Source organism: Aricia agestis, chromosome 10, assembly GCF_905147365.1.
Source record: "Aricia agestis chromosome 10, ilAriAges1.1, whole genome shotgun sequence".
Taxonomy (NCBI): domain Eukaryota; kingdom Metazoa; phylum Arthropoda; class Insecta; order Lepidoptera; family Lycaenidae; genus Aricia; species Aricia agestis.
Genome location: NC_056415.1, coordinates 512,289 through 584,377, shown reverse-complemented (window position 1 = coordinate 584,377; position 72,089 = coordinate 512,289). Strand labels below are relative to the sequence as shown.

Here is a 72,089-nt window from a genome sequence, read left to right as displayed (position 1 = left end):
ATACTCGTCTAAAAACACCGTAGTAATTTACGTCGTATTGTCGCCGAAATTAAACACGTTGATTAAAAAATTACAGGTTCACGCGGCCAAATGCGGACGAGCTACGGCTACGCCTGATGGGAATATATAATACAGCTGTCATTGATATTATTATGTTAATATTGTGTTTATTTTGGTTAACGTATTTGCGTGGTTTATTTGAACTTTCGGCTTCCAAAAAGAACGATTGTTTTCGAGTAAATTTGTAAAAAAATGCTTCTGTAGCCGATTATAATGCTTTAAATATAATTTTATACTTTGATAAAAAACGGACTGAATTCAAAGTCCATCCATCCATAACCAATAGTAATCCATCCATACTAATATTATAATTGTGAAGACGTGTCTGTCTGTGTTATCTCCTCAGGTCCAAAGTGCTCAACCACTTTTGCTGAAATTCGACAGATTATATAGACTTTAAGTTCCAGGAAAGGACATAATATTACTATCCCAGAAAAATGTACAGTTCCTGCGATGTAAATGCATTTTGGCGCAACAGAGTTTCGGGTGACATCCAGTAATAATAATAATAATAATATTCTTTATTTGCATAAATATGGTACAATAAGGTGTTACTATTCTAACAGTGCTTCACATATTTTGTCAATTTTCTCGACGTGCAAATGTTAATTTAGGATACATTCTTAAATATAATTTGTCATAATAATTATTAATAAATGCATGCCTAATAATTTCCATCTTACTTAATAATATGTCAAAATTATAAAAATAAAGAACAAACGAGATGACAAAGGAAAATAAGAAGAAAAAAGAAAAATAATGTCAGCGGATGTGGATGCGTAAATAGTGTTCATAAAATCATAATAAACAACATTTGAACATATTTTTGGACATGGAAACGATAATTAATATAAAATCATTGAGCTATTCCATCCCATACAATGATTCGTTTATAGCTTGACTTAGAGGTGCGCGTGATAGGTACTACATATTTTTAATAAATTTATTTTTATGGTCCTTGGTGTTTCTCATCATTTACTATAGTCTATAATATTTTTAGCACCTACACCATAGGAGAGCCATGTAATAATACATGATTTAAATAAATAAATAAAATATTATGTATAACTCTAATAATCTTGAAGGTGATGATTCAAGTGTAACAAACAATAATAATTGGGTAAATTTCAACAAATGACCTTTTTTTTATCATATCGATGAACTTTTTTATTTATACATATTTTATATATTTTTCAGGTTTCATGTATTCTTTAGGATACAAAATGTTCCCAAATTTAATATCATTAACGTATCATTTAAGACTAAGGAGAAAATTCAGTTTGAATTCTGGTTTCCATCGATATGATAAACCGGCACCGATTTTTATTACTGTGCACCGATATGATAAGCTTAACCACCGAAATGACATACTAATCCAGCGATGTGATAAAATTATTTTTATAATATTATATTTATGTATTTATTTTGATCAAGAACAGGGTGCTTAAAATAAAATTAAAATATTTTTAAAATGTTTTACAATATTTGAATGGATTTCGCAACTTGCATTTTGATATAATTTTGGTGTAAATTTTTGTTTCCACCAAAATTGGAGATTAGGTGTGGGAAACTGGTACGACAACCACCACTTAGACGAGTTAGCTTATGACAGAATGAGGTGAATGGCGTATTTTTTATGCTTCAAGAATCAATGGTATTTTGTAAAAATAATGTTTTACTCACCCTCTTACCCACCAAAATTGGAATTTGTGAGAAAAATAATCATTAAAAAAAATATTCGTGCACTAAAGTTATAACACATTAACTTAACTATAAACAAACCAAAACTCTACCGATATTAAAAAAAACAACATGATATTATTGCCACAAGTAGGATAATTTAAGTACATCAAAATTGCATAAAATCGGGGGTTTTGTGATAAAACGGTTTTCTTTCATTTCTGGTTGGAAACTGGTACGACCCAGCCCACAGCCACCTCCTAAACGGGTTAGCGTGTGGCTGAATGAAGTAAATGGCGTATTTTTTATGCTTAAGGGATCAATGGTATTTTTTAGAAACAACGTTTCGTAAATCCCACCAAAATTTAAAAATTCTCCGCGACAGACAGAGAAACTGTGTCATAAAAACTCAACTACAGAAGTTAGAACAATAAAATTGATATATTATGAAGAGTCAACTATATAAAACGACTACATAAAAATAAAAATCTAATCCAGTATCAAGTTTTCTGTTAAATCGGTCTAAATATTGAGTAAAATAGTTCGGCGACAAGCCACCAAAATTGGAAATCGCCTATAAATTATGTTTATTTTTTTTGGAAAATATTAATTATTTAAAAAAAATAATAAAGATAGGCCTAAATTATAAGCGTTATGTTTTACTTTTAAAATCAAAAATGAAAACGATATCTTGAAAAAATCAGATAGCTTTCAGCCTTCCGCGCAAAAAAGTGGTTTGGGAAATCCAGTCATTTGATGTAGGGATAAAGAATAAATAAAATAATAAAATTTATCATCGTTGCCCTTATTAAAATGAACTAGATGTGAAAAGAAAAATAAAGTAAAAACTTTAAATGGCCCATACATCCTTACATCCATTCATTTTTACTATCATACGCATTTGTAATTTTTTTGTATACTTAACGAATTGCCACTAGATCAACCGATATGATAAAACAATTCACCGATATGGTAAAATTATCAACCGATATGATAAAGCAATCCACCGATGTGACAAAACTGTGCGTTGGTCATGATTCCAAACACCGATATTAGATTTAAGACACCGATTCGTTTTTTCTTATAATTTCGGTGTAAATTATCATATCGGTGGTTAAAATGACTACCGATAACACCGATATGAGAGCAGCGACGTGAGAAAAAACGCACTTTTTAGGAAATTATAAAAAATGCATTATATCTAAGATAAATTTGGTTACAGATAATGAAGCTTAATCACTTAATGCATTCATTAGAACCAAACAACAATTTTAAAACTATTAATTACATTAAAAAAATTCAATCACCGATATTATAAAATAATTGCCCTAGAACATTTTGTTGGCATACTTATATTGTTGGCACGAATATGCAGCGGTTTGACGAAAATCTGTCTTGACTGCGTGGAAGCACACACTAAGGAGTAAATTAAAATTGGGGTGGGGAGACTGTCCGACTCGTTGATGAAAAGTAATGCTGAAATTTCTTTTATCCAGCGATATGAGGAAAATTCTCAGGACAAGTACATTTGTGCCTCTAAGTAACTATAATCGTTAATTATGTAATAAAATATGGTATATAATAACAGATTAACTAATATTCTACGAAATAATATGAGTTATACCCTTAAATTATTCATATTTTCTAGTATGTAAGCGTTTTTGTTTGTAAAAAAGTAGAGGGACAGCACCGATTTGATAAAAATAGATCTTCAAGTTATTTATTTCTACCTTTGTAATAGTCCTAGGCATAATATTATATTTTTGCCACAATCCTATAGCTACCCATTGAATAGTAAAACAAATAATTTACAACAATATTCCCTTTTTTAATAGTAATTTCAACGAAGACAAAAAAAGCCGTTTGGGAAATTCACCCAATTATAAAACGTCTTGAAGTCAAAAATATCTAGAAGATAACTTTTTTGCTATGTTAAAACATATTATTATTTTAACAAGTTGTTGCCCGCCACTCCGTTGCGCCTATAGCGATAAAAAGTATCCTATGTCCTTTCCCTCGTCTTAAAGTATCTCCATAGCAAAATCTGATCCGTGGCTTAAGTATGAATAAGTAACACAGACAGAAGACAGACAGGCACATGACACACTTTCATATTTATAATATAAGTATGGATTGGTATGTATGTATTGGACGGACAGTAAAACTGGTCCCAGTGAATTAGTAAGTGTTGTCGGACGCGGCACGGTGGCTGTAATATTCACGAGTTCTCGAGTACATCTGCAGATGCCCCAGTTGTAAGCTTTTCCGTAGTTCTGCCATACTAAGAGGAAGATAATATATTAAAATAATTTAAAAATGAGTGCTTAATATTATGTCCATTTCACCAATGCAATGGTTATTACTGCTCACCGTTTAATTTTGTGAGAATAATTATTATTATTGCATATTGCATTTGGCCTAAAAATGTTCGTTCATTTTGCTGTATAAATTTTAGATCAAAAGTGTATGGCTTAGTTTTAAACATAAAAGCTGAAATATTTTGTAGTAAAAAAATACAAGCTAAAAAGTAAAAATTTTATCAGCTACTAATGATAATACGGAACCATCTGTCCATGTCTGTTATTTCATTAAATTCACACACAGAATTTATTTGAAATAACAGATAACATGTTAAAATAATAAAAAAGGCTCTACCTTCGTTTTCATTAGCCCTACAATTTTACAGAGGAAACGTAACTAAAAATAACTATACCTACTGTTGATCGACGAGAGAGATGAAGAAAGTTTCACCGCGACTATTTACGAAGGTAAAAGTAATTAAAAATTGATACGTCACTCGGTATTACGAAGTTGTCTTTGACATTGGAAAGTGGTACGTGTACCATAATCAAAGCAAGAGAACCAAACAAGGACGCTTCATGTATCGTATTTTAAAATGTTCAACTTGTGATTTCTTTATTAAGAGTTAATTTCCTTCAAAAGCCCCAAGGCCGATCGGACTCGTGCATGTACAGTAAAACAAGTCACACGTCGGCCTACATGTGACTTGTTTTGCTGTACATGCACACACACGGGAATGTACAGTAAAACAAGTCACATGTCGGCCTACAATCATTCTATCGAATTCGATCGGCCTTTGTAAATTAATATAGAGATGTGCTAGACTTTTTCATCAAACTAAGGTTAAACAAGCAAACGGGAATCTGATGGAAAACAACTACTGTCGCCCAATGGACATATACAACATCAGAAGAGTTGCAGGATCGTTGCCGGCCTTTTAAGAGGAATACGCTCTCTTCTTGTGCTCTCCACCATAAAAGTGAAATACTGTAATTTATGTGAGTTAAAATATAAAATAAATAATAACTTGTCCTATAACTAATTATTCCCAACGTAGACAAATTACCATACAAAAACGTTGGCGTATTTAATTAAGTCAGCCGCTTATAAATCGCGAGCTCACACCGACTCACGGCACCGCGCATCCGTCTCGCAAATGCACCGGTTAATTTTACCTAACGATGGATCACCATTTCTCTAGATAATACCCAGAACGATAGGTGGCATTTTTAGGTGATATTTTCAAAGATTTATATAATAATATCAAATTACATTCGCAACTCCGTTGCGCCATAATACGCGGGCTTATCACGCGGGAATAATGAATACTTATATAATATTTTTCCGGAATAAAAAGTATCCTTTGTCCTTTCCCGGTATTCAAAGCATCTGCATACTAAAAGCAAGATCGGTTCACCGGTTTGGGCGTAAAATGTAACATTAAGTACGAGTACGGATGATGCAGATATAATAGTAGAACAGGTGCACGAACTCTGCTGCGCTGAAATCGGTTAAAAGTGCGTGAACCGTAATTATTTGCGGTATAAAAAATTCCAAAAAAATCTTTACACAAAATGAATTATAATCGGTTCATCATCTTGCGCAACAACAATAGAGTCCCGAGAAAGGAAATAGGAACTACTCTATAACCACAAAATATGGAGCTGTCGCAATATAGCAACATGTAGTAAATAAGTATAAAATTTACCGTTCGATAATATGTATTTTAAAGTTGCTGAAAATTTCCAACAACATTGCAGCAGCGAAACTAAAAGGCTAAGCTTATTCAAAATGAACGATAAAAAATAACGTTCTACAAGTGAATAAAACTCCAATCGAAAACGGCTACGTCATATTCCGGTGCATAAGGAAATTTTAGTGTTTAATCCACGGAGGCATCCGTACTAATATTGTGTATGCATGTTTGTCTGTCTGTTACGTCTTTACGCCCAAACCGCTGAAGCGATTTGGCTGAAATTTTGTATTATACTTTATTAAGGCCCAGTAGTCCCTAAAAATAGCAGGCCGGTGTCTATCAGTACGAATATCGACGTAAAAGACATTAAAATAACATTTATATCAGCGCGCCTTGTACAGTGGCTGTTACGCGCTCGCCGCCTGCCTTGATAATAGGAAATAGGAGAAAAAAACCTTTTGTTTTTAGTATTACACAAATAAAATATAATATCAAATCGTTTAGGTTAGGTTATGAGAAATGTACTCCTTTTTTTGTTTTTTCTAGAAAGTGTGCAATTTAGCCATAATATAATAATTTAATTATGAAAAACAACGGTACAATAGTCATCTTTGAGATTTTTTCTATCGAGCAGAATTGTTCACATTGGGTACCTACTGATACCTTTGCGTATAGGAAATTTTCTCAATTTTAAAACGGTACTTTTTTATACTTAAATAATGACATTTCCTTTACAAAAAACGCTATTTAAAAAACCCATTTTACGTAGTTGCAACAACCACTGCACCTTAAGGACGTCGGATACTTTTTATCCCGGAAAAATGTACGGTTCATTCTCACTATTTATGGCGCAACGGATATGCGGGCATCATCTAGTAATTAATAACGTTTTTAGCTTGCACCAAAGGGTTAAGATGGTGAGAACATCCATCACCATAATGGTGGCTGCGGCTTAACCCCCGGTGCCGGGAAATGAACTCGTGATATACGCATATAAATTACGTCATACTGATATGTCTGCGGGCTGAGGATAGTTCGTAATGTAGTAATAACAATGAGAGAATAATGGGAGGGTAAAGACAGCAAAAAATATTGAAGTTACAAAATTATTACGTCTTGCTGACTCGTTTTGGGCTAATTTCGATCATGAAAAATATATTTATATTTTTTTTTATGAAATAAGGGGGCAAACGAGCAAACGGGTCACCTGATGGAAAGCAACTTCCGTCGCCCATGGACACTCGCAGCATCAGAAAAGCTGCAAGTGCGTTGCCGGCCTTTTAAGAGGGAATAGGGTAATAGGGGAGGGTAGGGAAGGGAATAGTTGAGGGTAGGGAAGGGAATAGGGTGGGGGTTAGGGGATTGGGCCTCCGGTAAACTCACTCACTTGGCGAAACACAGCGCAAGCGCTGTTTCACGTCGGTTTTCTGTGAGAACGTGGTATTTATCCGGTCGAACCGGCCTATTCGTGCCGAAGCATGGCTCTCCCACGTATGTAAAAAAAATATATATAGCCGAACGTAAAAGCTGACTTCTGAGAAGAATGAGAAGAACTGAGAAGAATTTTAGTAAAATGAACTCGGTCACATCACTCATTTGGTGGGTATTTTGTTATATTATCCTTTCACGCAATGACCGTAACATAGGAAATGGGGAGGAAGCTAAAATAAATAATTATTATCTCTACCCAAAAAAATTGCCGAACATCGATAGTCCATACTAATAATATTAGCATTTATAATATAAGTAATATTATTATATTATAAATGCGAAAGAGTGTCTGTCTGTGATACTTCGAGTTCCGGAATAATGTTCGATTCCCCCGCGATATACGGATTTTGCCGTAACGGGGAAGTCATCTTGTAGTATATCCCAACATTATGACCAAAAAATTTACAAATCTCGAGACATACATAATAATATGATGTTTCCGTGACAGGAGGTGGCTGTGCTGTGCTCACAATAGGTTTTACGGAAAAATTAATTTCCCCCCTGTCTCCCTTCCCTTCCGCTGTCCCCGGCGGGCGCCGACAAATAGATTGTTCACGGAATCGAAAACAAACAGACGGCGCAGACGATATTACTTTATAATATACTTTAAACATTTGTCTACACTACTCTGTTGGATTGCAGTTAAAGTTGGAACTCAATTTTAATAAGGTTTTATGAAGGCGAATAGATACTTGGTTGACATTCAAATATCTTTGTAAAGAAAGGTGACAGTGTTTTCATAGACCTACAGGGCTATTTGCCGAAATAGCCTTTAAGAAAATATTTTTTGCCTAGCATTTTTTGCATCCCCGAGGATAGGAACTCCTCGCGTCTTCTTGGTTGATAGTGATGCAGCTTCTACCTACAAAAAACGTGGTGGTTCTCTGAAACCACTGGCATTGAGGAAGCCCCGAAGATCACCGTCTTAATTTTAAAGAGGTATATTCAGAGAGGCAGAAGACATAAATACTTTTGCATTTATAAGTACGATTCAATGAGGCACGAACAAAGTAACAGCACAATGTACAAACAAAAAGATCATTTTCCTTATGAGATAAAGCCACTTTCCCCTCGAGAGAGAGACAGAATAACCCTTTAATCTCACAATTCATAAAACATCAAAGTCTCCGAACAACGTAATGACTAATGACACATCAGCGGGCCGGCAGCGCGCCATCAATTACAGAACTACTGTAATTTACCAGAGCGCGAATAAAAAAGACACAAAGAATAATAAAATAAAACGAAAAAGTGTTGGAATGTCATTTTTTGTGACGTCCCCGAGCGGGAACAATCGTCCCCGTCGTGAATACTTAATGCGCTAAGCGAACGATATTTTGTTTTTTTTTTTTTTTGTGAATTATTTTTCGCGTTATCTTGCGCGCGACAGGAGACGACGTTAATAATTAACGAAACACAAACCACTGCCTTTGACGGTTTTTGCCGGTTAAAGTGATTATAATGACGTCACTACTGGGACATTTTCTTGGATACTTTTTTAATAATTTTTTACCCGATTTCGCTGTTATATGCAAAGTTGATGCTTGGTTCCTCGTTAGATCTATACAGATAAACAACTAAATAATAATATCGACGGGTGCAAAGTAAAAAGAGTCATCTACAAAACAGCAACTTTTCAGGAGAGCGCATAATAGGAAAAAATGCTCCCATTTTGTCAATTTCCGATCAAATTTATTGAAATTTTCATCATTGTTTCATTATTTATTAATGAATCCACATGTATATTTAATTTCTTCTAATTATGTTTAATTTACGAGATATTGTAGTTGTCTGCATCTACATTGCGCTTGAAAATATGACAACTGAGTTAACTACCACTTGGTCGTTTCTACGTGGGAATTAAAAATTATATTTATTAAAGTATTTTTACCGATTACTAGTACGATTATCAGTAACTACGTAAAGTGTAACACTTTATATTATTAAAATTATTATTAAAAGTAAGTTATATTATTAAAATATGTAGTTAAACGTATTACATCTTAAACACACCAAGTTCAGAACATAATTGCGTAGATATCTTTTTCTACGTTGTCGATTCGGTGCAAGGTACACGATTTAGAAGGAAGTTAAAATATGAAATACTAGCTTTTGCTCGCGGCTTCGCTCGCGTGGAATTTGAAAATCGCGTAAATTGCAAATATTCCCGTAAGCTCCCTTAGAAACATGATGTTTTTCCAAGACCAAAAGTAGCCTATGTTACTTTTCATCCTTTCAATTAAGTTTATGCCAAAAAACAATACGATTTGTTTCTTCGTTAGAGCGTGAAGGAAGGACAAACAAACAAATAAATAAATAAACATACTTTCCCATTTATAATATTAGTATGGATATACTTAGGAATCATTCATTTACTTTCGTAAAAATCGTATTTTCTCACAACAAAAATGAAATTCTGTGTCAATACTTTAATTATTTTAAACTAATTTAAAAATTATTCAGTATCATTATCAGTACAGGAACTATGTTGTAAATTATTATAATTTAGGCAGAGGCTTATTAAGTCTTTGTACTTGGCACTTGTAAGCATGATGGGTTCATTATAACATCATAAGCATCGCCGGACGTTTTACACCATCGGGGTGCATACGATTCTTCAGAACACAAAATGAAATTTTATTTCAACGATTTCTCAATTGCTTCTCGTGATCACAGAGATCCCAAAACCGGTCAAAGATAAGTTAATAGAAAAATTTCGCGAGAACTTGCAAATGCCGGGATATGATGTTACGCAGGTTGCAATTTACCATTTCTGGACTGATGTAATTGTTTACCTAAATTTTGTCGTAATTTACGTCTCGTATCAATACACGTGTCTTTATTTCTCAATCGCCTTTTCTTTAGATCAATATTTAACTGACGTCTTTTTCTACCGTTTAACGAGGAAGGCGTAGAACATTCACTTGATGCCTCCACTGCCGAAGAAGCATCAATGATGTTGTCTATAGAAGATTTAAAGTTTGAGAGGGACAATATACTCGATGGCCTGTTTGATTTAATAAACTCAAGCAGGTCATAGATTATATGAGATCAAAGTATCTGTTTAATAAAAAAGAATATATAATATTTTGATCTAATACTGATAATGGACGCGGCGGACTTGAAGTGATGAACTGTATTCTGAGGGTGTTGGCGTATTTGTTAATTTGCTGAGATCGACAAATTTTCAAAATCATTTTATATTTCAGACTTAGAGTGAACTGGTGTGACTGGCCTAGAGTATTCAGATCATGGGGACTTATCTTACAAAGTTAACTTATATTCATTTGTCTTCATCGGTGACACATCAAGGTTTTCTATAAGATGTTCAATAATTTCATCCGGCAACACAGTATTTTGCTCGATAAATCTATCACTTATGTTCTGGAAACTTTCAACTTCTTTAAAAAGTCGTTTTGGACTTTCTGAACATGAAAAAACAGTAAAAAATAACAGTAACAAATTAGAAGTCAATTAATATAGCTAACAATAAGAATTAACATAAATAGGTACTCATAAACATAATAAACAATACTAATTTGCAAAAGTATATTGAGACATCTCAATCACAATCGCAACGTAGAAAAAGCTATATGGCAGATAGCCGCTTATGCCGCATAACATTAACCCCGCGCGTCCCGCGTATAGACGACCAGCGGTAGTTATCCGCATCTACATCGTGCAATTTCACAAAACAAGAGTAGATGTCTTCTTTTACGTGACAAAAGTACCAAAAATAAGGTGATATTTGAATTTTTGTTTTTGGTATGTTGTAGAACATGATATTTTAAGCTAGTTTCTACAAAAAAACGAAAAACTCAAAATTGCAGATGACTTTTTTTACTTTGCACCCGTCGATATGGTCATATACGCCAAAGAAATGCAATCATGTTTGAAGCTGGTTAAACATAAGGATCTATGTATTTTAATGAGAGATTAAAATATAATAATCACACAAGATGATGCGTTAATGACTTTAAATACAAACTTTTTAAGATTTACAATTAAAATAAGCACTTAAATTTTAAATGTATCCAACACATTTTAAGTACAATCAGTACTTACGATAATCAATTATGAACAAAGACAGAAGGAGTAGGCAGCGTGATTGACAGCGTCGGTATCAATTATTCCGATCCTGGAAGCTGTGAACACCGCCGCGGATATCATTAAGGGGCTTGAAAAAGCAGAATTTGAATATGTTACCGAACCACGAGGCCACGAAATTTTGCGATTGCGACGCAGTGCGGCCATATTTTGACAGCATCTTTCCGAAATAAAAATATCTAAATTAATAGGTAACACACAACGAGCAGTCTAGTGAGGCGATACTGCTATGGAAATCAAAATAGTAATTGTTGGCAATTACTAGATGAAAAATGTATGTAATATTTATTATTATTATATTTCAACAGACAATTACCAAGCACGACATAATATTATTATCTTCCTAATCACCTTTGATGTTCTTGTTAAAAATTAATTAGCTAGATGTAACGCTGGGTAATGATACATTTACATTTCCATTTTGTTTTACCGTTTGATTCAAATGTTAAAAAAGTTATTTACATCATTTTTAATCATCTGTCACATACTAGCAAGTTTGAAAAGAGATAGCAGTAGTATTGTTATTTCTAAAACGGTGTCGAAACCGCGACCTATATAAAATCAATCAAAACTGCCTAATAAGGCTCTTTCTCCTACACACATTTAATTATATAAAACGCGCGTCCACACCGCAACCACAGTGTCTCGTGGCCCGACGGTAAGGCGGCAATTACGAGGGGGAACTTGGCGCCAACAAACAAGTTATTTTTCGGTAACACAAAGCGTTCATGAATTTATAATGCGGCCGGAAATTAACTTTTTCCTCTCATTTGACGAGCTTGTTGCTATCGATTGTCGTTCCTTCTTTGTTGTTGTAGTTTCATTGTGTCTTGATTTATCTTTATATTTTTTAACTACGTTTTACTATTTTAGGCCCATTTTCGCCATCTTTTTCGTCTTGGTTAGATTGGAGCGAATATAATTGTTTTACTCTTGCCTTGTTTTTATGAAGGAGGAGGCATATTTTGATCACTGGTCTCAATTTAATCGAATTAGCACAAGTGGGCCTTAGAGAGGTACTTGCAAGTTGGCGAAAAAAAAAGTCCGAGTTAGCTTACTTGTGCCAAATCACGGCTTTTTCAATAGTGGACAAACTGAACTAGAGAAGCGGACTGACCACCTTTAATTTATTTTGCCACCGTCTCAAATTTATTGTGTCGACTGTCAAAAGGTTCTCTGCTTTAACCAATATTCATATTAATTTATACAAAAATAGATTTCGCTTTATTAATATCAAATGTGTTTTCACGGGGCGCGTGCGGTGTTTAATTTTAGCTTTCATTAATTATACTTCAAGCTACATTTTACCTGATATTCAGTCTAGATAATATTAAAACCTAGCCCGCTCAAGGGACTCGAGACCCTCTGAATACAGCCTTGTGAATAACGACAATATTAAATGCCTAAGGGTCAGTTAACATTGAGGAGTAACGTGACCGTTGACGTGACGCGACGCAACAAAAGAACTAAAATTTTATTTACTGAAAAAAAATCGCTTATATTCTCATTCTAAGAGCGGATGCCGTGCTGTGCATCGCGTAGCAACTAAAATTGAGACTGAAACTCGTTCTTATTATGAAGCAAAGAAGGCTACATTTTAAATTTATTTACTGAACAATAATTGACGCTACGTTTCGCCGCGTCTATGTGTTTACTGACCATTTGTTTTAATTAATTAATAACCATCGCTTCATGAAATTTTATACGTAATTAAAATCTTCTTTCAATTCAATTGTCTTATAATATAAAACCTGTTTTAAATAGTATTTAATGCATTTAAAATCATAACATTTAAAATTCATATTTGCAAAGGTAATATTATTATACTGTATTTTTTTATTTCTCATAAAATTATATTTCTGTATACATCAATAAGTAATTTCAAATCATAATATTTACCATTTATATTTATAAGGGTTATAACTTATAATATTATTTTAATATTTTTTGGTTCTAATAAAATCCTGTACTTATTACACTGTTTTAAGAAGTAGTTTCAATAAACATAACAATATTATGCTAACCCACATATATACAACACAGCATAACATATTATGCGTAACCTGCCCGTATACAGTGTTATCTCGTAATCGGTCACTCAGGCACGCAAGTTGCAACAGTCCTCTGTAGCTTAAGACTCTCATAAAGAGGCCGATCAATCTGATGGGACTGACCACAGGTTAACCTGACCGGACTTAAACACACACACGGGAATAAAAATGATTATGTGTTTCTAAATTTGGCGACTTTGTTTGCCGAATTGTTTCACTTATTGACCTATCACCATGATGCCTACTATCGATTCGGGAACTAATATGGCAAAAAGAACTGATACAAGGAACTTACATGGAGGAAACCTTGTCCTTATCAAACAAATAATAAAACGGTTCCTTTAAAAATATAATATAATATTACAATGTAGAGACTTCATCTCCTAGATGTTACAAAACGAGTCCGCTTAGGTCGGCCTGCCAATCCGACTGGAACAATCTGCCTTTCTGTATACGAGTACCTTAACAGTCCATTGTACTTTATAGTACAGCACAAATCAAACGGCACAATGACCGTATCGTGAGTTGCCGACAGTTGTCGACGTCATCGGACGATACATGCGGTGGACAATACTCGACCGACCGTCACAAGTTGGACAGCTCACTGTATCCTGGACCAGGATAACTGGATCACTTGAATGGGTATTTAAGGAATTATGGATTACCACTTTATTGAGACATGGAAGGAAAGAAATTCAGGAATTTAATTTTTGTTCAGGCATAACTTATATTTCGTATAACTTTAAAATTAAATTAATAGTTAAATTTTACAAAATTGGTAAAAATATTTTGTTAATATAATATTTTGTTAATATAATATTTTGTTAATATAATATTTTGTTAATATAATATTTTGTTAATATAATATTTTGACGCCCGCAACTCCGTTGCGAAAAAATTTGTTTATCGCGCGGGAACCGTAAATTTTTTCGGGATAAAAAAAATACTATTTGTCCTTTCCCTGGACTCTAAGTGTCTCCAAACCAAAAGTTTGCAAAATCGGTTCAGTGGTTTAGGCGTGAAGAGGTAACAGACATACAGACAAACTTTCACATTTATAATATTGATTTAAATTATTATGGATTTGGCATACCTAATATAAATAATTTTGTCGACAAGAAATATTTTTATAAAGAAAATTCAAACAAATGTAACAATATCAATTCAATAATTGGTTACTGAACAATTATTTGAGGTCGCGTCTGTGATTGTAAACAAACAGTCAAGTGTGATCCGTCTGCGGCAGTTAAAACATCGTCTTGTTTGTGTTGGCTAAAGTGTTTGTCCATTTGGGCGGGCGGTAAGGCGGGGTGAGGGCAGTCTCGAGACAGAATAAAGATGGCGTGATAATAAACGGTACGGTCTAAGTGAATGTCTGTCGTTTTACTACGAGTTCATTTCAAATAAAAAATAAATTAAATTTTATTTTTACTATTAGAAAATAAATAAAAATAAAATACGCGCAGCACTCGGGACTGCCGCGGTAAAATGCATAATATTATTATCATTTTTATCAACTTACTAGCTGGTACCCGCGACTTCGTCCGCGTCAGCATAGTAGATCACGTCGCAAGTATTATTTTTCAAAAATATTCAATGTACAGAATTGACTTTCCCACGATTTTATTATATGTATAGATGACTTAGTTTGTTCCTAAAAAGGAGAAATAAGACGCAATACAAACGCCACGACACCATTTCGTCGTAAGTAAAAGATTCTTGGTAGGGGGGGAGAGGTTTGGGAGGGTGCAGCCCCCCCAAATGAAATGACACTCGAAAACCGCATGTTTGGTGTAGTTTTGAACTTTGTTCTTAAAAAAGGAGAAATATAACTCCGTGACATCGTTTTGCTTAGAGGAAAATTGAGGGGGGGAGGGTTGAGGGGCGCAGCCCCCCCCCCCCAAGAAACGACCGGTGCTGAAGCTCGCTACATATAAATCAAACGACACTCGAAATCTGTATAGATAAGAGAGATAAAAGCTCATAGCAAGGCAAGGAGTGGAGATAGATACAAAGTGTAAATGAGAAATTTGTGGGAAATTTTATGAGCTTTCATTGTGTATGGCACTTTTTTCTCTACAACGCACTGTTTATTTTATTAAGAGGGTCCGTGAAAACTGTGCTTTACTTCCTGGGGGTCCGTGGCTGAAAAGGGTTGGGAAACACTGTGGAGTATAGTGTCCTTATAAGCTATTGAATAGCTTATAAGGACATACCCCTCAATAATGAAAATATTCATACAGCAAAGAATAATAATTATTGTACATTACTGCGTGTCTTTGTAAGGCCCATTAGAAATATCACTTGATAGACACGGACAGCCTGCTTTTAATTGGCATAATATGTTAATTAGAAATACTCCCTTATTAATAAACCTAATTCTAAAAGCTTATAATGATGTAGTAATAATATTTCAACCAAAAAAAATTATAAACTATAATATTAGAATGTAAAAACATTCTCAAATGTGTCTAGCATTCGTGTAAAAAATTTATTTTTTTAAACCCAAGTGAATATAATTTGCAACATTCAAAAGGTGAGGCTATAATCAACTGCTTTAATAAATAACACTTGCAATTCAAACGCGACATGTTGCGGTAAAAGTAGAATTTCTGGCGAAATTATTCTCGACTTTTTTATAAGGTCATTTAAAAATGCAACGCGTTGCGATGCATTATTTTATGACCCATTCATAACGAAACTATATTTACTATGCAATAAACACGTGGAAATTTCAATCGGCAGATTTGCCGCTTGCAATATCGGGCTGCCCAATTGCTGTCCCAATTTTATATCGCCTCGTCTCATTGGAATTTTTACTAACCCATGGGGTCAATAGTTGCCTAGAACAAGTGCTTGTCCATCACAATCAAAGCTCCTTTCAATATTATTTTTATGCATGACGAGCTTTTGCCCGCGGCTTCGCTCGCATTAAGAAGTATTATTATATACAAATTTTCATCCCCTATTTGAACCCCTTGGGGTTGAAATATATCAAAATCCTTTCTTAGCGGATGCCTATGTCATAACATCTAAATTTCAGATCCGTTCAGTGGTTTGGGCTGTGCGTTGTGCGTATATATAAATATAAAGTTTTACATACTTTAATGTCAGTGCTGTCTACTACACACACATTAAGGTATCTTAAGTTCTTAATAAATCATTCTCAAAACTTTCGTTTTTATAACATTAGTAGGACATTAACTACTAGTTACTACTTTCTTTTCAGCATAATAAATAGCTTTAGTTACTGTAAAATTCATTCCGTAGCACTATTTCAGGCAACGTTTTGTTTTGCTAAATTTGGAACAGACTTCCGTGTTTCCTGCTTGCGCTATTTGTTACTTTTATTTTAGCGCTGCGCAAAATTTTTAAAACACAAGGCAGAATTTGAATTAAGTACTTATGATAATTTCAATATCACCTGTATTAAGTATACCTTCCGCTTTAAAAGTGTATTAATATTTCAAAAGTCATGAAAATCTTGTAGAAAAAAATAGCCAAAAGCTTAATTACCCGAATTAAAATATTCCAAACATACCCGTAAAATTAGGTACAAAATTAGGTTGGGCGCGTTTCGGACACTTACCGTAACATATGTGATGGCAACGTGAAATTATGTTACGGATAAAACTAACAAGAGCAGGGTTGCTAATGAAATCGCGTGCAGGCTCGAGTCAACAGGGGACGAGGAGGGGACGACAGGGGACTGAGGCCAGGGGACGACAGGGGACTGTCGGCTCGGGCCTCCGAGAGCAAGTGCACAAACAAACAACCCCAGTAATTATGTTTTTAACATGTGCAAACAAATTTTTAACAAGCGCCGCGTGCTCTTTATAATGAAAATTATAATATCACACGTGAGACGCGGCGGGTCTTTTTGTAAATAAAAATATACTTCACAATTATGCGGACATTATTCACGCAGGGAAATAAAGCCGGTGCACTAGAGAACTGAAGTCAATTTTGTAATTTAGATATCGCAATAATTATTCCACTTCCGTGAAATGAGAATATTTTTTGTTCCTTTACTTACAATATTATTATTATATAGCAATTATAAACATTCGCAGAAAGGACACAATATAATTATTATTTCTTTATAAGTACACACAATTTGCCTTCAGGGAAATATTGTGTATTTGCTATATAGGTGGGAGAGTCATGCTTCAGCACGAATGGGCCGGCTCGACCGGATAAATATCACGTTCTCACAGAAAACCGGCGTGAAACAGCGCTTGCGCTGTGTTTCGCCGAGTGAGTAAGTTTACCGGAGGCCCAATCCCCTAACCCCTACCCTATTCCCTTCCCTACCCTCAACTATTCCCTTCCCTTCCCTTCCCTATCCTTCCCTATTATCCTATTCCCTCTTAAAAGGCCGGCAACGCACTTGCAGCTCTTCTGATGCTGCGAGTGTCCATGGGCGACGGAAGTTGCTTTCCATCAGGTGACCCGTTTGCTCGTTTGCCCCCTTATTTCATTAAAAAAATATATATATTAGTCCTGCGCGGAAACTTGCGATATTTTTGTATAACATAATCTTGAAAGCTTGCATTTAGCCTCTGAAGTAAACTCCTAAACAGTATTCTATAAAAATAATTAAGTAGATTATGAAGTACGTAGACTTCTTTAACTTTTAACACTTAAATTATTTATTCAACTGTAAAATAATTCATTCCAAGAATGAATGAAACCTAACGCTTTTTCGTTTGTGAATCTGATTGCTCTCTGGGGTTCCATGAGCTGTGGCTTCAGTAAGGAGTTTTCAATGGATTCTTGTTTTAATTTTACTGTCTGCTGTTTTATATTACCGCCAGGGGACTGAGTACGAAGGACCTTATGTAAGATGCTGTCGTCGACTAAGCTACTTCCAAGCTCATTTTTGGTTCAGAAATCAGTAATTTTTAAGTAAGATTTAAGACATCAAACGTGTACCACGAGAATTAAAGTTTAAAGGGTAGTCTCTAAAAATATTTTTTTCATTTCTTTATTTTAACTCTGTCAAGACTCAAGGCACGCGTCGCATGTATTTTTTTTTAATTCTTGCACTTACTAAATTGAACGGTACGCTAAAGACGGGTAGACTGACGAAATTATAGGCGTCCGAGAGCAACGGAACCCAAAAATTTGTTGTAACACTTCGCGCGATATGAAACTAGTTTATGATAAGCTGTAATCCGAGCGTTGCAATAAATTACAAAGGTTAGGATCTGCAGTACCCGGAGGTTCGCGGGAGTAAATCAACGGGACGACGGGGCTTAGGGGCTTTGCCCTTCCTTAGCCCTAACCCTTCAACTATATCACCTTCGTGCTAAGTGCGTTTTATATATTTTGTCGCTTGAGAGTATGTTACATAAAATAACAAAAAAAAAACTTTCGAATTACATTTTTAAAATATTTTTTTCGCAGTTTCTTTTTTTTACTTATTACGTTAATTGTCCTTAGTAAAAGCAAGTGATAATGTTCTAGATATAGTGATTTGTGAGAACAATTTTTATACAAAACCACTGATAAGTTATAGCATTATTAACTAAGTAAATTTTTTTCTGTAAAAATGCGGGAGAATCGCGGCATGGATGCTAGTAAATAAAAGCACAGGAGAGCTGATCCAATAAAATATTTTGTTATCTGACGTAATAGAATGCATAAATAATATTATGCTTAATTGTAAGCAAAGTCTTCTGAAAAACTGGTGAAATTATTACATTATAAAACTTTCCCAAAATATCTAAACTCAGTCTCAAAAACAAGACTAAACTCAATTTAAATCAGATAGCGGTTGCAGCAATCGCAGTAAAACCGACTAATGTTAGTGCGATAATCGCGGGGCACACATTAGGCCAGTGAAAAAGCTCGTTACGGCCCACTGGTGCCCCCGCCGCCCCCGCCTGCATACGCCCCTGCACCGGAATTAGCATTTATATTGTCCTGTACAGGACGACCTTTGCCGACCTAAGACCTTGTCTCACACCGAAGTGGTTATCAATAGCATGCTAAATCAATTTATTTCAATTATACATGAATGCTACTAAAATGATAGCTTTGATATAGCTTTTTTATAAAATCTAGTCAAAAAATTATTATGTAGCTCAAACAACATAGATTAAATCATAAAGATAATTTTTATTATAAAAAAAAATTCGTCTTTTTATTAATTTTTTTGTTGTGAGATTTTTAGGAACTAAATAATACTGTACTGTCAGAAAAAAATATTCATAGGCAGATGGCGGACCTACATAGTTTGGTCGGGCTATGTCAAACCCAGCCAACAGATAGCGTTGAATTGACTTGATCCGACCAAATGAAGTAGATCCGTCAACCGTCTATGAATCAATTTCTTCGATGGTACTTCTTAATTAAAGTTTTACACGAAATCTTCAAGAGTAATAAATATATAACAATAATGGCGTTAACAAATACAGAAAGTCCCCTGACATTTATTGCTGTTGTTCCGAACTTAGCCTGAATAATGAATGTTAAACGGTGTGAGAGAGCTTATTTAGGCTCGCACGAGAATATGTTTTGCGACCGTTTATTTGTACGTATAAATTATCATACAATTTAACTTATGAGTACTGGATAGGTCGATTATTAACATATTAAAGGCCCAACTGGGGATATTAAACGACGGGTGTCGGTACGTTTCATGTTCAAGGAATTGCGGGCAATAAAGTAAAGGACGGATGAAATTATGACACCCATGGTGTAGCCATATAATATTTCAAAGGGAAACCTTACCCTACCCAAAGTAAAAAGGACCATCAAGTTCTTAAAATACGTTTTTAATATCACTTTAATATCTGACTGAAATAATCTATGAAGCACAAACGGACACAAACGGCTCAATGTAATAGGTCGTAGAGAACTCTTTTCACGTCGATTTTTTACATATTACAGTACGGTGTGAGATGCGGCTCATGCAGCCTCCTGCAATAAAGTAGAACTGTTGACGTGTTGGTTGTTTTCGCCGTTATTTTCTTTCACAAGCCCCGTCAAGGAGCACAAAGCGCTGAATTGCTAATGCGACCCAGTCAAAGTTAATGTTGCTCTTTGACACTTTGATGTGTCGGGGCTCGGAGCTATCCTTGGTTCTGTCGTGTCAAACAGAAGTATAGAAAACTAATCAACAACTTTAGAAAGGTAAGGGCTTGTTTCACCACTTCTTGATAAAGTGCCGGGGTAGTAGGCTATCCACAACTTATTTGACAGATTCTCCATACAGTATCTGTCAAGTTAAGTGGTGGACAGCATATCCGGCACATATCAGGAAGTGGTGAAAGAGCCCCTAAAATTTTATACACTTAATGTAGTACATAATATAAAAAACTCAAACTCAATTTTTTTATTCAAAATAGATTTTTGCAAATGTTCTCTGAAAATCTACATGATGCCTACCACCGGTTCGGGAACTAACCCGGCGAGAAGAACCGGCGTAAGAAACTCGTCGTAAGAAAAATAAAGATGATTTGTTATTATGTTTTAAAAGGAGAAAGTATTTTATTTTGTTATTGAAACAGTTGTTTTAGTCTTCATCTGCGCTTTTCATCATACAGATGACTTCTGAACAGAAGAAAGTACGGTTCTTGCGATTTCCTTAAATAACGATTTAGTTGTAACTTGTAAGCAACATTCAGCAAAATAGTTCCGCTGCAAAAATCATAATTATGCTTATTACCATTCAGTCTTTTACGAATAATATCTTTCGATCGCGGATTCCTGGAAATCTATTGCTATTCTATTGTTGTCGATATTTTCTAGTTTCCCCAGTATAGGTATTAGCTAGTTGGCCGGAGTCAAGCAAGTAATATTCACAGTACGCGGAGTCTCAAAAGTGCGATCCCGTAAAAGGCTGGCTATTAATCCCCCCGAGATCAGACGAGCTTTTTGGCAGCTGATGGAAAGTCAATTAAAACGCAGCTGATACGATTATGATCCCCTTTGACTGTGGGTGTGTAGATAGATCATTCTACTTCGTATTAGTATTGACAAGTTCATTTGAAAAGTAGTTTTGGAATCGATAACTTGATTTGAAATTAAAATCTTTACGCCGAGACTTCTTAATGGAGGTGACATCGTAAGTATCGCAGACACAATAGATTTCCAATTGTTATGCGGCAGCCGGTTGCCGCTTGGGTATTGATGGGTTAAATGAACTTTTAGTATCAATATAGTAGATTCAACGTTATGTATAGTGAAGTGAAACTTAAAGCGTGACAAGTTGATAATGTTTTATTTTTGGAGTTATCTGCAACAAAATACTAGAAATCGCCTCGCTTTTGTAATCGCTTTAAAATATCAGATCTTGAGGAAAAAAATATTTTATTGTACTTTAGTCGAAACGAAATATATATCAAGTATATCCCAAAAATATTTAAGCACAACCTGCGAGGCTTAACCCTCCGGGCACCACGTGAATAAAAGTTACACCGTGCACCACGTGGAGGTTGTCAAACCCCAAGACTTATCCGGGCAAGAAATGCGTAATTTGTATTTATTTGTTTATTTTATTTCAAATAACTGTTTTTTTATATATTAAGTTGTAATATAAAACGATACTTCTGAGATAACTCCCATTTTTAATCCTTTACACCCAAAAATGAAAATTTAGTAATCTTTTACCAAGTAAAACAAAGACTCTTTTTTGGTGAGCTCCCACAGTTGAAAAGTTATCTTTTATTTCCCGTACTGCTTTAAAATTATAAAACTAACAACTAACTATACAAGGAATACAAATTGAATAATATTAACTTAATATAATCAGTCTACACGATATTCAGGCAAGTTAAAAAGAGTACATTTCTTACAATGAAAGTGGGCACGGTATGTGTAAGCAAATAGGTCTGTTATTGTGCTCACAACCGTATTTGAGTTTGTAATTTATGTTTTTTGATACACTCTAAACACTTCTTTATTGATTTCGATAATTTTTCTGGTGGTCCAGGGACTGCTTTGCCAAGAAATTCGTGAAACCGCTTACAAGAACCTTTCAGTATCCATGGTTTATATCTTTGCGATTTTTCAAATCTTCTTCTATGAAAGTCATACGTAATTTGTGCAAAAACCTGTTCACGAATGCTTATTTAATCGAAATGAATTCAAATATGCGCGAAAAATAGATTTTTTCACATTTCACAATATTCTGTCTATACAACTTTTTAACGACGTCCTGAACTACGTGGGGTTTGTGGGACCCCAGCACACTTTGTGCACGTCTGTTCGTTGCATCGGTGAAGAAAATCCTAAACTACAGCCGCCAAATGGTAAGGCAACGTCTTAACTCCAGCTACGTAAAGCGTCAAAGAAATCACACGAATTTTTAAAAAGTTATGAAATTTCTTGTACGTCTGGGGTTTGTCAGACCCCACGTGGTGCACGGAGGGTTAAGAGGATACACCAGGGGTGAGAAAAATTGAAAATAGGTATTTGAAAATATATTGCTCTCTCACCAATCTCAAGTCTCCCACCACAGAGCGCGATAGAGACAACACGACAAAAGTTCTAATAAAAGAACAGAAAATCTTCGATTCGTTGTCCGCTGATTCCTTCTCCAAAACTTAAACGATTTAAGTACTTTTTATTTTTTTCATTAAGAATTAAAGCAAGGCTTGAGCTGTGTTCCTATGTTTTATTTTTTTTGTATACTTTAGCCAGTTTTGTTTTCAGGGTGTTTGAACACAGAGGAAACTCTTGCCATTTTTTTTTGTGTTTTTGGACGTTCTTATCTTTTTTAATAACAAAATTATGAAAAAAAAGAAAACATAGGGACATGCTAATAGTGGCCATAGATATTCAGGAAAAAATCATAACTCTACCGGCATTATCCAGGGAGGAAACAGGGGACAGCGTTTGTATGGAAAAACGACGGTGTGGACTCCTCTTAATTTCAGAAATTCCATTCGTATTCTACACCTACGTTATAATATTACTGTTCAGAATTTAGATTTTCTTAGTAAAATTTAGGATTTGCGTAGGCATATCAGTCCTACTTTAACAAACTGAGATAAGCAGAACGTACCCTTAATTTGACTTTTGTTATAAAATCTACAACCTTTCTAATTAAATTATGAAAATTAAAATCAGACATCTCGAGAAAGAAGTTTTACAAGACGTATGGTATTTACTATCCATAATAATATTATAAATACGAAAGTGTGTCTGTCTGTTACCTCTTCACGCCCCAACCAACAACGTGGCGTGGCACTCGCACACGTCAGCGTGACTTCATAACTTGCAAAAAAACACAGTATCACATCACACCAGCGATGTTAAAGGTCACAGCAAACATATCAACTCGGAAAGGGATCGTCACCGTATCGCCTTTCGCCTCGCCGTCAACCAGGCGTCAACCTAACGTATGCACGTAACCAAAGCGTATCAGTAGCGCCTGCACGTCAACTCGGCTACGGCTAGGCGATGCCTCGCTTACGGCTCGGGGAAGGGGAAAGGGGCAAGGGTGGACGAAGAAACGTAAGCTTGAGTACGGAGAGCCGTAGGCGGGTGGACGACGAGCCGTAAGCGGGGGGACTGCTAGTTGACCACGCGTCGCATCCTCGGAACAGCCGAGGCGAGGCGATTACGTTACGGTTCCGCTTAGTGTGCGTTGCAGTAGGGAGTTTCATACAAACAATATTGAACGGCTCGAGGCGATACAGTGCCGATCCCTTTCCGAGTTGATATGTGTGCTGTGACCTTTATTCTCAAGAGCACAGCTGAATTACTGTAGGTATTATTTATTACTTATGATTCCATGTTACCGAACGTAACAAAATAAAGAGAGACCCAAAGAGATACGAGGCAATGTTCAGCCAGACAAGAGAGAAACGAGAGACAGAACTTGTAACGGAGCACGCACAAGCCACTTAATATGTATGACGGGGAGGAAAAATTTTGTGACTTTGATAAGATTACAAAAAATTTCAACAACTTTTTCACTGAGTTATTCGCACCTTGTGCACAGCTTACAGCGTGTTATAAAGATGTTCAACGTACAAAAGTATACCTCTAATGGATTGTACATTAAAGCAAAATAAACTTAGTCGAGGCGGATTCCTTAAACTCGGTAAATCGCCTAAGAAAGAGGCATTCGAGAGTCCTAGATAGGTCTGGAGCGCCGCCAATCTCAGGCTCACTAAGCTTTTAATGTTCTATTACTGAACAAAACATAGCACTAACTCTTCTTCATTTGTGGGCAGCGTTAGCAAATACATTATGGAACGCTTTAAGAAGACAGGACGTAAATACTTTGTTTAGCTGCGCCTGACATATTGTTTCGAAGAAAAGACAGACTAGATATTTAAAAGCGAAGCCACATTTCTTCGTAAACAAAATCATGCATTTATGCCACATAGATGTATTGCAAGTTGCAACGACGCGTACGTCATCATAGTACAAGACAGCGACAAAGCAACGTGTCATTAACCCTTCGTAATGTCATAATATCTTGTTCGTAGTTTTGCTGAAACACCAGCGTCCAACTGTGTAAAATATCATAAAAATACTTATATATGTGTGTAAAATGTCGGAGCATTGATGCTACGACGCTGTAATTGCTGTGACGCAACGCTTTACTGTAACAGTTTTTGTCGCACAAACAATGGTCGCCGTCAGTCTCGAGTTGTAATAATTTACTATTATTTATTCAACAAATGGACTTATCAATATAATAAGTACCCAGTAGCAGATTCTCCGACCCACTGAATATACATATAAAATTTGGTTAAAATCAGTAAAGCCAAACGGCTTTACAGATTGAAACCGGAGGAGTACGCGGCCTAACATTGTGACACGAGAATTTTATATATAGGATATGCCTAAAATATTACCAACAATATTAATGTATTATCAGAAGTAACCACGTAAAAAGTCAACACAAAAAGGGGCGTAAGTGTAACAACACTAAACGGTATAAATGGTATCTGATGAGGAGGCTTGGCTCTCGAGTGCCGCTCTCAATAGAGCCGCCGAGAGCCACCGAGAGCCGCCGACAGCCGCCGCTCAGACGTTAACCCCTTCAGTTAAAAGAGATCGATGTACGCTGCGGGTCGAGGTATAAGCTATAGCGGGTGGTTTCAGTTATTGGATGGAGCTCGGAAGAAAAAGAGTTTTTACTTATGGCGTATTTGAAACTTTCTTACTGTCGCATATTTTTATATGGATGGAAGTAAAAGAGATGGCACGAATACTTGATCGTGCTAATGTACAAAACACACAGTGTTAAAGCACTAAGATTTATGTAAAAATCGTTAAAAATATTATGTACGTTAAAACTTTGTAACATTCTGATTTTTGTTCATCCAAATATACGAAAAAACGACAAGCTTCTCTGAGTACTGAAAGCAATGAAAACAACATGCTATTTCTCGTCTCTGCTTGTGAATTGGACCGACATTCGTCAGTTCGATACGGTTGTGAATCGCAAATAAAATCCTAACAAAGTGAAAAGCCGCGCGGTGTCGGCGCACCGCACGCGTGAGCCGCGCGATTTACTGCGGCAGCCTTCTGTTTGTGTAACTCAAAAGGCCCACAGATTTATGAATACACGAGATGTGACTCGCTCCAGCTGTGTGGAATTACGCACACATGGAATGTAGTCGTTGGACATGTATGATACGTCATGTGTGTATTTTGATCGTAGATTTCATTATTCGTATCCTGCTGACCTTCAACGAATACAAAATTGTGATACACTTGAGGTACTTACAGACTCATATTATTATGTATTAATATGTAATCTTCTCTGTACGCTGCCGAATAGTTTTAAATGAAATTAAATATGGGGACACTTTGGGTTTCGCAGAAGTCCGTAGGAAAAGAAATCAGACTTTCAGTTCAAGCAAACTATAAATTATTGTCCCAAGCACACACACCAAGTTCATATCGACAGAATGATAGAGGGTGCAGAAAAGGAAGATGATAAGCACAGTATGATACAAGCACAGAATAGTATTAGTTCAAGCACAGAATAGTATCTAACTTAGCGAAATATTTAAAGCTTGCCGCAAAAGTTTGTCATTACTCGCATATAGGCAACAAACAGTTCACATTTGGGTCAACAAATAATTAATATTGTGTGAAACAACTTAGGATCCATACTAGTCAGGATATGAGCTCACAAGCGTAAACCGATTATGCGCGGCGTAAATCCGACAATCACATTTGTATTGAAACGAACAAACGTACAAATTGATATCTGTGTCGATATAAAAAACATTTTTTTTTTTGTATGAAATAAGGGGCAAACGAGCAAACGGGTCACCTGATGGAAAGCAACTTCCGTCGCCCATGGACACTCGCAGCATCAGAAGAGCTGCAGGTGCGTTGCCGGTCTTTTAAGAGGGAATAGGTTAATAGGTAAGGGGGGGGTAGGGATGGGAAGGGAAGGGAATAGGGGAGGGTAGGGAAGGGAATAGGGTAGGGGATTGGGCCTCCGGTAAACTCACTCACTCGGCGAAACACAGCGCAAGCGCTGTTTCACGCCGGTATTCTGTGAGGACGTGGTATTTCTCCGGTCGAGCCGGCCCATTCGTGCCGAAGCATGGCTCTCCCACGTCTAAATTTTTGTGATTTGGTTATGATCAGTTCCAAAAAGAAAAACAAATAAAACTTATTCAGGACTTTTAGTAATTACTAGATGATGTCCGCAACTCAATTGCGCCAAAATTCGCGGGAAACTGTACATTTTCGAGATAAAATCTATCCAATATCCTTTCCCTGTACTCAAGGTATACCTATACCCATCAAAATCGTTCCAGCGGTTTGGGCGTGAAGAGGTAACATACAGACAGACAGACACTTTTGATTTACAATATTAGTATGGATTACAATTTACATCCCAATACAAAAAAAAATTTGGTAAACAGTATAATATTATAATCTAAGGTTGATTTTAGTATCACGCTGACTGCACCGTGGGCGCTGAGGTAGGATGTGTGAAATTCTATTATATAACCGCTTCTGAATAACGCGTAGCCTTTCAATGTCGACGCTGACGGTCAGCGGTTAATCAACGTGAAATCAGCCTCAAAGTCAAATATAAATCACTCAGGTGTACTGTGATTACACCTGAGTGATTTTGCAAGCAGCGGTTCCTGATCTTTCCTGGCGTAGGCGGTGAAACAGACTTCTTCGTTTGATCCCTAAAGTTTCTTGTCCTAAGCAAGTAACTACAAAAGTGATTTATATTATAATAATTGTCCATTTTGCCACGGTAGTTGCTTTCCATCAGGTGGCCCTTTTGCTCGTTTTCCCCCTAATTTTTAGAAGAATATCGACATAACTCATTAGTTTAATAATACTGCCGATGTATCTTTGGCTAAACAATTAGTGTGAACTGTGAAGTGACTAAAAATGTTCCTTTTAGACTTTAGTACTATTTTTGTGTTTAGATTTAGATTCCAGAATATTCGCCCAAATCTGGCACCAATTTTTTACCATTTATTTGGCTTTTTTTGTTGCAAAATGTTTGGCTTACAACAAAAATGGTGTCCATTTGACGTAAACGTTTGGGGCAGTAGCGTGCTGCGTACGTGCCAGATATCGTCCGCTTTATGGCGCATAAAACTTTATGTACCGTCCCTATAGCGGACGGTGTAAATAATAGATATTTAAGATACTCCAGCTTAATGTTCATCATCAGGAGTCGGCTGCTAATTAAATGGGGGAAACTTAATCGATTAATAGAGTGATAGTGGACATACGTAACTTTGTCGGGTTAAGTGTTTAGTTAATAATATCAAACGTATTTTTACTCTTAACCCCAAAATCCACAGCTCGCGTCACATGGACAAATTTTCTCGGTGCGTACATTGTACAATATGTCCCCTGGGTAGTTTACATAATTGGAAAAGTTTCGGGGAATTAATGAAACGGTGTCGACACTTAGTTTTACACCTTCTACTAATTTACACTGCGGTGTTTAATGTATAATGTACAAAAACTTTTATACTTATTTTACTTGTTGATTATATAATATTGTGAATATATGCAGGTAGATATTATGACGTAGGCATCCGCTAAGATTTTGATCAATAATTCCACCTCCAAGGGGTTAAAATAGGGGATGAAAGTTTGTATATAATAATACTTCTTAACGCGAGCGAAATCGGGGCAAAAGCTCGTTCACAATATATCCCTCGTTTTGTGACTAAGTTTAAAATAATAATATTATGTAATTGCCTTCTCAGCGAAGGACCTTTATAACGGCGACAATCGTCTTAATTTTTTAAATTATTTTCTTTGAAGCGCGGCCTTATACCTACGTGGAGCTAATTTTAGAGGATAATTTATCTTTTCAATTTTTCCCTAGGGCGTCCTATATTGTAATAATTGTAATATTTTATACAGTAATAAAAGTCTAATAAAGTTAGGACGACCATTTACTGTATTAATATTTTATTCATTTTATTTCAAATGGAATGGTCCTTAACATTAATTATCTTATTGTTGGACCTTCACTTTTAATTTAATTATTACCGTACGTATATATTTACATTATTTATTTATTACATAAAAATATTATTATAGCCTATTTGTTTACGAAGTCAAAGCTTCTTAAATGGCATTGCGAACTCTCTTCATATTGTATTTTCTCTATCCGGCTCTTTAGTATGTCGCCAAAGTGTGCTGTTGGAGCCTCGGCCTTAAAAGTTGGTCTGTTAATGTTATTATACTAATAATCTGCTTACAATTCCTATTAAGGCGAGCACTTACCTCAATTTCAAAATGATAACTTTGCAGTTTGCACACAACCAAAGACTCCTTATACACACAATATGCAAATAAAGGTGTCATTTCATCAATTTGCATGTATCCAATGTAAAAACTGCCGCAGCTATCATTTTAAGTAAAGGCTTCTTTGAACGTAATCCTTGGAGGTCTGTATCAATAAATCAAAGTTAATCATCAAAGTATCCCTCGTACCAGGACCTAATAAACTCGAGGAGGTTTGAAATTGATAAACAAATTTCCTTTATAAGGGTCAGTATCGTTTCCACGGCCCACTGCTATCCCGATCGGACCCTCCATATTACGTCCACTTTGATATTGTAAATTCCCGTGACAAAGTACATTTAGATGATTGTATGAACCCATAAAAATCAATGTCTATTTTAGGAACGGACTGAAATGAAATTGCGTACCTATGATAACATTTATTTTATAGAAACCACATGTATACACACAAATAAGTGTGTGCTCGCATGCATTAGGGCCAGGCCACAACACTGCGTTGCGACGTATGTAATGTATTTTTTGCGATGCGACGCCGCAAAGCAGTGTTGTGGCCTGGCCCTTCGAGCCAGTCCACACGGCGCGATGTGTCAGCGTTGCGTCGACGCAGATGCGTCTGCGATTCCCACGATCCAGGTATTACACAACGTTTGAGTCCAACAAGGCAAGCTCCTTGCCTAAACATACAATCGATATCTACACTAATATCTTACTGTAAATATTATATTGTAAGGCCGATACAAGATATCAAGACCCGTTTGTTCGTAATTATATCGATATTAATGTGCTATAAACGCGAGCGTAATAGAACATGCTCACTAAATATGGACACGGAAAATTAAGCCTTATTAAGATAATCCATACTTATTATAATGCTAAGTGGCTTATTGGATGTTACTGAAACCTTTTAGTCGTATTTGTGTATTATTTCTTAAAATTAATTTATAAGACTGCTGTTGTAGTGAAATAAATTCATCATCATCAGCATTACCTTCGTCTATTTCTGTACGTGAGCCTTCCTATACGAGCGCCATCCTGCAGGAAATATCAGCTTCCGACAGCAATGCAACATGCGTTTGACAGCAATTGCTCATAATCCTCATCTAACCATAATCTGCTGTCAAACTCCTTTGTGCATGTTTTGTCAGACAGCTGATTCACTCGGCCGATCCTAGGTATCCTATATTCATTTGTTTGTAGTAGTAAAGCTGTGAATTTGGTACTAATAAGGTAAACTGACTTGAAATAATGCTTGTTGTGGGTTTATAAAAAAAAACTTTAAATACGCCAAAATTTATTCATATTCTGGCGAAAAAATTCCTAACAATAAATTAAGACCACCTCAAACTTTCTGAATTCCAGTTTCATAATTTCCAAACAGCCTGTTTATTAGGGGCTGGCTTTTTGTACTCATTGAGGCCTTATTAGGGTTTTTTCGAAGTTATCCCCTTTATAGACCTTTGTAGGAACTTAATAATTTATTTTTAACCAAAGGTTTTTATACTTGAATTCTTAAATAATCAAGTGGTGGTGTCGATTATAAATTGAAATTGACGAAATAATCTTGTTTTATTTCATTCTTTTTAGAGATACTATAATTTCAGAATTTTTACTATCCACTATTAGTCCCCAGTACACGGAACTAACTTTTTTCTGATACATACAAATTTACCACTTTGTGAGTGCCTTGTTTACGATGAGTCTGACAAACTTTTCTATGCGAAAAATTTCGGCGCTGCTGCGTTTTCGAATGCTTGACTCCTGGAATTGTCGATATGAAGTCACCATGGCTCCTCGTACATACAAATTTCTTTTTTTGGAATTTGTTTAATAAAGTTAATTTAAAAACTGTGGTCAACTTGTCCGACAAGAATCTCGCAGCGTTTGGGGTGTCCGACACTCCAAAGATGTCGCTATGACGTCACTATGACTCTTCGTACATACAACTTTAATTTTTTCAAATTTGTTTAATAAAGTTTATTTAAAAACTACGGTCAACTTGTCCGATAAGAATCACGCTGCATATTGGAGTTTCCAGCAGCCCAAAAATGTTTATGTGACGTCATTATGTCTCCCCGTACATGCAACTTTAAATTTAGTAGTTTTCGATTTAAAATAAATTAGGGTAAATGACTAGTGACTGGACACTTGGACAGTGCCAATCATTGGAAAAACACAAAAACACAATATTTATTAAGGTTGCTTTAAAAACTGCCTGTTTTTAAAGTAATAGAATGTCTGATTTTAAAGAAAAACAGGCAGTTTTTAAGCAACCTTAGTAAATATTATAGAGGGGAAGAGGAAGAGAAAGCTCTTCAATATTTAAATAATCGGCCAAGTGCGAGTCGGACTCGCGTACGAAGGGTTCCGTACCATTATAGAGCAAAATTAGGCCAGAAATTGTGTTTTTGTATGGGAGCCCCCCTTTATTTTTTATTTTATATAAGTACATACTATTATTAAATATTACAGTAAACATATTATAATTAAGGATTTTGTGAAAAATTCAAATACCTACCTGTTGTCATTATTAATATAGAGCAAAAAAGGCCAAAAAAATCACATTTGTGGTATGGGAATACCATTAAATATTATTTTTTATTTGTTTTTCTTATTTGTTGTTATAGGGGCAACAGTTATACAAATACATAATTTGTGAAAATTTCAAATTTCTAGCTATTACCGTTCTTGAGTTACAGCCTAGAGACAAGAACAGACGGACATACAACGAAATCTTAGTAATAGGGTCCCGTTTTTACCCTTTGCGTACGGAACCCAAAAAATCGGCCAAGTGCGAGTTGAACTCACCTATGAAGGTTTCCGCAGCAGCAATAAGGTTTATTTCTATGAAATTAAAAGGTTTTTGATTTATTTTTATATTTCAGTTGATTTAATGAAAGTTACATTGATTTTTAGTATGTGTTGTTATAGCGGCAACAGATTATGTATATCTGTTGCCGCTATAACAACACATACTAAAAACAAAATAAAATTAATATTTAAGGGGGGCTACCATAATAATAATAATAATAATAATATCTATGGACGCTTCACACCACGTCAGTCTGGCCCCGTGCTAAGTACCTGAAGGACTTGTGTTACAGGTACCAGACAACGGAAATATATTTAATATGTTTATACTATACATATATTTAAGATTTTTATTACATAATACACATATTTAATACACATCCAGACCCGGGAACATTAGAAACTTTTTGTTCCGTCGGCGGGATTCGAACCCGCGACCCCCGGCTTGAGCTGCCACACACTCAACCAGTTGAGCCACAGAGGTCGTCACTGTACACGTACACGTACCATACAACAATATATCATTAATAGCAACAGGTAGGTACTTGAATTTTTCTCAAAGTCCTTAGTTATATGTGTAGTTTAATATTGAATAATAATATTTAAATAAAATATAAAATTAAGGGTGGCTCCCATACAAAAAACACAACCCTTCGTGCGCGAGTCTGACTCGCACTTGGCCGATTATTTAAATATTGAAGGGCTTTCTCTCCCCTTCCCCTCTACCCTTAAGAATAATGTTTGTATGGAGCTTGGCTACTATTACATTTATGTTTTGGTGGGATATCATTACTTTCCGATGACATTTCAATATTCGAAAATAACTTTTTTTTAAGTCACCACGTCATGAGAAATCTGATTTCTATACCGTGATAACTAGACACAATAAGTCGGAAGCCTATACAAGCTTATTGCTTAATCTGACACGCTCGAACTTGTCACGAAATCTCCTCTTCCCCTCCCTAACTTTAATATTATAATATTTAAATAATTTGTATTATAGTGAATACCTATATTTAAAGTTTATTCAGTCAGAAATTGACAAAAAGAAGTTCACTATTAGTAATGATTTTTTTTTTCATTTTCTTGTCGGACTGACTATTTAACTCAATATATTTGTCGGACAAGTTGATATTAGCATTTAGAATAACATTATCTATCATTGCTATTTTTGTCCGACATGTATGTACGAAGAGCCATAGTGACGTAATATCAACATCCTTGGGGTGTCGGTCAGTCCATACGCAGCGAGATTCTTGTCGGACAAGTTGACCATAGTTTTTAAATTAACTTTATTAAACAAATTTGAAAAAATTAAAGTTGTATGTATGAAGAGTCATAGTGACGTCATAGCGACATCTTTGGAGTGTCGGACTGTCCATACGCAGCGAGATTCTTGTCGGACAAGTTGACCATAGTTTTTAAATTAACTTTATTAAACAAATTTGAAAAAATTAAAGTTGTATGTATGAAGAGTCATAGTGACGTCATAGCGACATCTTTGGAGTGTCGGACTGTCCATACGCAGCGAGATTCTTGTCGGACAAGTTGACCATAGTTTTTAAATTAACTTTATTAAACAAATTTGAAAAAATTAAAGTTGTATGTACGAAGAGTCATAGTGACGTCATAGCGACATCTTTGGAGTGTCGGACTGTCCATACGCAGCGAGATTCTTGTCGGACAAGTTGACCATAGTTTTTAAATTAACTTTATTAAACAAATTTGAAAAAATTAAAGTTGTATGTATGAAGAGTCATAGTGACGTCATAGCGACATCTTTGGAGTGTCGGACTGTCCATACGCAGCGAGATTCTTGTCGGACAAGTTGACCATAGTTTTTAAATTAACTTTATTAAACAAATTTGAAAAAATTAAAGTTGTATGTACGAAGAGTCATAGTGAAGTCATAGCGACATCTTTGGAGTGTCGGACTGTCCATACGCAGCGAGATTCTTGTCGGACAAGTTGACCATAGTTTTTAAATTAACTTTATTAAACAAATTTGAAAAAATTAAAGTTGTATGTATGAAGAGTCATAGTGACGTCATAGCGACATCTTTGGAGTGTCGGACTGTCCATACGCAGCGAGATTCTTGTCGGACAAGTTGACCATAGTTTTTAAATTAACTTTATTAAACAAATTTGAAAAAATTAAAGTTGTATGTACGAAGAGTCATAGTGACGTCATAGCGACATCTTTGGAGTGTCGGACTGTCCATACGCAGCGAGATTCTTGTCGGACAAGTTGACCATAGTTTTTAAATTAACTTTATTAAACAAATTTGAAAAAATTAAAGTTGTATGTACGAAGAGTCATAGTGACGTCATAGCGACATCTTTGGAGTGTCGGACTGTCCATACGCAGCGTGATTCTTGTCGGACAAGTTGACCACAGTTTTTAAATTAACTTTATTAAACAAATTCCAAAAAATGAAAGTTGTATGTACGAGGAGCCATGGTGACGTCATATCGACAATTCCAGGAGTCAAGCATTCGAAAACGCAGCAGCGCCGAAATTTTTCGCATAGAAAAGTTTGTCGGACTCATCGTAAACATGGCACTCACAAAGTGGTAAATTTGTATGTATCAGAAAAAAGTTAGTTCCGTGTACTGGGGACTATATCGCAATGCGAAGGACTATTTTCTTACTTACGAAGCATGGATTTTTTACTGTCAGATGATCAGGTGATAATAATATAATAATAATATCTATGGACGCTTCACACCACGTCAGTCTGGCCCCGTGGTAAGTACCAGAAGTACTTGTGTTACAGGCACCAGACAACGGAAATATATTTAATACTTTTATACTATACATATATTTGAGATTTTTATTATAATATGATACATATTATATTTAATACACATCCATGACCCAGGAACTTTGAAAACTTTTTGTTCCGTCGGCGGGATTCGAACCCGCGACCCCCGGCTTGAGCTACCAACGCGCTCACCACTGAGCCACAGAGGTCGTCTGATGACGATCAGGTGTTTTTTTTTTATTAAATAAGGGGACAAACGAGCAAACGGGTCACCTGATGGTAAGCAACTATCGTCGCCCATGGACACTCGCAACATCAGAAGAGCTGCAGGTGCGTTGCCGGCCTTTTAAGAGGGAATACGCTCTTTTCTTGAAGATTTGCAGGTCGTATCGGTCCGGAAATACTGCTGGTGACAGTTCATTCCAGAGTTTTACAGTGCGCGGCAGAAAGTTACGCGAAAAACGCACAGTGGAAGACTGCCACTCATCAAGGTGATGAGGATGGTATGTTTTTCGCGTGGGACGATAGCGAAAATTTGCAGGTGGTATGATTCCGAACAATTCCAGAGCACTCCCCGTGATACAACCGATAGAGGATGCAGAGTGAAGCTACATCTCGGCGTAATTCCAGGGGGTCCAAGCTGTTTGAAACACTATGGCAGTCAACAATTCGAGCAGCCCTTCGTTGGATACGATCCAGAGGAAGCAGTTGGTATTTTGGCGCCCCTGCCCAGAGATGAGAACAATATTCCATATGAGACCGAACCTGCGCCTTGTAGAGCTGTAGGCGTTGGTCCGGACTGAAGTACTGTCTCGCTCTTTTAAGAACACCAAGCTTCTTCGAGGCTTATTTGGCCTTACCCTCAAGATGATATCGGAACTGGACTTCGCTCGATATGTTGACGCCAAGTATCTCAATGCTAGGGGAGATGGTTAAAGATGTGCCCTCGAAACGAGGATAAACGACCGTTGGTGACTTTTTAGTGGTGAACGCGCAGACTTGTGTCTTGGTGGGGTTGAATTGGACTAAATTACGTCTACCCCGTTCAGAGACCTTCTCCAATGAATTATCCACCTTAGACACAAGTTCGTTTCGACTCTCAGTGATATTTTGCCGAGAAATATTAGGGGAGCCGGTATATACTGCATCACCTGTACTATCATCCGCATAGCAATGAATGCCGTTGGTTTGTAACATGTCATTGATATGCAGTATGAACAGGGTAGACGATAGCACACAGCCCTGAGGGACACCAGCATTAACAGACTGAGTTTCCGAGCATTCGCCGTCAACTACGACCTTTATGCTTCTGTCTGCTAAGAAACTAGTGACCCACTTACATAATTTCTCGGGCAGCCCGTATGATGGAAGCTTTGATAGCAGCGCTTTATGCCAAACCCGATCAAAGGCCTTCGCAATGTCCAAACTAGCAGCCAATGCCTCTCCCTTTGACTCAAACGATGAGTCAGGTATGCCAAGAGATCACCAGCCGAGCGACCCTTACGGAACCCGTATTGTTTGTCGCTTAGCAATTCCTGGCCGTCCAAGTATCGAAGAAGCTGGCTATTGATAATGGATTCCATTATCTTCGAGAAGAGAGAGGTTATAGCGATTGGTCTGTAGTTGGAAGGATTTGAGCGGTCACCGTTTTTGGGGATCGGGTGGACCAAGGCTGTCTTCCAGGAAGCCGGGACGATGCCAGTGGAATAGGAGAGCCGAAAAAGACGCGTCAAGACCGGAGCCAACTCTGGAGCACACTTTTTCAACACAAAAGGAGGGATTCCGTCAGGCCCACTCGACTTTTGGATATCAAGGGCACGCAGGGCTATTCACACTGAGCGCTGACGTAACCTATTACCTAATATCCCACATGATACCCCTGCATCGTGGTATGGTCGGCGGTTTTTATCCCAAGGTCATTAAGGGTTGAGTTTGACGCAAAGAGCTTGCCCAGAAGATCGGCTTTGTCCTTTGCGTCCTGGGTCAACGATCCATTTCCTACATGTAGGGAAGGTAGGGTTGGCTTGCAGAAATTTCCTTCAATAGCTTTGGCCAGAGACCAGAATGCACGGGTTCCCGAGGGGAGGCACTCAAGTTTCTTGCCAATTCTATTGACGTGATGTTGCTTTGCCCGAGTAATCTCTTTCTTGAGGGACCTAGAGGCAAGGTTGTACTCCTTTTTATATGTGCTGGTATTTAAATCCCGAGCAGACACTGCGTTGGCCCAGGATTGGTAAGCCTCCTGCTTCCGGCGAGAAACTTTTTTGGGGGATGAACCAAACCAGGGACGAAACCTGCCGCCCAGTCTGCTGACTTGTAGTGCCACACACGACTCCTAACAAGGCAATGATCCCATGAACCAAGTGGTGCGGTTACGGATATTTGGTAGCCGTCAGGATTTGAAGTCAGTAGGAGGTCCAACAAGGAAGGACTCTGACCATCCACATCCGGGATTCGCGTAGGCGTAGTAACCAGTTGTGTCAAGTCGTTCGCAAGGGCAAAGTTGCAGACAGATCTCCCCGCATGATCAGTTTTACTGGAATTGAGCCAGTCGGCGTGGTGGGCATTAAAGTCGCCAAGTATTATGATCTCTGCGGATGGGATCTGCTGCTGCACAAAATCTGAAGCAGCTTGCAGGTGCTCCAAGAGTCGGTCCGTCTCGGGGTCACCACTATGGGGCCTATATAGGCACGCATAGACGCGAGGGTGGTCGTCGCAATCTATGCGGAGCCATAAGTTTGATAGGTCCATGACCTCAAGATTGCTGAGGCGGCGAGAGCTGATATCATCTTTGATACACACACACTCCAGCTTTGGGTAGAAAGGAGTGCTCGAGGTAAAACCCTGGGTGGGAAAGGTATGATGTTTCACTCGGAGATGATATCTGCGTCTCGGTTAAAAAGAGCAAAGCCGGCTTTGCCGTCTCAAGGTGGTAATGGACGGCATTAAGGTTGGAGTGTAATCCCCTGATATTACAAAAGTCTATGTTTAATATCGAGGGGGGTGCCTTTGTGTGTTTGCTCTTGCCCCGAGCAGATTGAAGCGCAGTTTTGCCCTCCCCAGAATACGAGGGGCAGCCTGGACGTCCACGTTCAGTTCCAGGAGTTCCTGAGCATGGACGTCCAGAGAGGGATTCTCCAACGCAGTTGGTACCCTCCTGGGGTAACAAATTGTTTTTCAACTGTGGCATTTCTAGGGGGGTAGGGGATTGGGCCTCCGGTAAACTCACTCACTCGGCGAAACACAGCGCAAGCGCTGTTTCACGCCGGTTTTCTGTGAGGCCGTGGTATTTCTCCGGTCGAGCCGGCCCATTCCTACAAAAACTTAGAAAATTATATTTCTAACGCGCAAATCAAATCCACGACCATCAAGAGCCGACTCTAAAGCCACTAAGTCCCAATTTCACCAACGCCTGTTAGTGTTAACAGCTTGTTAAAATGTAATGTCTTCTCTTTCATTCATATGAAAATCAAAAGAGGTAACGTGATACTAATTCCGGCGTTAACTTTAACAGTCGTTGGTGAAATTGGGGCTAAACCACACAGGATGATAGATAGATGGATCGAAACGATCGATCGCAAAAGTGAGATTTACTAAATATTGTCCAGTACGTAATTGACATTACAGATTGACGCGGTGCGAAAGCAATATATCCCACTTGATATTCTATAACGGCGCTAAACGGCCCGGAGCGAGAACATTGAATACCCCCCTCCCCCCTCCTCGCTGCCCCAGGGGGTAAACAAGAATTGATCGCGTCATTTATAAAGTGCGATTTAGATAGTTCGCCGACGCGCCCGCATTACTCACCCGCCGCGGACGCGTCAAATGTCTTGAGGAACTTTCATACTTGCTACGGTATGCAGTAAATGACGTCATTATCTTGTTTCACAGCTTCAAAATGAAAGAAGATTGCTAAGATACTAAATTAGGTTATGACGTTTTAATTTTATAAAATCGTTAATAATTAATAATTTATATCCATAGTAGTTAATAATTACTATTAGACAAAGATAAAAAGACAAAAATTGCAAGAAATATCTAATCATATTTTGTTAATCTTGCTAAATAAAATTAAACTACTTCCACAATTATTACATAATAATTTACTAATGAACTGCAACTATGAATCAACTTTACTTTACTACATAACACATACTATTAAATTTCTGAACTAAATACACACTTTGTAGACAACTTCTATGACTAATAGAGCTGTATTTTGTAACTTCGTCGCAGCGACAAGCGCAGTCGATATGAAGCGCCACATCTCCTCGGCCGTCGAGCACCTCACTTTATTGTTTTTGTATGCCCTACTCCGGCCCGGGCCGACCAGCCCCGCCGCCCGCCATCAATCGCGACTTGTTTCTTCATAATAATATTATTGTACCTGAAAGACGTATTGATTTATGTAGCCAATATTTTATTTTCAGTTCTTTAATGGTTAATACTTAGTAGTTTTAAATGACATATAATATAATAATTGAAATCCTAAATTAATATCCGTAAAAGGATAAGACGCCATCTTGTGAAGTTTCACGTGAGAGTAGTTGAGAGACACTTATGTTGCCTATCCACGCTCCATACCATTTAACAGTTAATATTTAATAACATTGTTATGGAGCGTGGCTGTGGACGCCACTAAGTCTGTTTTATTATTATATCCACAGAATTAGGCAAGATGCTTAATCGTTTTTATCAGAAAATTATTAGCCTACACATAGGACACTCGTTTCAAGAAAGCAAAGTCACAAATAACAAACCTGTGGTGTATAATCTCACAAGCCAGTATAACCACAGCGAGGATAGAAGCCAGGCCGAGCACTGCGAATGCGGGCGCGGCCTGACCCAAGGCGAGCGCTCGTGGAGTCCGGCCTGAACACATCGGTGTGGAGCCACTGACGCGGGCCCGAGCGGCCGATGTGTGCCCGCGCTCTAGGAGACGGAGTAGGCTGAAAAAGGAAAATTAAAAGCAGGTAAGTAACATAATTATAACGGGTAGGTGAGAAAAGATCTTACGGAAAACAAAAGATGAGAGTAACATCTTACGGAAAACAAAAGCCAAACTTTTTCATTCTTTTGGCTTTTCCATATACACCAACAAAGCAGGGACGTCGGCTCGATTTGAATTTTCAAAGATGTGGTGCATGTGGAAAATGTTACGCTTTTCAGATTAACTACTCCATCCTTCGTGAATTACAGATTAAAAAAAAAAAGTATAGCACTTTAAATCAGCCTTTCCCAATGTGGGCGATAACGCCCCCTTGTGGGCGCTGAATGCTTAAGGGGTGTGGGACCCAAAAAAATGGGGGCGTTATGTAGAGGCTTGGGAGGTGATTTATTTCATATGGATACGTTTTAAATTGAAACATGGGGGGCGCTAGAACACAATTTGTACTCAAAGTGGGTAGAATACAAAATAGGTTTGGGAACCACTGCTCTAAATGCTAAAAAAGAAACACCTTGGACATTTAGGTGATAGGAAGTATAGGATACTAAAATTTTAAGCGTCGATCTGTGTACCTCCAAACGAAGAACTCCTTATACGGGCTGTTCTTCTGCGCCATGATGTAGACGCTGGCGGGTCTCATCATCTGCAGCGCGCCGAGCTCGCACAGCGCGCGGTCGTCAAACGTGCGGGAGATCACCTGATACGCGGTGTACGGCTCCGTGTGGTACGCATACTCTGAAACGCATAAAAGCTTAAGCATCCGACGGATTGATTAGTAGTTTAAACATAGGAGGTTTACCACAACGCAACTATTTTAAGCAAATAATAATTATGTTGTAAAAATGTTTCAGACTTCCGTCAGTCAGTCTCGCACACATTATAATAAAATAAGTGCTCGATAATCAACATTTTCTATAGAAATATCAGGCAATTTACAAAAAAAAATCACATATTTTAATATTAAGAAATAAAAATTAGGCTTTGTTCTACCAGAGACATCGATTTATAGGTAGGTAAACCAAAGTTATTTAGCCGGGCTTTAAACTGACGGCCAGTCTTGACATGATTACGTAACCCAGCCAAGTTACGTAGGTCCACAATCTGCCTATAAATATTTTTTTCTTATATAATTACTTCCCACGCCGGTGACGGTAGTCGGTTTCATTGAAACCAAGCCAGTTACGCAGGAGTAATTTCATAGTCCCCGAGTGTGTAAGCAGTACACAAGAGCACTCTTTATTCCTTTACTCTCATAACCCAGTGGGACGGAAGACAGGCGACTGGCGAGAGATCAGGCGCAGAACCAACTTTTTACATGCCCCTTGGATCATCTTATTTGTCAGACAATCAGGTGATCAGCCTGCATTGTCCTAACCAAACTTGGAAATAACATGTTTTCAACGTGGAAATCGAACCCACAACCTCCGAGTCAATAGCCACGCTCTAAGCCACTGGACGCGGAGGTTTGATTTTTCTCATAGTGCAACAATTAATGTATTGTCTACGTACCCCCGCTCCGTATCAACTGTATCCCCGCCTCAGCGTCCTGTAGCAGTTTCACACTCCGCTTCGCTCTCGTCACCTTTCTCTCCCTCAGTATATCCTCTTTGGGGTTCTTGAAACCGGAGAAATAGTAGAATCCGGGGTTCTGTCAAAAAATCATGAATTTGACTTATAGCAACATCATCAAGTCGCGGTAAATATCAATTGCTCGTAATTAGCAACGATCCTTAACTATCGTCCATCCGCCTTATCGACGGAGAGCTGGCGACCAAAAAGGACATGTAGCTTCAGCTGTACTAAAACTCCGTCAGCTACTTCCCTGAACAACCCTTTCTGATAATCTGCGTGCTGGCAGGCCGTGGGCGGTGGGTGTCATGGGAGTAGTGGGGTGGGGAAAAAATAGAAATAAATATAGGTTCAGCTGATAATGGAATAATAAATAAATAAATAAAAGAAAAATGGAAATAATGTATGTTCATACAGGTGAAGCCACATGACCTTTTTGGTCGTCAGCTCCTTGTCGATTAACAGCTCGCTTCTTCCCAGATTTTCGAAGCGAAGCTAAAGTAAACATATTTAAAGTAAAAGTAAATGTACACTTAATATTTTAAATGCGAAAGTGTGTCTATCTGTCCGCCTGTTATCTCTTCACGCCCCAACCACTGAACCGAATTTTTTGAGATTTGGTATGGAGATACTTTGTGTCCGGGGAAAGGACATAGAATACTTTTTATCCTATAAAAATGTACGGTTCCCGCGCGATAAACGAATTTAGCGCAATGGAGTTGCGGTCATCATCTATAGTATGTGATATAATTATTACTCCTAACTTCAATACATTTTCAACATTGAACTCACATCCAACCATTGTCTGGAGTATCCGATATCCTCAAACACCAGCTCTAAATCACTCGCGACCAGTGCGTCCAGGTCTTGCAGGGTGGGTGCAGCGGCGCTCAGCAACCATGATACCACGCTGCTGGTGTAGTAGTTGTAGAGGAGCATGCTGGTGATACCCACTACGGTGAGGATTAGCCGGCGACCTGGGGTTGGTTAGGTTGGATTAGTAATTTTAGTTGAACTTGGACGTCCCTAATATTTGTTTCAATTGCGGACAGGATATTATAGTGATGGTTGAATACAGTCAAATAGTCTATGGTGACGGTTTCAAAGTTGTATACACATAAAAAACAATGTTGAACAAACCTTGACTTGAAAACGTTTCTTCAAACATGATGATACCATCTTCGAACGCTGAAAACATATTACATAATTACTTCATGTTGAATGTTGATTGTTGAGTTACTTTGAAGGTGGAAACCGCACTAAGCAACAATACACAGCAGTGGAGCGATGCGATACTTCACGTTTTACTGTTGCAGTGCAGTTACTCTTAGTGGGGTGTCACCTTCACGTTTCATCCCAATTAAGTACATTACACTTACCTTGTTGGCATATAACAGCAAATACGCTGAAGAAGGCGTAAGACCCCGGCTCCGAATGTCGCTCCAACATGGCCGCTGCTGCCAGGAGTACCCCACATGCCACGACCGCGGCGATCGCACATCGCCACACTCCGGGGGAGAGGGGGGAGAGGAACCGGTTTTCGTATTTACCTACACCCTTGTCTAGGATAAGGTAGTAGAATTTGGTCCTGTTGAGTAAACGATTTAAAAACATTGAATAAACCTCTTTATATTTTGTAGGTAAAAGAAGCAAATCCTTTTGTGCGTATATTTAGACACGCCGCAAGCGTAGTCACTGGCCAGTCAAGTTCGAGTACAAGGAACTTACAGACATACCAAATTTTGGGGATTTTTTAGGGTGATTGAAATGACGAAATGGCACTTCGTGTGCCTGGGATAGAAAGCGAATTCTTGAAATTATCTACTTTTGCTCCTTAGCTGGTCTCACTCGAGTTTAGTAGTCGGCGGGTAGAAAACGTCAACCCAGTTCAGCCATTGAGGGAAGATGCGCGCGCACGTGCAAGAGATGTCCTGCTCGCGCCAGTAGAGAGAGTTGGTCACCGCCTAGAATAAGAATTACGTGTATACTGTATACTCAAGAGTTTCCTCTGACAGCCATCTTCTCTCTTTCCCATCTTTGATGGGCTCGGACTTATAAAAAAAAGCGACGTAATGTAAACAAACTCACTAAGGTTGAGTTCCTTTCAGGCGAGCCGATCCAGCGCCCAGCGATGGTATAGTTAAATCTGCAAAATATTTTGTATGGTATACCGAGCTTTGAACAGTAATATGTTTGATTACTGATTAGGTATGTGCTTAAACCGCTAAATTCATTTAAATTGTAGCAATGTGAATTAAAAGTTCATGAAAATTATTACCAGCTAGTGCTTAGCCGCGAATAAACCGGAGACTAACGGTCCAGTTAAGAACCTCCAAAGAAATTAATCATTTTTTTTATCATCGTGAATTTTACTGAATGCTCTGATTTTAATAATTATTTTTATTTGAATTTAGATTGTTATATACCTGAAGTTGTGTTTCTCCTTTAACACATCAAGCTGTTGTGTAGCGATCTTCGTCATGACGGCGACGCCGGCGGAGTAGCCCACGCTCGACAACATCTCTGTCGGTCTGAAGTTTGTTGGTTTGTCTAGAATCTGAGAATAAATAGGTTTTAACATCTCAATAAACGTTATTACAGTACTCCTAAATTAATAATGCGCATGCAAATCTTCGCTAATTATTGTCGTAATCACGAAAACACCCGAATCTATGAAACGTAAAAACCCCAAAGGATGCACTTTCATTTTGCACCTAGTTTAAAGGAAATAGAAGTAAATATCATATAGCCGGTGGCTGTCCGCTGTCGCCGGTCCGTCAATGTGCTATAACTAACCGGGAAGCCATCGCGACGTGGCCAGTGATGTCCAAGTAACCATGGTAACGTCCAAGCAACGTCTGGCGCCTCTACGTCGCCGCAGAGCGGTGTTGTTTAAAAACAGCGCTTTGCAGCGACGTCTTCCGATGCTCGGGAAATACGACCGTTGCCGAAAAATTACAAAAATTTATATGCGCATTATCACTTTGGGAGCACTGCATAAGGCTGTTCGCCTGCCGAGTGTCCTTTCCCAATCACGATAGATATAGCTTAAGTGAGGTTGCTGACAATTGTGTTACGATACTTTTGTAAGTTAAAAGTATTAAGCAAAGACAGCTGCTTTGTGGAAGTTGTATATTTAATAACATTACATTTAATAACTAGGAGGTTAGTTAGCCTCATGCTCTCTTAGACAGTTGTCTAAATATGCTAAAACTTTAATAGGCGACCTAATTTATGTGTTTAAAATATCTTCAACGGTACTTATTTGTAGCTACACTGCTCTGATTATAATTTATTAAGATGTTCATCTAACTTTTAATTATTCTAGTAAGATTTTCATTAAATATTCCACTTTCCCAGAATAATCGTTATTCCGTGACGTCGTTTAAGACAAACCTCGAGATATATGTGGGCAACATCTTTTGCAAATCTTTGTAAAAGTAATTCGCTTAACTTTATAATTGCACTGGCAAACTAAGACATCGTGGACGGAATTTCAGATGAATTATACACAGCTTTGAATGAAAAAATGAATGAATGGACGAAGAGTGAATGAACGACTTACCACCGTCACAGCTCGCAGCGTCAGATTGTTGAAATTCCAGCGATCGTAGTATTTGAATCTATTCGATGTTATACTTAACCCTGCCAAAAGAAACTTCAACTTGAGATTTTCTAAGGTTTACACTGTTTTGTATACTCAGTTGGTTGGTTATTGAAAATAGATTTGACAAAATTAGTTCATTGTAACTCGCTTGTGCGAACAAAAGAGAATGAAATGTTAGTGAATAAAATGACGAAGCAATTAATATTATATTATTGAAATTAACAATGTGTAGGGTATTTAAAATGTTAATTTTTCGGATTGTAAATATTAACAGCTGAGGCTTTAGAAACCGTAGGCCCTTATTTAAACAAAGACAATTAACAGATACTACAATAATTAACAAGTGAACTACAATGACCATCTATTTTACTCATTGACTTCGTGTTACTTAATAACGCCATCTACTGGTCGTTAAAACAATTAGTTGCTAACAAAATAGTATTATTATTTGCCAATAGATGTCAGGAAGAGTCATATTTTTCAGTTTATTGACTATCGATAAAACACGAATAAAAAGACATTTTCTGAAAATGATTCCTAGCTAGATCGCTTTATCGCCCCCGAAACCCCCATATACTAAATTTCATGAAAATCGTTGGAGCCGATTCCGAGATTCCAATTATATATATATATATATATATATATGAATTGCTCGTTTAAAGATATAAGATAGTTTTAATATAAACATTCTAATATATTGTATGGAAATAATAATAATTATATTAAAAACCTTTTTTGGGGTGCCATTTTCCAATTGTTATGATTTCCAAAGAATTTCCTTGAATTTTGCCGTAATTGAAATAGTCAATTAATTCGTATCCGGATTCTGAAAACCGTGTATGTATTTAATAATCAGTACCTGGATGACCGAACTATGCTCGGTATTATAGCAAACACTCGTTACGTGTTTACGTAACGAGTGTTTGCTATGATACCGAGTTCTATGTTTAAATGTGTGTTACGTAAACACACATTTTAACATAGAACTTGTGGCGAAGCAACTAGGGCCACAATCCTGCATCGTGCTGTCGAAGTTTTATAAATACGACAACTAAAATCTAAATAGTGTACCTCAGCCGGGCGAAGCATAATATCACTTCGCTCGGTCGAAAATCTTTCTTTCAGGACTCCATATTCCAATGTCGACGGCCTACCAACGAGACGACCTCTGTGGCTCAGTGGTTGGGTGTGTTGTCAGCGCTCAAGCTGGGGGTCGCAGGTTCAAATCCCGCCGACGGAACAAAAAGTTTTATAAGTTCTTGGATATGTATTAAATAGGTGTATCATAATATAATAAAAATCTTAATTAATATATATTATGTATGGTCAAAAAGTATTAAATATGTTATTTCCGTTGTCTGGTACCGCGTAACACAAGTTTTCAGGTACTTACCACGGGACCTGACTGACGTGGTGTGAAGCGTCCATAGATATTATTAAAAAATGGCTTAGCAATTAGAACGTGGGAGAGCCATGCTTCGGCACGAATGGGCCGGCTCAACCGGAGAAATACCACGTTCTCACAAAAAACCGGCGTGAAACAGCGCTTGCGCTGTGTTTCGCCGAGTGAGTGAGTTTACCGGAGGCCCAATCCCCTACCCTAGAGTGAGTTTACCGGAGGTATCCCCTACCCTATTCCCTTCCCTACCCTCCCCTATTCCCTTCCCTTCCCATCCCTACCCTCCCCTATTACCCTATTCCCTCTTAAAAGGCTGGCAACGCACCTGCAGCTCTTCTGATGTTGCGAGTGTCCGTGGGCGACGGAAGTTGCTTTCCATCAGGTGACCCGTTTACGGTTAAAGACTTTATTTCTCAAAAAGAATTACAATAATTCACTTACTTGAGAACATTGACTAATAATAAGCAAACTTATTCTAGCGCAAGACACAGCTTATATATAACATAAATAATACTTATACTTACAGTTATTATAATTTGAACACATCTTTCTGCAATATAGGTCAAAGAAATTCGTTTGACACACGGCACATCACACACCGGCCGGCTTACTACACTGCACAACCTACCTATTTATATTTTGGTACTTCTGTTACACATTTTCATAAACTTATAATTATAAATTACATTTTGATATCTTCAGAGAACATAACAAAGTCCAAATTGTCTCAATACAAGTTTATAACTGTTAATTACTGTAATAATTTTTTGTATTCAAAAGTGTAGGGTACATAAAAATATCGAGCTCTGTGTTATCTAAGGCTCGCGCACACTGTCAAGATATATCTAATATAATATGCAGAAGATATATTATTGTTGATTTGATTTGTTATTGATGCTAATTTTGATCTGTAATTTAAAAATTAAAATAAAATGGATAGCAGAATGTATTTTTAGCACTAAACTCGAGAACGGCTGAACTGATTTCGATATTTCATTCTTGTTATGATTTAAACCTTAATAGCTAAGACAAGACACATCAGTACAATACAAACTTATTAAATATTATGTTTCTAATCTTAAGTATTTGTGGTATTTTCTATGATATGTGCTTTTAATTTCTTTTTAAATGTATTTAAAGATTTTGCCTGCTTAATATCTAATGGTAGTTTATTGTAAATTTGCGCTCCTTCAAATAAAATGCATTTCTTTCCATAGTTTGTCCTAGGATTTTTTAAAGAGATATTATTTGCCTGTCTAGTTTTGATTTTTTGAAAACAACCTTTAGTAGTAAATTTTATTTGGGTATTTATTTCATTATTTAAGATTTTTTTGATCAAGATGCATGTATTAAGTTTATAAGTTTGGTTTACCGTAAGAATTTTTGTTTCTTCATAGATTTTTTCTGTATTTTCTAAAAAATTATAGTTAAATAGGGCTTTTATTATCTTATTTTGCATTGTTTGAAGCACTTTGAGATCAGTTTTAAATGCAGTTCCCCATATTTCTATTAGGTATTCTAAGTGGGGCTTTACCATCGAATTATATATTAGGTATTTTACCGATTTAGGGAAACAATGGGATATGTAGCGAAATGTGCCACATAATGGTATAAGTTTTTTCTTTATGTATTCTAAATGAGATTTCCAATTTAATCTATTGTCAAGAATTAAACCAAGATATTTCTCTTTACTAACTTCGCTTATAGGGTCATTATTGATAGTAAGTGAGGGATATTTTGGAATTTTTTTATTTAGTGCAGAAAAAATAATATAGTTTGTTTTAGATGTATTAATTGTAAGTAGGTTGTTTTGCATCCAATCATATAGCAGGTTAAGATCTTTTTGTGCTTTTTTTATAATATTGATTATCGAGTGACCAAAATAAAAGAGGCTAGTGTCATCTGCGTATAAAGTAATATCACCTTGAAGACCTAATTTATGCAAATCGTTGATATAAATTAGGAATAATAATGGCCCCAGTATCGATCCTTGCGGCACACCAAAATCTATCGTTTTAGGTTCACTTTGTGCGTTATCCAATTTCGTAATTTGTTGCCTATTTGACAGATAAGATTCTATTACTTTATAAGCCTGACCATCAATACCAGCACTTCTTAACTTGGATAAAAGTTTACTATGACTCACTGTATCGAACGCTTTTTTTAAATCTACAAATATGCCTAAAGCTATCTTTTTGTTATCAATGTTTAGTTTTAACGAAGTTACTAGATCAATGGCTGCTGTTAAAGTATTAGATTTAGGTCGGAACCCATATTGTTTCTTAAAAAAGTAGTTTTTAGACTCTAAAAATTTTGTTAACCGCTTGTGTATTATCTTTTCGAAGACTTTCGATAGAATCGGTAATACCGATATTGGTCGATAGTTTCCGGGATCTGTCTTAGCACCAGATTTGTAGATTGGGCTTACTTTTGCAAGTTTTAAGGAGTCCGGAAATATACCGTCTCTAAGACATTTATTGATACATTTAACAAGGTTTTCTAGTATAAGTTCCTTAACACATTTAATTGATTTAGTTGATATTCCATCCAGACCTACACTCGTATTTGCATTTAGGCTGTCTATAATTTCGGATACTTCGTCAATATTTGTTTCCTGGAATTCTGACAGTAAACTCTCAGTTGAATTAACCGTAGTTATGGCACGAGGTTGCGAATGAAATTTTTTTGGATTTTTTTTCGCAAGCTCGTATCCTATAGTGGAGAAAAAGGAATTAAAACATTCACATATTTCGCGTGTATCTGAGGCAGTGCCAGCATCAGTCTGTAGTCTGGGTGGAATATAGCGATCCCTTGTTTTACCATCAGTTAAACTATTTATAAGTTTCCACATTTTAAGCGGCTGTTTAGAACAATTATTAAATAAATTAAAGTAGTATAATTTTTAGTCTGTTGAATGCAATTGTGTACCTTACGTCTCTGGTTCAGGAAGAGTTGTTTCAGGTCTTCGTTTCCCGGTGATTTTTGCCACTTATTCCATAAATTATTCCTCACATTTATTGAACACATTATATTCTTGTTAATCCAGTCTTGGTTAGTCGAGTTTTGGTATTTATATTTTAATTCCTTTGACTGTTTTACTGAATTTATTATATCTTTTTCAAATTCAATATAGTTGTCTTGATTAGTAGACATTTGTGTCTTTATTGCGTTGTATAATTTTTCATAGTTCAGTGTTTCATAAGCTATTTTCTTTTTTAATTTAGGTAGGGGTCTTTTAATTTCGAAATATATCTGTCTGTGGTCCGAGAAAGGTGTGTCTATTAAGGTCATGTGATAAAAATTATCCTTCAGAGATGTAGCAACGTGGTCTATTACAGTTGCGGTAGTCTGCGTTTTACGAGTACAGTAATCTTTGTCAATTTTATTCAAAATTTGTATTCCATTTTCTTTAAGCATGTACTTATATTCCTTGACATCTTTTTCTTTACTGAGTAAATTCATGTTGAAATCTCCAAATATTATAGTGCGTTTTTTTCTTGATATTTGTTCATTAAATTCGGCCAGAATTTTTTTTGTATTTGATGTAGGTTGTTTGTATATAGCTCCAATATTTAAAGAAAGGTTTTCGAGATGTATCCAAAGAAAATGATTTGATTCATAAGTCTTGTCTTCTAACAGTTCATGTTTCATATTTTGGTGTACATAAATAGATACTCCTCCCCCCTTAGTCGTTGTCCTATAATTATAGTAATGTTTGTAGTTTTCTAGGTTGAGTCTTTGGGCCTCCTGCTCATTTTTAATCCAGGTTTCGGTTATAACAATCACATGTATAAGTTTATTCAAAGACTTTAATATGCACCTGAGTTCATCATGTTTACCTTTTTTTACCAGACTTCTAGCATTAGCATACAAAAATTTATTGTTTTATTAGTATTAGTTGTTACTTCATCATAATTATCCGTAATTTTAAATGTTGTTCGTGAAGTTTTGTTTACGATTTCCGATATCTTAGTGGTCTCTAGTTTTTTGATTTTTCTTTGATTGTTGATTTTTCTATGATTTTAGGAACCCCTTTAATATATTTTATTATCAAATTGTCTTCGCCGTTTTCTCTCCTTTTTTCTAATTCAATTTTGAGATTTCTCATATAATTTTGTTGTTGCATAGTTTGGTCTGGATAAATCTTCACTCCATCTATGCTTATCTTATTTTTATTGCGTAAGACTATTTTCGGGATTTCGTCATTGTAGAAACATATTTTTAAGGACCGTGACTTATTCTTGTTGTATTTTCCAAGGCGTATAAATCTTTTGTAGCTTGGGCAAGAAGGATAGACAGTATTTATTATTTGGTCTATTATACGTTTGTCTGCTTCTTGTCTTTCTTCCCACTTGGAAGAGCTTTGTTCGGCTACACCTACAATAATTATGTTTTTACTTCTTTCATTACGCTCCTGGATTTCCGCCATGATTTCATTATACGAGTTACTTTTATTTAATATAGACACTTCTGATGAGGAGGACTGTTTATCGATGGTATCTTGCAGGGTTTTAATTTTTGTCTCGTTGAGGTTGCATTTATTTTTTAGCTCCTCTATTTCTAACTTTAGACAATTATTTTCAGATACTCCGTGGTGCTTTTTATGACCTGAAGTTGTTCTTTAATACAAGAAGTATTATCATTTATGGTACTTATAGTTTGATTATGGTGTTTAGTTGTTTCCTTCAATATTTCTAAGATCTCTTTTCGAAAATTATTTAGTTCACTAGTGTAATCACTTTCACAGGTTTTTCGCTTCTTTCCCCTATAATCTTGTGACGTTATATCAATAGGAATTGATAGATCTGGTTGCGACGAACTGCCTTCAGACATCATTGAAAATGTTAGGGTTTTCTTAGGTGAATGTTGAGTACACATTATTCTTATCGCTTTGATATATTTCTTCTTTAGGTGTGCACGAGACTTTGTATTAGGTGTTGCGTAATGACAAACTGGCGTACCGGTTAAGTTGCAGTTAACACATTCAATTTTAAGCCTTACGTTCCGTGTATATAGTTCTCAAAATTGCAGTTTTCACTTTTATTCCGATTTATTTTAAAGCAAAACACTTTATGCACACGTCTGCTCGCTGCGCTTGCACCGGACGGAAAAAGTTTGCTCATTTGACCCCTTATTTTATAGAAAAAAGATATCCTTTAATAATATAATGTAAGTATAATTTAAATGATATACGTACCGACAGATCTCGCCACAACCACGTCGGCATTTACACTTAAGTTCAGCTGTTGAAGTTCCATCTCCAGTACAGCATCAGCACTATCCAGTATCAGCCACATGTGCATTGCGTCAAACAAGCTATGTCTCGAAGCCTGTGAAAGTACACCCACGTTATAATGATGTACATGTCGCAGCCAACTGGTTTAAATAGCCGTTCAATCAAACAGTGACTAAATGGCGTCGTTCAGTCAAAAGGCTAGCTGTTTGATTGAACGGCTATTTAAACCAGTTGGCTGCGACATATTATACTTACATACATACATAATGCCCACAGACATAAATCAAGATAGATGCCGCATGTGTATGTACTTCGCGTGCCATATCGCGTTCCCGAAAGATGTCCTGCCATAAATCTGTAAAGTGCAGTCATATCTGTTACTTTAAACATTGAACTATATTTTTCAAACAAAATCCAAAAGTTTATTGAGTAAATGAAACATAATATAGAACAAGAGTTATTTTAGTATTTTGCACCGGCAATTTTGCAAATATAAGCTATATTTGGGCTTTGTACGAAAATTGGGCATATCAATTTTCCTCACGACTTTTGCAAAAAAGCGTTTATAATGTTATACTTATATTACAAACCTTTTTCTTACACCTTCGTTTAGCAATCTAGGTATTATGAAAAAAACTGTGAAAATATTATCAGAAATCTATTTTTTTTCAATACAGATTCTGAATAATGCTAATAGCGTTTTGAATGTTTCGCTAAAACTCGAGAAACACTGAACGGGTGCTGTATTATAATATTTTGACTTTCAAAATCAAATCATAATAAAATCATCAGGGAAGTCATAAATAGAGACAAACTAAGATAAAATTGTATTGAAATTTAAACTTGTTTAAACTTACAACCCGTGTTAGAACTCATTTGGGAGAGCTACTATTTATTATTAATATATTTTAATCTTTTTATAATATTTCACACTCACCGATGACAATTTTTTTTAAATATTATTTACCTGTTGTAATATAGAAGGCACATTAGGACAACCTGCATTTAGCAACACTCCAACTGGTCCCTTCTCTCGGACTAGTATTCTGTCTAGCTGTGTAGTCTGAGGGTCTTCATCTATAAACGTAACTGATACTCGCATACCATTGACTATGAAATTTTTTGTAGATTTACCATGATCTGCAAATGAATAAATCGTAAGAAGTAATCTGCTTCAAACAAACTGTAGCCTGATTTTCGTAATTTTCATACTTATCCTAAAAATTCGCATAACATTCTGTAACGCTTTAGTACTAATATTATAGAATTTTTTTCCATTTGTCTGGTTTAGTCAAGGGCCAAATTAATCCTTGTAGAGCTACAAATAATATATTCAGAGGTTTACGCGTTTACTAGATTTTGCCCTCAACTTTGTTGAACCAAGATTCTTTTATCACATTTAAATCGTCATTTTTGGGATGAAAACCATAGCAATGACAACCGGCTTATCTCATAGACGGATACACTTTCGTATTTATTAGTATGGACACATAAGAAAAATAAACTCACCGTATCTGGATTTACATGTCAAGTAGGCGAGGTGGGGTGCGCGCTTGTGCCGGAAGTAAGCTGTGGACATATCTACAGAGCTTAACCCAATTATAGCACCATCTTTGTTTATACCCTCTGGTCCTTCAGGCCTAGTCATTGTCCCAACGATTGTCTGGCAGCGGTATAAGCCCATGGCCAGAAAAATCATTAACATTATCATCTATAAAATGCGATAACTCATCAGACAAACATAAACAGGTCTTTAGATTATTTTTTTTAAAGAATTATGCCAAATTTTAAAATTAGCTAAGGTGGCAAAGGTTATTTTTCAGAAACGGGAATAGGAAACAGAATTTTAGACCATGATCACATCAAAACCGGCTTAGCCGTTTCGGAATGCCGAGATTGGTGACGAACGGAAGAATCTAAATTTAAGATTACGAAAAGACGGACGGATCTAAATTTACTGCATATATATTTATGACAGGTAATTATTATTGTTCTATTTCTAGATGAATCTTTCCAAGAAACGTATGTTCCTAAAATATCTTATTTTATTGGGACGAAAACTTTCGTTAATCATATTCAAGAACATTTGATTTCTGTTACCTACCTCTTAAAGTATTAAGGCTGCTACAAAGTAGACCAGAGGTTTTTTTTCTAGTTATGTTGTTCGGTCGCTACAAAAGCTTGAATATAAATGCACGAAAAAATCCAGATCGAGTGATTTATGTAATATAATTTGTGTGTAGGTATATTTTGTAAATAAATGTGCATATCCGACCTTTGTTATACAAGATGTAACAAAACAAAGTTATAATTATTATTACTATTATTATTATCAGCCTACAGTTATAATACTTTAGAGTTTTTATGTGTCCTTTATAATATAGAGTTCACTGTGAAATAAGCAACTAAGTTTTGTTACATTGCATCCTTTAAACAAGATGTGTATTTGTAAGTGTCCAAGTGTACAATAAACTGGGAAGTTCGTTGTCAGCACTATTGCTGACAATGTGTTTGTATGAGAAATACCTCTCATTATGAATAATTTGACCATTAAAAAAAGAAACTCCTTCAAAGCTCCTACTTTTACAATCAACACTATAAAAGGCCCACCTGAACATTACCTACAGTATTATCACTTAGTTTTGTTACATCCTGTATAGTATTTATGTGTGTGTTGCACATAATTTGCAATTGATGGCAGCGATCGAGTCTGATTGCCGTTATTTACTTGCCAGTCACATGTCACACTAATTATACAAATTATTCCACAGTTTTGTTGCAGCTGTGGTTGGGTTTTGTTAGTCTGCATTTTAATTTTTAAGAGTTCGCAAAAATAAAACTAGGGTTATTAAAACCACTTATATTTCATTCGCAGGATCATCATGAAGCAACTCTTTGACTGACCTGGTCAAACAAAGAGAAAATACATGCAGTAAAATGTCAATGGCCAAATTCCTTTCCACTTGGTGACCGCACCATGGCAATTTTTTACATTGACTTTAGATGATTTGACGATGACATGTTTCTTAAAACTGATTGCTTATATTATTTGAATAAATATATTTTAGATACATTGATTTTTCTGATCTAAAACTTATACACCAACGGCTACTCTCTCACATCATTATACTAACAAAACAAGCTATTAAAAGTAATAGCGGTCCTAGAGCGGTACCTTGCGGGACGCCGGGTCGCGCATATATTAGCGCGGGCGAGCACGGGATGTGCGCGGTGCGACGGAGGGGAGGGGCGGGGGTTTACATATTTTATTAAACCATCCGTGACGTGCGGGGAATACCCGCCGAGTATACATCACACTTACGGGGAAAACTAATTCACACTATGAGTATTATACGGCATCTTAGGATTGCTGAGACGTTTAATGATCATTGATCACTTTACTTTAATAAGTGTCTTTAGCATACAATTTCGTTGAAACTTTTTGTAAAATAAAAGTAAAGCTATCATTAAATGGATAATATCTAAGGCTTCTTACAGACAAACGGCACTTGCTAATGGCAGATATAACTGCAGCCGTCGACACTTGTCGACGGCAATCGACGGCTACAGTTGTATCTGCCGTTGGCAAAGAGCCCTTCATCTGTAAGAAGCTTAAGAGCGGTCGTTAGTGTCTTTCTGGAATCATTGTTGGTCAAAAGTTAACGTCAGTCGTTTTGTCTTTACCGTAGAATAAAAAACTAACACTCCCCGAGTGCTATCAGAAGTGATATCGAAAAATACATCCTTATGAATTTTCGATCAGACGTGTAGGGTAGACTGTGCCTGCTCCTGTTTACTGCCCAAAAGTTACGCTAACATGATGGCAGCATTAGATTTGATTTTAGTGACGCGTTAAAAAAAGTGTGGGTACTTTTACTATAATAATATTATTACATTGGTAAAATAAAACTAAGTGAAACTTTAACGAAATGAATTTCATATTTAAATTAGTCAAAATAAATAGACTTAAGTATAATGACGTTAAACGATCCCGTCATACCATCCGGTAGTATCATGTTACCGTCATCAAGTCAACTTTTAAATACATTGCGGGTTCCACAGCCACATAGATACTCAAAGCGAATGGAAACCCCGCAGTGTATTAGTGACATTTAGGGAATATCGTTACCGTTCAATGAATATCTAGTGGTAGAGGCGACACGATTGAGACACACAAATGTTTGGGTTGGGATTACTTCCCAATTGGAACGTGCCTACGAAGACGGCCGCGGATCCCGCTTATTTGATTTTCAATTATCCGGGAGCTCAGAGCAAATACTCATCTCGCTGAATTATGATATGCATATTACCTTGCGGTTACACGAACACTTACAGTTTTTGCTCGATTGAACTTCGGTTCAATTATTCCTTTTAGTGTTTGACATGAATAAAACTCCATACTAATATTATAATAAATGTGAAAATGTGTCTGTATGCCTATATCTCTTCACGCTCAAACCTCTGAACCGATTTTGCTGAAATTGATTATGGAGATACTTTGATTGATTCTGTTAGCTACCACTTTCAAGATTTTTCGCAGATAAAAATGTTCATCTTATCAAAATGAAGCTACTCCCAAAAAATTTGCTTGATAGTAATAAAAAAAATTGTTCTAGGGCACCTGTTATACTATATTATGTCTTTATAGGTCATAAAAAAGTTAAGCAAGCGCCATTCAAATTCTGTTGCCTTTACTAATATTAGAGTACAGTCGCGTCCAGCTATTGATAGTACCGAGTACAGTCGCAGTCACTCAAGCCAGACAAATGGAAGCGCCGTCAGTAATCCTGCAAGTTTCCGAGTGGTTCGGCTAACTCCAAGCGACTGTACTCGTACTGTGCCACTTGGCTCTCCCTAGTGTCTATCAATAATAATAGAGTATTTAAATTTAGTTTGTTATTATTTTTAGCAATATTCCGCGAAAACAACTTCCACCTTTAAGTAAATGAGTGAGTGTACGCATAGGCATGCGTACAGCACCTCCCTTCTCACACACTGCCTATGCGTACACTCGCATGCAAGAACTTGCAAACACCACCACCACACAAGCAATAATGTTGGCAAATCCATGCAAGGCCCCTCACTACCATGCAGGTTGAAAATCTCGAGAGTATTTTTTTTTAAATATATGTAATACAATATAGTCCATTTAATATTAGTTGGAAAATAATCGTGTCGTGTAAAATTTGCTAGATTCAATAATCTGATTTTCTTTATTTTAAATTGAAGGGTGAAAATGAAAATGTAATCAAATAATAATATATTATACGAACTTTTTCCGCGGCTTCGCTCGCGTTAAGAAGCATTATTATATACAAACTTTCATACCCTATTTGAACCCCTTGGGGTTGGAATTCATCAAAATCCTTTTTTAGCGGATGCCTACGTCGTAACATCTACCGGCATGCTAAATTTCAGCCCGATCCGTCCAGTGGTTTGGGCTGTGCGTTGATATATCACTATGTCAATCTGTCAGTCAGTCGCCTTTGAGTTTTATATAGATTTCTAAAAGTATATTAAATATTTATTATTTTATATTATTCACAGAAGGAGTGTTTGCAGTAGTGAGCTTTTTAGTGTGTAATAATAATCTGATGCAATCTGAGATTGAACTTCAGAAGCAGTCTTTGGTGTTAATGATTTTAAATGGATTTTATAGGAAATTAAATGTTACTTTGCCGTTTCAAAATGAAAGCTTTAGAATTAAATTCGATGCACATTCGAAATATCGGACAAAAAACGCCAGACACCCCAAATTGCGCTAACACTGATACGAACAATGGTATTAATGCGACCACCAAAAAGTACCGGAAACAATCACGAGTGCCGAGTGGAGCAGACCAGCGACATTGTAGGCTAAGTACGCGCACAATATTATGAGCCGCAGCGAGTCTCGTAAACTAGCACAATGGTAACGGACCGGGCCGTAGCGTGTATGTTCGGAGCGCAGTACTTTGATAGATTGTTATTACGCAGTATCGCATCACACGGACGAAAATATGCGTTTCAATATTGAGAGTCTGCCGCTTGACGCATTGCGCGATGATCCATACAAATTGTATTCCAGCGTATAAAACTGATTTTAGTGCTTCGCTCCTACACGCTACGACTCGGCATAGTGTGCACGTACCTTAAGAGCCCGCTGAATATCTCGTGTCAATTGATTTTTTCCTCGATACGTTTTTAGTCCAACTTTTCAGCGCTCCTTTCTAAACTTCGTCGGACTCTCAAAGGAAATAAAAATAAGTTACACTCCATTTACATCAATTATTGTTGTTCGTTTTAGTTTGCGATGCTACTTGATACAAAATAGATTTAAATCTCCCGTATACCGGTCGATTTTACGGATCGGAATGAACACAGGCCAAACTGATAGAAGTCGTAGCACTCACGGAAATGCACATTATGAGTCTGATCAGGTCAGCCTGCGATCAGTCCGACTGGAACGTTTAGCCTAACCGTATTTGGGAGCTTTTAGCAACGCATTTTTGAGCATATAATTATATCTGGTTGGATAGGATTAAAATGCCAGGTACTTTACGTTTTGAATAGTCTTAACTTAGGTTAACTTATTGACCTTACGATGTTTTGTGTAGTAGCACATTATGATCACCATTCATCATTTGGGCTGGAAAGGAATATACATGAATAAATTTCAAAATATTATTTTAAAAAATTTTAAAAATAATAGTTTCCACTACGACGACGACACCTTTGGTCAGTTCAATACTACACAAAAGTACTTAGACATCAGCTAGTCATAGTCTAACCCGAATCACCACCACATTCATCACATAAAATATTCATCACACTAATTTTCCAAACCCATAAAACTTTCCATCACTTCGTCCCCCCCAGTCAGGGGATCAGCTAGTCATAGTCTAACCCGAATCACCACCACATTCATCACATAAAATATTCATCACACTAATTTTCCAAACCCATAAAACTTTCCATCACTTCGTCCCCCCCAGTCAGGGGGGTAGAGGGGTAATATTTATCGGCAATTCCGTGGCGTGTGTAATGTCCGCGTTTATTTTTATTTCAATTCCAGCGCGCCGTTTGAAACTGTATTAACGTTTGAGGGTTATGGCGTTATTGCTAACGGCGTTTTATTAAAAACGTGTTTGAATTTATTCTCGCTAAGTTTTATGTTGGAAATTCACGTAACGGAAAACCATCATGACTTATGCTGTCTATGTATTTACAGTCGATGTCAATCAGGGGCAATCCTGGATGATTAGTACGTCCATGTCCACATTTTTATTCGACCGTATTGGTTCATCATAGTCGAACATGGAGAACATGGCATCATTATGCCAGTTGGTGGTTAAAAGTTATAAATGAGGATAGTTACGAGTAAGTTATATATTATGTAGACTAGCGGAAAATTCGCGAGCATCTTTGCATTTGTAAATAAAGGCTAAAATCTTTGGCCACTTATTTTTAAGAAAGATAATATTTATAATACTGTATTTTGCTCAGTCGTAATATGCAGTATTGGCCGCAGTCAACCAAACTGCGCAGTTTTAATCTGCATAGTACCGATACATCAAAACATAAATTACCAAAAGTAAATCCAGTCCAAATGATCCACCACTAACATATTCCGACAAGAACTGCAACGTTCGCTGATATCACATTCACAAACATCGATACATTAAAACAATATGGCCGCCGGACTTCCAGCTGATCTAGTCAGGTCGCCTAGGTACCTGACTTAGTATTCACGTGGCGCTAGACGAGATAAATTATGATACTACATCCGAATATCTAAATTCTGCCCGTCGCTGAATTTTTCGTGTACTAAGTTGATACAATGTTTCTTAAAGTATTTAAGGTTAGTTTATTTGTTTTTTAGCTTATAAATTGAGTCGAGTTTTGTAGACACATTATTGTTTTCTAGCTTTCCATGTTATATTCGTACTAATATTATGAAGGCAACAATTTGTTTGTTTGTCTACCAGTACCTTTTCAAATTCAAATCTCTGTACCGGTTGGGATGATGTTAAGTGTATAGTATATTGAGTTCTAAGACAGAACATACGGTTTCAACGCGACCAAATCAGAAAAAATACCCAGTATGAAATATAAGAACTGCATCACAATATTTTCTTTATAATCTACGTTTTTAAAAGCCTTGGGAGATGATAAAATAACATTGTAAAACAGCAATCACATTCCCATAAACATAATGATCATATTCGCATTATAAACGCGGAAATAAGATTGCAAAAGTTATCGATTTCTCCGCGAATCGCGGGCAATTACGGGGGGCGAAGTTGTATGGATTGTGGCAAGTTTTTCAATATAAGTTAGGGACGTGGCGTGAGCGCGAGGCTCATTTTACCGCCAATTTACATATTTTTAAAAGTGATAATACATGTTTCAAGCCTTTGTTTAATCTAGCTTTTTCCCATGACTTCCACCATGCCACACACAAAGCCTTAATTTTCATAATAAATATTTTTATCCCGACAAAACAAATTTGTTTTTTTGCGATAAAAAATTATTATTTGAAAACTTTAACATTAATTTTCATTAAAATCAGATCTTCACTTATTATTGTGAAACTGTTACGAATATATTATTATTTTATACACAAGATTGGGAAATGGTTGTTCATTATCATCTGCAGTATTGTGTAATGCAAGAACATAACACCACAGAAGTACATTTACTTACAAACAAAATTAAAATACATTTTCAATTGTGAAAAAATATCTCTTTGATATATAAAAAGCGTTCATCATTATGAAATGTGACCAAAACAATGAATCAAATGTTCAAATCGTCACGAGTTGACCGATGGCCGCGATCGCCATTAGCATTTTACATCAGCGCCGACAGACAACAAAACAGATGGACCGTACAGATTCCATTTTGTATATGAAGTATACAAAATGGAATCTGTTACATTGTACTTATATCCATAATAGAAATAATAATTGAATGAGTTTTCATTCATCGTAATTATACGTATCTTTCTGTAAAGTTATCGGTGTGGAACTTTACATAAATATGCGTATAATATAAAAACGGATCTTTTAAAATTTAAATGTTGTTTTTATACGTGTTAATGGTGTTTCGATTACCTGTCCTGTATATCCTTTATTAAATCCTATATTACCTATATCCTTCAGTTTTTCAAAATTACCTCATCAATGTGTTTTTATCGGTTAGGTCTGAGAATCGGCCAACATCTACAACATCTAATTTTGATACCCATATAAAATTAATGGCAAAACAACGTCTACCGGGTCAGCCAGTTCACTATAAAATGCCGTAAGCTTTTAACCGTATACAGTATTTACCCTCACCGGTGTAAACTCGCTTATCCCCCGATATCGTAGCGGTGCTACGGCGGTGCTACGGTATGCGTAGCACGTCTACGCCGTAGCGCTGCGAAGCTGGCGCGGTCGCAATTATTTTATTATTTTTAATTAATTTATTTTGTACGCCCTTCTCATAACAGCGACAGCGAAAATGCTGTGGCTAAAATTTTTCGTTTTAAACAGAAAAATTGCTACATTATCCTTTTTACTACAATTGAAGTAAAAAGACGCCAGAAGCGTTGAAACCTATTTTAACGCTTCTACTTCAAATACGCTACTAATTTTTCTTATTATTTATTAAAATATAATCTCGCAAGTTAAAATTTCCTTGACCAAAAATCACATCAAAACTTCCTCAACAAGTAGAAGGACACGTAAATATTTGTGAATATGATATTTGCGTGGGGCTATCGGTTGAACAAACGGAATGTCGGTCGAATGTAATTTGGCGCACTTACTGCGTGCCCCGGCGTCGCTCGCGATGAATAATACATGCTGCATACATCACTGGCCCGTGCGGGTGGGGCCACGAATGCACCGGGCAGGTGATTTTGTGTCTTTAAACTGAGAAATGCGTGCTAAATCGTGATTTTTATTAATTTATTTTTAAGGAGATCGCACATTTACTACCATGCAAGCACAGGATGCTCCGATTACTACGATTCGTTATATAAAAATATGATGTGATATCTCGCACACTCGTACGCAACGTACACACCGTCTTTCGTGTTCTATGGGGTGCGTTCGACGCGTACGGCGCGTATAAATGTGCGATCAGCTTATATGTCTATAAATAATTATATACGGCTTAATTTATTTTTAAAACATTACTTTTAACGCTTACTTTTTAAATTTTCAAACTCACTGTCTTAAACTATCATCATTAAATAAATACTTACAAATCACAATTAGGTACTTTTTCCTTCAAAGGCGACCAATGCGTAATGTATGCTAAAAATGAAACTATTATGAAAAAACATTTTATAGTTGCCATCCCGATTAAATAAATAAATTTCAGTGAAACAAAATTGTGAGCATTCTTGTAAAGTGTCTGTGCCAACTCGCTTGTCTCATGGCCGCTCTGTACAGGGGCAATATAGAGCTTTGACGATTTCTTCAAGCTCCCCCCCTCTCCTGGGGGGCCGCTACATATGCAGCAGCTCAGTATTCACTAAACAACGCTTTAAACTTTATGGAATTTACTTTTCATGGGATCAAACGCTGAATGCATCGAGATAAATCAATATGACAGGCATCTGGCTGTAACTTTGCGTTATTCATTTTTGATTTAGAAATTTCTGGGAAAAGAGATATTGAGAGGATTTTAACTAAATACTAGACACAAGGAAGAGTAATGATTTAAAAGTTAGTCTTTATAATGGAAGGTAATCATGGGTTTTAATCGTGGCCCAACCTGAAGGAGCCTTTAATGCAAATGTGACAATACTGTGTATTATTTTTCGGTTGTCATACATCCATACATCCATACTTAATATCATAAGCGTGAAAATATGTCTGTCTGTTTGTTACCTCTTCAGTCCCAAATTGCTTAACCGATTTTGCTAAAATTTGATATGGAGATATTTTGAGTCCCTGGAAGAGACATAAGATATTTTATCCCGGATGATGTAGGCAAAAACGATTTTTTGCGCAACGAAGTTTTAGGCTTAATCTAGTCTGTAATATTTATGCACTGAACGCCTCCGTGATCCAACCACTGGATCACGGAGGCGTTCAGTGTGTATTTTGTAATTGTAAGTTACAATTACAAAATACAATTATTTTATTTTGTAAATTACAATTACAAAATAAAATAATTGTAATTGTTTTGTTATTGTAAATTTTGTAGTTCACGCCTCCGTCGTCTAGTGATATAGAGCGTGGCTCTTGACTCGGAGGTCGTGGGTTCGATTCCCGCATTGGAAACATGTTATTTCCAAGTTTGGTTAGGACAATGCAGGCTGATCACCTGATTGACAAGTAAGATGATCCATGCGTCGGATGGGCATGTAAAAAGTCGGTCTTGCGCCTGATCTCACGCCAGTCGTGTCGGTCTTCCGTCCCACTGGGCTATGAGAGTTGAAGGAATAGAGAGTGTACTTGTGCACTGCACACACACTTGGGCACTATAAAATTACTCCCGCGTAACTGGCCTGTTTTCAATGAAACAGGCCACCGTCACCGAAGCCGGTGTGGGAGTTATTATTATAATATTTATGCAAAAATTAAGATACCCGCACTATAGCCAGGATATTTTTTATATACAAGAGCAAAGAATACTTTAGTATACAAAAACATTAAACGGTTCTAATTGTACAATGATTAATTGTATCGTTTTTTGGCCGTTGCCTGTATTGGCCAGTGCACTCACGTACCACTCAAATCGGACGCATATTCAGAACATTTGCATTTGAACTTCTGTACTAAATTGATGTTTTTTTAATTTTTATGTACTACAGCTACATACATTACATTTAATACACGATATAATAATAAAAGCTTTACTTGAATTTGTGAGAATGAGGGCCCGTGAAGCAAAGAAACAGTAGATACAAAAACATAAGAGTACTGCAGCTAATGTGCTACCAAAATAATGCATTTATTAAGTAGACTGATATTAAGTTTATAAGTTATAATGATTAGAATAAATAAAATCAGTGCGTATAGAAAAAAAAAACTGTGGAAATAGTAATTCATTTCATTGTGCATATAATAATTATTCCACAGACGACCTACGTGCCTCAGTTGGTGGGCTGTTGGTTGCTCAAGCCAGGGTCGCGGGTTCGAATCCCGCCGACGGAACAAAAAGTTTTTAAATTTCCTGGGTTATGGATGTGTATTAAATAATATGTGTATCATATTATAATAAAAATCTGAAATATATTATGTTTAGTATAAAAGTATTAAATACTAGCTGTTGCCCGCGACTTCATCCGCGTTAACATAGTATAATAACAAAGATGGATAGTTTTCTCCTTTTTGTTTTTGTGGTTCCTTATACAAAAGGTAAAAACGGACCCTATTTAAGCAAATGTCAAACGCAAACGTCAATATACTTTCATGTTTCTAGCTCAAGAAATGAAACTTTCTACTTCTTTCATTGAAACTTTCTACCCCAATTTCACACCCTTAGGGGTAGAATTACCAGAAATACTTAAATACATATCCATTCATTTTTAATCAGCAGCACAAAAATAAAGTTTCATGTTTCTAACTCAAGAAATGACGGACTTTCATTCAAACTTTCAACTCCAATTTCACCTTCTTGGGGGTAGAATTTCTAAAAACGCTTAAATACCTATCCATTCATTTTTAATCAGCAGTCCAAAAATAAACTTTTATGTTTCTAACTTAAGAAATGATGGACTTTTATTTAAACTTTCAACCCTTATTTCACCCCCTTCGGGGTAAATTTTTCAAAATTCCTTCCTTAGTATACACCCATACTTAATAAAACAACCCTACTCACCAAATTTCGTGGCTGTAACTTTTACAGTTTTTGCTCAGCGGTGATGAATCAGTCAGTCAGTCAGGACATGTAATTTTATAAATATTGTTACGGTACATGGTATACGGACACGTAATGCCATCTAGCGACAAACCAGCGAAACTTACCGAGGGAACACAGGCAACCTAAATCCCCTACTCAATACGAGCTAGATGGAGTGAGATGCGTAAGAACCTACTCGAACCTTCTAGAAAAGTCCAATATTTGTTTACGTATTTACCGGTTAATTTTGTTTACGTATTTAGTTGTTTATGTTTATTGTGGTACATGCTCGAGCCTCCTAGAAAGTTCCCATACTTGTTTACGTGAATCGGGAACTTTCTGGAATTCGTCTCGCCATATAAAAAGCCGCAGGTAGACGGCCAGTCAGTTCAGTTCGAATCGAACTATCATCAAGCGATCTTCGGAGTGAAAACAAGTGAGTGAACCAGTGAACTTACGACTCGGCAACGACCTAGGACAGTGATAGTGCTTAGTGTTTTGAACTTAGTGCTTAGTGTTTGAGACCTAGTGTTTAGTGCAGTGTTAATAAAGTCTTCAAGAGAGTCAACAGGTCTTTCTCTCCAAATCCTCGAACCCTAGCACGTAACAGTATATAGATATTTCCGTTGTCTGGTACCCATAACACAAGTCCTTCAGGTCTTAGCACGGGGCCAGACTGACGTGGTGTGAAGCGTCCATATATATTATATTAAAATATTTTAATGGGAGTTTAAAAAATATCTTAACTTCATCTTGAGTACTTTATTGAGTCTCGGTTCCTCTTTCTTTCATGTATAGGTATATTATTATCTTCTTCTTCACATGTATGTAATGTTCAATCGCACCCGCCAGTTGTATTATAATAATGTACGTCAGATGTAATCTGATATGTTCTTGTAGCAGACACCGTACTGGACACTGGTATTATACGGCTAATGGTATACGATACAATGGCTTTACGACCATAGATGTGGCTGATACATAACTGTACTGTATGATATAAGATACAGGTCATTCTTCAGCCTTCTATTATAAAGACAATACATATTGCTTCGGATGAAAATAAAATAAAAATAAATAAAAAATGTTTTATTTCTGAGTAAATTTGAATCAAATTTTTTCAGAATGTCTACCTGATGCCTACCACCGGTTCGGGAACTACCCCGGCGAGAAGAACCGGCGTAAGAAACTCGCACGGGTTCCACTTTTTACCAAAAAAGTGAGAGAAAAATTATTCTTTTAAAATAAAGTTTACAATTTTGTAACTTAATATTATATACAATGTCAACATACGTAATTGTAAGTCATAATATAATAATGTAGAAGTAGCCTTGCAAGAAGCCATCCTACTCCCAAGATGTGCCATCGTTTATGAAATCATTGACCTTATAATAAGCTTTGGCACACAAACGCTCTTTGACTACTTTTTTAAATTTATTAATGGAAAGATTTTGAACGTTTTCTGGGATTTTATTGTAAAGGCGTATACATTGACCTTTAAAAGATTTACTGACTTTACTAAGTCTGATCACTGGCATGTCCAGCTTGTGCTTATTTCTAGTATTTCTACAGTGAATGTCATTTTTAGCTTTAAATTTATTTATATTTTTTCTAACATATATTACATTATCCAAAATGTATTGAGAAGCAACAGTTAGAATACCAATTTCTTTAAATTTATCTCTCAGAGATTCTAAAGCAGACATTTTATAAATAGAACGTATGGCTCGCTTCTGCAGCACAAATATTGTATTAATGTCGGCAGCGTTTCCCCATAAAAGGATTCCATATGACATCCTACTATGAAAATAACTAAAATATACTAATCGTGCCGTGTCTTCGTCAGAAATTTCTCTAATTTTTCTGACTGCATATGCTGCAGAACTGAGCCTGATGGGAATGTAAAAAGTCGGTTCAGCGACTGATCTCTCGCCAGTCATGTCGATCTTCCGTCCCACAGAGTTATGAGAGTAAAGGGATCTTAGAGAGTACTCTTGTGTACTGCGCACACACTTGAGCACTATAAAATTACTCCTGCGTAACTGGCTTGGTTTCAATGAAACTTGCCACCGTCACCGAAACCGGTGTGGGAGTTATTATTACTGTGTGATAGTTACGGGTCATTCTATAGCCTTCTATTATTATTAAGATAATATTTTTCTTATATTTTATAAAATTCTCCATCGGGAAACCATACTATTCTACTCGTTACCAACGACAGATATAATATAGAAGTAGAATGCAACTACATTGAAATTCAATACATATTATTAAGTTTTAACGGCAATTGGACTAAAAATATAATACACATAGCTATAATACGAAACACTCTCTGGCACTCGAGGACTGCCGCGGTAAAGCTATTAGCTATTGCATATTTTTTTTATAAACTTATGCAATTATAATTCGCATACGTCTAGTTACACGCACAAAAACACCGTGCCGAAGTCTAGCAACTCTGCAACGTTAGGTTTTTGCGTTACGTAATGTCTTGGTTCGGTCGCCGCGCTCACAAACCGCGATAAAAGCTACACAATAGCTTAATTAATAAATTTATTACTTACTGTAAGAAAATAGTGGCAAAGCCTAATTCGTTTTAAACAAAACTTAATTCGTTCCCAACTAATTTTATTTACAAGAGAACGTTTTTGTCATTAATTATACCCATTAGGTGATCTAAATAATTTACATTTTCAATTAAAGTGGCAGCTAACAGCTGGTTGTGAATACTGAACAGTCTAAACGCGACGTCTAAGAATCATGCTTCTTGGAACACTTAAACCGACGAAGCTAAAAGCTAAGGTTATTTAAAGGTGTGTTTGTTAGTACATAAACTGCTGATCGGATTATTATACAAGTATTAATAGATGCGTAGTTAGGTTCTCAACTTTTAGCATAACAAAGTTTAAATCCATTTAGCAAATCATTTTCAATATTATTTACTGTCTGTCTGTCTTTCATAAACCACAAATTGTAATTTTATAGTTACGTAGCTATCTGCTATATAATAATATCATGTTACATCAGAAAATGGTAGCAAAACTAAAACATTATTGATAATTATTATTGTATAGTTGTCTTTAACGGTGTGTAAATTTTACAAAACTTGTGCGAAAAATATTAACACAGTCATTATATTATAATATATACCAATTTTTTATCTTTGGCATCCTCAATGCGATTGAATCGCTGCTATAGTTTTATTTAACATACCTTCTTTACAAACTTCAAAGTAACATCTAACACCGCAGTATTTTCGGATGAATCTTACAGTTGTTTTGCCGAAAACCGGAATCAAACTGTAAATAAATAATGTAGCGCTGATACTTCACGTGGGGGGTGGATGCGGTAGGGGAGTAAGGGGGGGGGGGGGGGGGGGGGGGAATAAATTGTACAAAGCGCGGTCCTTCCCAGTAAGTACAGTGAAACGAAGTGACTGGACGAAATTTTCGTGAGACGCATGATCTTTGATACTATTTACTGACCCTTGGATTTTAAGTAGGAATTACGTTAAAATGTTTAGCAATTCTTTTTTTGCGAGTTGCGGTTGGCGTAGACTTTGTAACTAACATTAATTACAATTGCCAATTAAACTTTCATTTTGAGGATTATTTAGAAGAAATTCTCTCATATTCTTTCTGATAAATTTTGGTTACAGATCTCAAGACGAGTACTTTAGCAGAATCAGAAATTCTACTGTAGGTCCTCCCTAAACTTTTGCATTTCTGAGATCATACTATGTTTTTTTTTTTCGCAGTTGGCTACCCCCCCCCTCCCCCCCCCCCTCCCCCCCCCCCCCCCCTTAAAAGAATCGAGTTACATGATAGCCAATGGCGGGATTAATTATGACTGTAAATGTAGCGTGTACATGTAAAATTTCCCAGAGCTATAAATAGGTAAAACTAAGCAAATAATCCAAAAGATAAAACACAACAGCCTAAAGATATTTGTACGGACCGGAAAATAATTCGATAACACCGAGACACCAGAGAGGAAAACGTCGGGATAAACACGACGTATTCAGATGAGATCCCCGCGGACGAGGACGGAGGGGGAGGGGATAGGGGGGATGATGTGACGCGGATAAACTCCGGGGTTCATTAGAAATATTTTTTGAGTCGCTTCTCGTAGTCGTAGGTAGGCTAAATCATCCCAACGAATGTATGAGTTGAAGAAGAAAGTAGCTAACGCAATTTTTTTAAACTCGCTTATGTCAAACTAGATGACGCAAAATTTCTTTGTCGTACGGGAACCGTACATTTTTCGGGATAAAAAATATCCTATGCCTTTTCCCGAGACTCAAAGTACCAAGGCCTCCTTACCAAGTTTCAGCAAAATGGTTCATTGGTTCGGACGCGAGGAGGTAACAGACAGACAGATTGACAGACAGACACACTTTTGCAATTACAATATTAGTATTGAATATAATAGCTAGTACCGCAACTATCTATTTTACTTTGTAAAACAAAATATTTCTAAAACTAAACTGTATAGGTAATAGTATGAAAACAAAAAATATTTCATTTACTTTTTTGAGGTTTCATAAAGAATAATTTTTAATTAAGTTAGTCGGGAGGTTAAAGGCAGGCAAAAGGAAATTTACAAAAAAAATATTATGGAAATTTTAGTTTTGATGCAGGTAAAATTCGTGAAATACATCTTTGTTACAGCACTAGTTCATAGTGTGAAATACACAGCTCTCCAAATATCAAACGTCTTTCATACATGCTCACTGTCTCTCTCTAGTAGCACAACTAGTAGCATGTAACACTGGCAACTTATAATGTTTACCAAGGGACCAGATTGACATGGTAACTTTTATATTTAGTAGTTGTTGCTGAGCTTCGCTCGCTACACTTAAACATATCGTTCCCGAGAGAAAGCGCTTCTCCGATGTAAGGACTCTGAGTTCTTGAATTTCCGACGCGAAAACACATTCATAATCTTAGAATTTTAGTTATGAAACGAGTTCCATAACACATGACAGATTAAAATTATAACAGCAAAGTCTTACAGCTAGCTAATGTTTTGGATAGAACGAACACGTGATTTTATTGTGTTCAAGTTCTCTATGCTATAGCAGCTGTTATGTTGAGATTTGATGACCTCTGTGGCCTAGTTGGTGGCGCGTTGGTAGCGCAAGCCGGGGGTCGCAGTTTCTAATCCCACCGACAGAACAAAAAGGTTTCAATGTTCCTTGTCTTGGATGTGTATTAAATATATGTATATTGTGTATTAAATCTTAAATATATTATGTATAGTATAAAAGTATTAAATATTATATTTCCGTTGTCTGGTACCCGTAACACAAGTCATTCAGGAACTTAGCACGGAGCCAGACTGACGTTTTGTGAAGCGATTATTTCATCGGGAAAAATCTATCATATTTTATCTATCAATAAAGACGTAGAACGTGTGTGATTGATGCGATTGCTAACCAATAAACGTTAATTTAATTTATTAAGCCCAGTCGGCCGGACCGCCACACCGCACACTATCCGAAATATCCTTCCGGCGAGTTCGAGCTCACTCGGCGCAGTACAAAATGTAAGAGAGAGCGCGATCCGATTTTTTGATTAGAAACATTTGAACTGCCATCCCATCGAAGTCATCTGACACATAATGTCTGACGTCCGCCGGAACGCAATTAAACATTTCTGCCATCCGATAGACGGCATCTGACAACTCATCCGGACTGGACGTCAGACAAAAAATATATGAGCAGAGTGCGTTCTGGCGGGTGTCTGACATTATGTGTGAGATGACGTCGATCGGATGAATACTCTGGTGTTTCGTCCCAAGGTTTTTAGGCCCAGTGGGTCCAATGACCAGATATGAATTTTTAACTTTTTTCCATCTGGCGACTGGTTCCTCTTTTATGATCCATTATTTTCTGGCAAGAAATTTTGAAGTAGGGTTGGCACAAAAATAATCAGTTATTTAAGTAATAACCATAATATTGTTTTGTACATTTAAAACATATCTAACTTTATCACCTTAAAACTTATATTATTATTATTATTATTAATACCTAAACATACTGCATCGAATCAAATTTTAAAAAAATACCTGCTCTATAGGTACTGCGTGAAATTTTAATGGTTGTTTTCCCACAGTACAATGATTCTATCTTAGTAGTACGATAGACTTGGGAAGTTTTTTTTAAATTAAAATCATAAATAAAATTCCGCCGGGTTTCAGCCGCTCGCGCCTATCGGCATATATTAATTCGGCATAAATCGGCGTACGTGATACAAAATATTTTTCATTTTCAAATTCAAATGTATTTATTGCCAGAATGTTGTTGATATAAAAGTCTTATTGAATACATATAGATCTAACATTCTGCCAAAACAATGAATTAAACTTACTTATATAAAATTTATTAATTAGTCGTTAATTTACAAAGAATTTTATAAACCTATAATTTGACAATTAAAGAAATATATAAGCTTTATGAATAATAATTATAAATAAATTTTAAACTGAAATAACTGTACAATAATAATATAATTGGATTATTTAGAAAGTAAGTAAGTACATTAATTTGTTATTATTCATGTCATGAGAGATTTTAATTTATTATTCATGTTCATAGAAATATTTTTCTTTTAATATCATATTCAGTGTGTAATAAATGTTTTCATACAAAGTAATTATTCTGTTTTTTATTAAAATCTACAACTTTTTTGCTTGCCCTATGGACATAAGCCCAAAAGTCATAAAAATAATTACTTGGGACCAATCGCCAGATGAAAAAATTATAAAAATTCATATCTGGTCATTGGGCCCACTGGGCCCAAAAACCATAGTTGGGACAAAACACCAGAGTACTCGATCGGATGGCAGTTCATCTGTTTGTGATCAGAAATTTCGGACAGTATGCGGCCGGCCTTAATAACATTTCTACTTTCTTTAAATTCATGAGTTTAAATTGACGCCAGTTATTATTGCTTACTAAGAAATTGCAATTATCTATTTTTTTTATTTATCAAAGAAGTTTGCACAAATAAATACTTTAAACTTAATGAATAGTTCAAATTGCCGCCATTGTACATGATTGACCGTCACGGATGAGTTGACCTCGCGCGTGTAAGGGGGCTCATAATCCAATATGGCAGCCATTAAGGTCCGTTCACACGCCTCAACTCGCCCGAACTTGCCGATTGCCGCCATCTCCGCTATTGCCGTACATTTATTGTCTTGGGGTGTGGTGAGAACATGGCTATAGGATGAGCGGAATTCAAATTATAAAATGAGAAATTCAAAATGAGTACGCTAAAGATAGCATAGATATTGTAAATTTTGTAAATTTATTAGTAGTAATTTTATTTAATTAGTATTGTGTAGCACCAATCGTAAAATAATTAAAACAATTTATTTAAACAAGATATTATACAACCACATGACAACAAAACAAACAGTACAAGGAGATAAGTCAAAGAAATGGCTTATCGCTCAGCCTAAGAACGTGTTTTAGGCGATGTTACACAGGAATAGATCTGTTCGGCAGTTCGGGCTGAGCGTCGTTTGATGACGCCCTAACTTTTGCGTTTATTGTCGGACAGTTAATACTTAATACACCGACTAAACTGTGCACGTCAAACTTTGTTTATTGTTTTAGCGGTATTTATAACTTTGTTACTGATATCAATTACAATATAATATTGTGCATATTCTGAGCAGATATTGTAAAGAGAAAAGTTTTGATCATAAGGAAGAAGAGACTGAAGTTCCGAATCTAGACTGATTGGGATGAAATGCACAAATAAAGATTATCTACCCCTACTATAGTAGGGGTAGATTTGAGTAAA

At 36.5% G+C, this 72,089-nt stretch overlaps 1 protein-coding gene across 1 annotated transcript; it reads right to left on the bottom strand.

Annotated features, from left to right (window-relative positions):
- Nucleotides 1-38,978: 38,978 nt before the first annotated feature.
- Nucleotides 38,979-53,029, bottom strand: LOC121731149 (ionotropic receptor 75a-like). The gene is made up of 15 exons (XM_042120505.1): nt 52,960-53,029; nt 52,418-52,590; nt 51,401-51,544; nt 45,546-45,630; nt 44,774-44,853; nt 43,635-43,765; nt 43,297-43,354; nt 43,057-43,172; nt 42,588-42,796; nt 42,349-42,396; nt 42,001-42,185; nt 41,149-41,287; nt 40,212-40,374; nt 39,452-39,640; nt 38,979-39,078 (listed from the first exon to the last, which is right to left on the bottom strand). The coding sequence occupies exons 1-15, from the start codon at nt 53,027-53,029 to the stop codon at nt 38,979-38,981; spliced, it is 1,890 nt and encodes a 629-aa protein (XP_041976439.1).
- Between the last annotated feature and the right edge of the window lie 19,060 nt (nt 53,030-72,089).

Bases quoted from the DNA above. Each gene is read 5' to 3' on its own strand.
- LOC121731149 (XM_042120505.1), bottom strand. From the start codon at position 53,029: ATGTCCACAGCTTACTTCCGGCACAAGCGCGCACCCCACCTCGCCTAC. The intron at 52,591-52,959 runs GTGAGTTTATTT...ATTCATTTGCAG, and splicing joins GACATGTAAATCCAGATACG to ATCATGGTAAATCTACAAAA. The intron at 51,545-52,417 runs GTAAATAATATT...GTACTTTCACAG, and splicing joins TGCCTTCTATATTACAACAG to GCTTCGAGACATAGCTTGTT.